This window comes from Chionomys nivalis, chromosome 7 (assembly GCF_950005125.1).
Source record: "Chionomys nivalis chromosome 7, mChiNiv1.1, whole genome shotgun sequence".
Lineage (NCBI taxonomy): Eukaryota > Metazoa > Chordata > Mammalia > Rodentia > Cricetidae > Chionomys > Chionomys nivalis.
Window position 1 is genome coordinate 31,932,180 of NC_080092.1, and position 60,666 is coordinate 31,992,845.

Sequence of the window (60,666 nt, forward strand, 5' to 3'; positions counted from 1 at the left end):
GCAGGGATGGGAGATCGTCCATCAGTTGTGTTTGTCTGATGTTTTCCTAGTGGTTGGAATGGGTTTATGGAGCTGGGGCGGAGAGCAACATTCTCCTCACTTCATTTCCGGATACAAACCACTGACACTCCTGGTCCCCATAGGTGTTAACCTTCATCTGATATTAACCTACCTGGGGCAGTCAGTGCCAGATTTGCGTCTGCAAAGATCCTGTGTCAGATACAATTTGCTGAGATTCTAGCTCTGGCTGCAGGGAGCTGTTTGAGTTGGCCTCTGTGTTTCTGACACACCCCCATCATTCTGAGTCTGTGTGTATTTTGTAGGTACTTCCTGGTTTACACCACACTGAATTCCAGGTCCGACTTGAGCATTTCCTAACCAGCCCTGATCTACCATATCTACTGGCTCTTGGTCGCTTCTGTCAGAGAACACAGAAGCAAAGACCTGAGTTCTGGGTGTGCTCTCTGCTACTGGGATGTCATGACTTCCAGGCCACCTCACCTGAGACCAAGAACATGTATGAGCATTCAGAATTGCTTCTGAACTGGCTCTTGTCTCAAGGGTGTGATATATTTTCAGTCCCTCTGAAGCCAACAATAATATTCTTTTTTCTTTTGTAATTTATCCTCTGCTTGGTCTCTCTACGAGGTAAGATTCAGTTTTCTGTTTGACTGTATTAATATTCTCTTCCATATGACCTTGGACTGTCTTGCCTGGGTTCAAGGTAGGCTGATCAGAAGTTTTGTGGACACATCTGTTAACAGGATAGAAACCCCTAGATGATGTGGGGTGTCATAACGTCAATGTTCTTTTAGAAACCTGTCAGACCTTCAGAAAAGCTGTCTGGTCTTCCAGATGGGAGTCAGGGTCAGCCACTGGGCACTGGAAGATACCCAGAGGAAGAAGGCTGAGGGCCACAGCAGTCAATCTCGGTTATACAGTTCCGAGTGTCTGCTTCCACTCAGCACAAGCCCCCTCAACTGTGCCTCCATGTCACCTCTGGTTATCTGAGAATAGACCCCAGACCACTGCTTTTTCCAGCCAGTTCAGTCACTTGTGATGCCACGTGAGCTCACGTCCAACCCTGTTGTCACGTGTAGAAGCCATGAGAACGGCAGGTCTCTGAGCCTTTGAGTTGTCAAGACAGAGGACTCTTGCTCTGGAATGGGGGAAGAGCAGACTGGAACACAGGTGGCAGGCATCCCACAGCAAGAGAAAGATGCTGACCCAGAGAAGAGCAAGATATGATGAAGAGTAGACCCCTCTCTGACTTCTCCAGCCCTGGCTCCTGAGCAGATGGTGGCTGAGCCTTGGCTGTCACCACAGTGTGCAGCGCGAAAGCATCCCAGGACACGTCCTGCTGTGACTGGTGGAATGTGAGTGACCCTCAGGGCTACTGTGAGGTATGAAGAGGTGCAAAGTTATTTTGATCACGGTATTTAGAGGTGTGGCCTTAGGAGGATGATTAGGACTGGATGAGGCCATTGGGATTAGAACAGACTTCTGGTGGTTTCATGAGGAAAAAGACCAGACAGACGCACATATACAAGTATACAGTCTCTGTCTCATACAATATGGTGTCCTGAATTGCCTGGAAACTTTGCCAGCAAGAAAGCCATAACCAGATAAGGCCTCTCAACCCTGTACTTCCAACCACACAGCCCCCCTTCTCTGTCTCTCTCTGTATTGTGTGTGTGTGTGTGTGTATTCATGTGATCTCCAACCAGAAGTCAACTTTGTTTGCCATTCCTCTTCAGGTGCACTTTGCATTTTTGAGACAAGACCTTTTGTTGGAACCTCAGGATCACAGTTAGGGTAGGCTGGATGGTCAGTCAGCAAGCTCTAGGAATCTTCCTGTCTCTGCCTACCTAGGTCTAAGATTATAAGTAGAAGCCAGCATGCCCAGCTTTTATTTTTTTTATTTATTTTATTTGTTTATTTTTATTTATTTATTTATTTTTGGTTTTTCGAGACAGGGTTTCTCTGTGGTTTTGGAGCCTGTCCTGGAACTAGCTCTTGTAGACCAGGCTGGTCTCAAACTCACAGAGATCCGCCTGCCTCTGCCTCCCGAGTGCTGGGATTAAAGGCGTATGCCACCACCGCCCAGCTCATGCCCAGCTTTTAAAATGTGGGTTCTGGGGGACTGGATTCAGGTCTTCCTTTGAATGATCAGTCCCACCACTTCTTTTCTTTAATTGCTGTTGCTAGGGTTTCTAGTTTAGCTCTAACTCGTGGTACCAGGGACTGAAGCACAGCTCTCACCTGCTATGTGCTCTTCATTCTCATCACCGTGATAAAGTAATGGACAGGAACAACTGGGGGGAGAGTTTCCTTTGTACATGGTGCCAGAGACTCACTCCATCCCGGCAGGGGGAGCCTGGAGGGACAGGGTGGTTGGTATCCTAGCATCTGAGAGGCAGAGAGGGCTTACTCTGCCTTCCCTCTTTTATTCCACCTGGGACCCCACCCTGTGGAGTACCACTCACACTCAGGGTGTGTGTTCTTCCCTTAGACAGTCTTGGGCAGTGGTTTCAAACACACGTGGATGTGTATTTTACCAGTTTCCCAGTCACTTCTTAATCTCATGAAATTCATGGTAAAAAATTAACCATCACTGAGCCAAAGTTCCTGGTCCCAGATTTGTTTATAAAGTGGCCTACCTCTGGTATTTCCTCCCCCCCCCCCTTACGCACTCACACACACAGAGCAATACTTGTACCCATTGGTTTATGTGCAGATTTCGCCCCCCCAAAAAATATTGAAAACAGTCCAGTTAGATTTGTCAGCACTGGTAACAGTTGGGGAGAAGAGAAGAAAGATTGGTGAGGACCAGGAAGGGAGGAGAGGGAGACAGGAAGCCAGCGGAGGCATTCTCAGGCCTCTCTTATCACTGCATCCCCTACAGGCTGTAATTACTATTTCCGACAGAATTAGCCTTGGAGGAACTAAAACCTCGCCCAAGAGAGCACTGCTGATAAGAAGAGTTAGATTGGAACACAGACCCAGGAAATCTGTCAGTCCAGGGGTTGCCTGGAAGCAGGCCTCTGGACAAATCCTTGTTATCCAGAACCCCAGCCTACCACTCAGGCCTTCTGTGCTCTTTTCTTCCTGGTAAAGAGGTTAGTGTGGGACAGGGAAGTGGGCGGTGTCTGTCTGCCCCAGCATCAGGATTCTGTAGAGCTGAGAGTCACAGCAGAAGGGAGAAAAGAAGTCAATGAAGGGCGGAATGGAATCTCTGAATGGCATGCCCAGTGTATTTTTAGCTTTATCCAAAACTGCTGTACTATTCTGCAAAATATATTATTCTGCCCTCTTGCCAGCAGGGCATGAGAGTTCCAACTGCTTCATGTCACCACCAACACTGATATTAAACTTTAGTGCTCTAGTCCCAGTGGCTGTGTAGTAATAGCTCACTGCAGATTGATTTCTAGTTCCCTGAAGTCTTGAAGTAGTTTTAAAGGCAATTCCTTCCTCTTGGTACCTGCAACCATGGCCCCAGCCCAGGCTTCAGTTTCTCAAAATGGCCTTTGCCCTAGCCCTCAATTAGTCTTGTGGCCTTAAGCCCACCGTTCTTCAAATCTTACAAGTTCTAGTGATCTTTCTAAAATACATATTGAATCGTACTCCTTAACCCCCTTGCTTAACACTCTCAATGACAACTCTTTACCTCCATACCTGGTTCCCACCTTATCATGCTGCCAAGGCTACCACATAAGTGTGAAGCTGCAGCAAAGTGGGGGGCGAGTCATAGGAAGAATAGGGTGGAGAAAAGCTGGGACCTCACCTGAGGGGTAGCTTCCACCCAGTTCCTCATGGCCACTACCCTTTATGAAGAGAACCCAACAAAGGAGTTTTGCCTTTTTTGGTTTTGTTTCAGAGATTCCCTCAATTTTTTAGATGACGCAATTATGTAAAAACAAAAGCAAAAACAAACACACAAACAAAAGACAACCACGCACCCAAACTCCTTTGGCTCAGCAAGGCATAGCAGTGAGCTGAAAGCAGCCCACATGCTGCTGGTCAGGAAAGCCAGCCCATGCCCAGAATCATGTTACTTCAATCCCCTCACCTCCCTCTCCTGCCAGTTCAGGAGGCTGTGGCTCCCTGGACACAGCACACATGCCTCTCTCCTTTCTGAGCATAATGGCTTGAATGTGTTTCTAAGCCCCAGACCCAGCACTTTCCTTTGGCTTGCCAGCCTCAGTAAGGGCTGGCTTCCTTCTGCCAAGAGTCCTCGCTCCACTGTGTCTCCCTGCCTGGCCAGGGTAATCAGGTGTCAGCGTCCATATATGGAGTTCACAACACACTTTTGGCAGGATCTTTTCACTTGTAGGCCTCGACCAGGATTCTTTGTACTCATTCAAAGCATGGACCAGCGTCATTCCACCCCACCCTGTCAGGTCTCCTCAGCCTGCCTTGTGTGTCTACCATATTCCATGTCAGAACAAAGAGTGGTGTCTGTAGAATGAACGGTCTCTGCCTACACTTAGGGAGAACTTTGTGGGGGAACATATGCCCGATGATTTTTGATTACTTGCTTGGCATTGGGTGGGTGCTGTAAAAACAAGTCTCAGATGTCTGGGAAGTAGCGGTCCATAGCAAAGGGGAAGCATTGGTTAGTGTTCTTCAGTGAAATGGCAACTATGCCAGCCAGGCTGTCCCGGTTTTTAATAATGCCAATCATTGGCTCTGTTTTCTTTGGTAGTCTCAAAGCAGGTGACAGGTAAAACTGAGGTGAGGACGGGTGGAGAGAAGCCCACAAAATGAACCGGCGTAAACCACACTCCCTCTGGTGACCGAGGTGGGGGTGGTTAAAGGAGGATTGTGCTGGTTGGGTTCTGTCCACATGACCTAGTCATATCCGGGGGGAGAGAATCTTCAGTGAGAAAATGACTCTAAAATCGGCCTATAGACAACTGGATTAGGATGGCCCCCAGCCATCCCTAATCAGGTCATTGGGGCTGTATAAGGCAGGAGCCTGAGCAAGCCAGGAAGTGGTGTTCAGCCAGGGCCTCTGCTTCAGTTCTTGCCTGCAGGTTCCTGCCCTGAGTCCCTTCCTTCCTTCAGGGGAGTGACACCTGAGGGCTGTAAGACGAAATAAACCCTTTCCTCCCCAAGGTGCTTTTTAGTCACTGTGCTTTGTCACAGCAATAGAAAAGCTGTAACAGATAGGGACACCATGATTGACGGGATCCATTTCTCCATCACTGCTCCTCAGAGGCCAAGCATTGCCTCCATCACCCTGGCTCAGTACTTGAAACCCAAGTCACAGGATTGCAGCTCTCTTCAAATTCTGCCGAGATCCTTGGGGGTTCCTAGTCTCCTGGCCTTCTGTATGCAGGCTACTGTTCCCTGGCGACTCCCTGGCATCCCGTGACTACAGCTTTACCACCATAGTCACCGTTTTTTCTAATCCCTCAAAGTCCAGCTCTCAGCCTAACCTGTTTATAGCGCTCCGAGCTTTTCCCCAAAGGGTCCAACCTCCCTGTCTCACTAGCAGCCTTTCTATCAAAACTCACAGTGGTCAGCATCCCAAACTCTGTGCTCGCCAAACATACAACCTCAGACCTGCTGGAACCTATCTGAGAGCCCGAGGGCTACTGGAGAGGTAACAAAAGCCCCAGTGTCAAAGACCCCTGTCTAGAAGCCTTTCAGCGTTGAAGTCCTAGAAGTCCTGGCCCCCATCACCGAAGCAAAAGTTTGTCCCTCACAAGATTTCCTCTCCAGGCCATACCCCATCACTGATTCACTAGGGTTATGGTCATCGTCTTCCTAATCCCCACTCTCTGGACATGTGGCCGCATCCCTGTTCTGAGCCCATGCAGTGTGCCGTGCGCAGCACACCAGCCTTAGCGAGCAACAGACCCTAAGGTCCGCGCTTCTTCTCCCTCCTCCGGGAGGTTCCTGGATGCCGAGGCCTTGATCCTACCCCGGGGTCCTGTGTAACCCGGCCAGTTCACGTCTTTTTCCAGGCCGCCTCGCCACTAGCACCTGCTGCCACCGAGGCCTGACTACTGCTCTTTAACTGTAGCAAAGCCACGCCTCGCCCCTCCCCGGCTCCCGATCTCCATGGTCCACTCTTTCCGGCGCATGCGGTCCCCTGTCTCTGGAGGGCTGGCTCAGGAGAGGGTCTTAGCTTGGCCAGGATCTCCAGCCTACTACGCACATTGGCGAACGCGCTTGCAGCAAGCAGCCAGCCAGGCCCGGGAGCAGCCTAGAGGGCGCCATTCGGCACTCGAGTCCCCATCGCCCGCCGCTGGCCCCGCCCACATCAACCCTACAGCCACGCCCGTATGCCCAGATTCGGCCCGCCCCCTGTCGCCATTGGCCCCGCCTGCCAGACTCTCCTTGCTCTAATTGGCTTGTCTGAGGATCCGTCAGGCTGAGCGCCGCGGTAGCGGCGGCGGCGGCGGCGGCGGTGGCAGCGGAGCAGAAGGGAACCCGACCGGAAGGGTCGTAGCGCCCCGCGCCCCTCACACCCACTGCGGCGGCGACGGGGCGGAGCAGAGCGGGGCGGGGCGGCCGGGTTCGGGCCGCGAAGCCGGGAACCGCCAGAACGTATCGCCGCCTGCGTGCCTTCCCTCTGCCTCCGGCGCGGCGGCGCGGAGCCGAGGTGAGCCCGGCGGGCGGCTAGGCCTGGCGGGGCTGCTCGGGCCGCGCAGGGCCTGGGTTGCGGGGCGCGGGGCGTGGGTTGCTCAGTACCTCCCGGTTATCCACGGTGCCGCAGTCGCCCACTCCTGCGTGGTGTCTGTAGCCCCGGGCTGCGGACCCGCTGTCTGGCCGGGCCCCAGTAGACCTGCCCGCAGGGATCTGAGGGCGCCTTCCCTCCAGCTGTGAGGAACGCAGCTGCACCTCGCGGCACGTCCAGGAGCCCAAGCTCTGGTCCCCGCGACCTTGGCAATGACTCTCAACCCTCACCAGCCCTCTGTTTTCCCTTTGGAGAAATGATAGACTGTCTCGGGGTTTGGTCGGGGTTGTGTGACCGTCTCAAAGCGCTGGGGCAGAGATCCAGGGTGCACATTTGTGGGCATCTGGTTGGGTGAGTGCTCCCTTGCTAGCATGAGTGTCGTAGGAACTGTCCCTCATCCGCTTCGAGTCCTCTCTTCCTACCCCCTCAGTGCCTTGTCATTCATCTTCAGTGCCCAGCAAAGCCAGAGTGGGCCCTGCCCACCTCCTTTGCCACTCCCTCCCCTCCCCTCTGAACAGAAGCAGAGCTCTCCTCTCCTACACTCCTCACTTGCTTTGGACATGCCAGCATCATTTATTTACCTCAGGACCTTTGTATTTCCAGTTTTCCACGTTATTAGGAGTTGTCCGTAAGACTCTTGTTACCCTGCTGTCGCTCACGGATCGCTCCCTCCTGGGCCTCAGCGTCTTGTTTTTGATGAGGCCCGACCATCCTTTTCCCTCGCTTAGTCACGCTAGTTCATCAGTTTCTTTGATTTTCCTTTTAGCACCTACTCTAGTCTGACGCTCTCTGATTTATTGACTCGTTCGTTGTCAGCAGCACTGTGAATACCGTAGTTGGCTGGTGTGTTCACTCACTTCAGGTAGTGTCGGCTCAGTGAACGAGCAGTAAGACCGTCCCTGCCTGCCTGTTGGGTCTGCTTTGTCCGTTTATATTGATGGCTTTTTAACTTGTGAAGCTTGTTAGCAAACAGACTCCTATTCTCATTTTGTGAAATATTTTGATGCTTTTTGATCTCTTTCTAATAGCTGTCAGAACAATTCATGATAACATTTTTATATTTTGCTAAGAGTTTTGCTCGAGCCTCCTCCCACACATTCAGGAGTTATCTACTGAATTCTGCACTATCTAGGTCATGCTTTCTACTGGGCTCTAGGGACACAAAAGGGATAGCAACAGGGTACCTTCCCCCAGAGAGCCCAGGAGCCCCGAGAGCAGGCTGGCACGCACACAGTTCTAGGCCAGGATATAGCACCTGCTGTAGGGAAGGGTCTGTGCCCTAGAAATGGAGGACACGGGGTGGGGTGCTGGTGAGCCTTGAGCAGGGGCAGACAGAAAATGAAAGAGCCAGATCAGCAAGGAACTTTGCCCCATGTGGAATCAGCCCTCCAGAGTAAGTGTGAGGTTATGGAGTGGTCGAGACCCCTGGAGGCCCGGAACTTCTTTCAGCAATTTTTGTGAAAGCTAGGTTTCCAAGTTTGTATCTGGACTCTGATTTTCCAGTGTTGGCAATAGCTAACTGAAACTAGTTACTTGGTGCCAAGCCGAATGCGGACCTCATGCAGCACTGCTAACCTCCTGAGCAGGCTGTGTGGGAGGGAGCAGCCGTGAGGAGCAGGAACAGTAGCCCGAGGCCAGAAGGGCTAGGCCCTGTTCTCCCAGATGCCGAGGGTGGCTGGCACTTCACAGAGCGAGAAACAGGCTCACCGTGCTTCAGCAGGCTGCTTCCCCACAAGCAGCTGGGGAGAACCTGAACCCAGATCACCCCAGATCTACAGTTCTCAGCTCTATTTGTGTTTGGCTTTCAGTTCGTTCTGAAAGAACAATAGCCAATCTATAAATGTTTCCCCCTCCCTTCCATAAAGAGTCCTGCCTGGTTAAAAATAAGTGTCTTTTTTGGGGCATAATCTCCAGAGAGCTTTGGTTTTCCTGGGGTTTTAATTTGCAAGTTGCCAAGGCTTTATAATAACTTGTTAACAGATGAGAATGGCTTTGCTCCATCCCTTAAATAAACGGTCAAGGGTTTACTTGAATATGTCAGTTTCAAATGGAAAAAAAAAACAACTTAACTTTCTGCAAGAAAAAATGCCAAAAAGCGATTATTTATGAGTGAACCAGTTTTTTAAAAATATTATATATAAGATGAAATAAAAATCTGATTTTTAAAGAAAACCCTTGATTTGTCAACAGGACTGCTATTTTTGTCTAATTATGAAGTTAGCTTTCACACCTGACTAGGAAGGTAGCAATTTTATTTTTAAAAATTTCTTAATGATTTGTGATTTGTACTTGACCTCGGTGTGAACTGATTTCAACAGCAGTCTGTTATTTTAATTGTTTATGGTGGGGACTTTCAAATATGTTCAGAAATAGACAGCTTAGTTTCAGCATCTACAGGTTGGGACTCTGGCAGTCCTGTTTTACCCTGCATCTCAGAGCGCATAAACTCTTCTCAAAGTGTGCGGAGCAGATTCTAAAGCAGGACTCTAAATACCACTGCCATAAAAGATAGGGGCTCCCTCATGCTTTAAAAAGCAGTAATTCTTTCATAGCATCAAGTGACTGGTCAGAATGCAAATTGTCTTGTGTATTTTACTCAGGATGTTGAATAAATATTCATTCAAGGCGTGGAATTCAATATCCAAGGTGTCTCATATATTTTATAGTTTCTGTAATCATTTGGAATGAGAGCCAAGGTTGTGTTGTAGTTACTGATTGATGTCTTTTTGATTCTCTTCCTCTGTTGACTTTTGGTTTTTGGTGTTTATTATCATTATTATTATTATTTTCTTCTTTCAGACATAATCTCATATTGTAGCCCAGGGTGACCTCAAATCCATGGCAATCCTCCTGGCTCAGCTTCCCATGTGCTAGAATTACAGGCAGAAGCCACCACACTCAGCGATGTTTCTTTAATTTGTTGCTTTCTCCCTGCTTCTCTTTTGTTTTCCTTGTAGTTTACTGGTGGAAGCAGCTGGCGGTTTGGAGTACCTCCATGGTTGGAGTTCACTGATACCATCTCTGTGGTATAACACAGAGGTTTCCTGAGGTAGTAGTTGAATCTAGATGACACTCACTCAGATTGGGGGTGGACTCAAGTGAGAGTGCCTTCTCAGGTCAGCTGAACTGTCACCTAGAGGTTTCCTGAGGTTCTGTGCTCATCTCTGTTTTATAGAGGAGGAGTTGCGTGGCACTGGGTGAGTGACTGGTCCACCACACGCCTGACTGGAAACCTGACCTTAACCTGTTCCACACTGCCTCCCACATTTATCCTTTTACTTAGCTTTGCTTTTAATTGACATTGCTTGGACTGTATAATCGACCAGGCTTCAGAAATAGTCAGGTACAGCCTCTGTCACTGGTGGGCTTCCCACACTAAATGAAAGGAGCGCTCGGTGCTGTTTAAAGTGAAAGGCCGACTAGGAAAACATGCGTGAGGAGCAGGTGCTTGAACTAGGTTTTGAAGGAGGACGAATGCTGGCTGGAGGAGCAGAAGGGACAGAGAGGTCAGCTCAGACAGATGGAGCTGCTGAGCGGAGGCCTGCAGGTGTGCAGTTGTCACCTGTCTGGTGTCCCAGAACAGCCAGAGGGCTGTCCTTGTGCTAAGGACTTCAATCAAGCTCTCAAAGTCACTGTCAAAAGAATTCAAACATGAGAAGGTTGGGATTACTGTATATTTCCAACAAATCTCTTTTTTAATCCTTTACTGTGAAACAATTATAGATCTACAAGAAGGTTGAAAATTCCACCCAGTTTTCACCATTGATTGTATCTTTACATAATTCCAGTATAGTACCATAACAGGAAGCTGGCATTGCTACAGTGTGTGTGTGTGTGTGTGTGTGTGTGTGTGCGCGCGCGCGCAGTTTAGTGTCATTGTATCATGTGCAGATTCCTGAACCAGTACAGGATATGGAATCTTCTTAACATCTCCAAGGGCTCCTGTAGCCCCTTTGTAGCCCTGCCTAACTCACCAGCTCCCACCTTTGGCAACTGAGATCTGTTCTCTATGTCTACAGTTTTGTCATTTGAAGAATCCCCATAGGCTTATGAGATGACCTTCCTGTATGTACTTTAGTAAATACAGCTGTCTCCCAGCATCCTTAGGGGGATTGGATCCAGAATTCCCAGATGAAGCCAGGCAGTGGTAGTGCACACCTTTATCCCAGCACTTGGGAGGCAGAGGCAGGCAGACTCTGAGGCCAACCTGGTCTACAGAGTGCATTCCAGGACAGCCAGGACTATTTCACAGTGAAACCCTGTCTTGAAAAACAAACAAACAAACAAACAAAAACCCCAACCAACCAACCAAAACAAACAAACAGACCAGAATTCCCAGATGGATGCCACAGTCCATGTGTGTTCAAGTCTATAAAATGGTGTGGTATTCGTGCCCCTTTTCCCACGTGTCTTCCACTTCTCTACAGGACTTATAAAGCAAATGCTCTGAGGTTATATTACATGGCTTGAGGGAAATGACAAGAAAAATGTGCTCCACACATTCAGTACAGTTATAATTTCCCCCAAATGTCATTTTTAATTTGTGATGATTTTAATTGATACATGAAAATATGAAATTATGCCTGTTAATGGTGTGCTGTGTGAATTTTTTTTTTGATACATGTAGTGTTTAAATTTGGTCAAATCACATCTAGATCATTGAGCATCCATCATTTTGTGTCATAAAAACTTTCCAGTGTCTTTTAGCTGTGTAAAGTATGCATATTTTAATGTGATTTGTAGTTAGTTATACTACTCTCCAAGCACAGAGAACTTCTTGTTCTACCTAACTGTACCTTAGTGAAGTTGATCTTACCAAATATTTTCTACCTATGGTTGGTTGAATTTCAGAAGTTCAGAATCCATGAATATGTGTAATACGCTAGAGATCTACCTGCTCAGTGCTCCTTTCAGTGCTCGCTAGTATTGGTCTAGATATGCAGTCATGCATATTTGCACTCCTTCTAGTTTTGATCTGTGTCAAAGTTGCTCTGAGTATCTGTGGTCAGTTCTTATGTGGGCAGATAGCTCTCAGCTGAGGGGCCTGGTACCTGAAAACAGGCCTGGCAGGCAGAAAGCTGCCAGAGTCCTTAGGTGGTGCAGTGAACACCATGTCCTGTATTGAGTATCTACTGTAATGCAATACAGAAATCCAGAAGGGAGGCCCTGGTTCTTGAATATCAAATGGTTGTATGTCTACCTAACTACAGTGCAGCATCAGGTCTTGAAATTGGCTGTGGGGATGTCACTCAGTGGTGGGGTGCTTGCCTAGTGCTCTGCCACTCAGTCCTCCAGCTCAGTCCCCAGCATGGGGACAGTTTAAATTGCCATAAGCTAGGTTTTTTCCCCCATGAGAATTGTCATAAGCCAGTGAAGCTTTATGAGAAAAATGTAAAGAGCATGTTTTAAAACAGTGTGACTTAAGAATCTGCTTTTAGCGATAGCAACTTCTTGGGCATCCTGAAGTATCAATGTAATTAGAGGGTTAATTGAGTATGAATCACCCAGTCTTCTTCAGAGAAGTGTGTTGGTGAGGGAAGCCCGTTTTGCTCTTCTTGGTACTGACCAACCCTTGGACGCATGGCTTTATGTCCTACATTAGTTAGAGACGTGCGATTGGTGTGCGAGGAGGAAGGAGGGTGTTGTGGTGACACACCTCAGTTCAGTTCTGGGCCACACTGGGAATTGAGCAGCTCCTTACTGTCTGGAAACCTCAGCTTCCTCCCTTGCTGTCAGGGTGGCAGTGCACCTCTCACAGTTGCTGGGGAGAATTTGTGAGTGTGTCCCTCAGAGCCTGAGCTGTTTTCCCCACCCCAGTGTCATCCGTTTGTCTCAGACTCACCCTTCCTGAAGGTGCATTTTGTAGCTTTTCATTTTCATTTTAAAATGTTTATTAGTTTTTTATATAAACATGTACTTAAAACAGAACAGGAAGTTCTAATGGGAACATTCCTAACATCCCATTTACTTCTCTTTTCTTGCTGGTATAAAATCTATGAAGTGTGCGTGTGTGTATGTGTGTGTGTATGTGTATACATGTACATTGTGTACTCACATGTATATACGTGTTACATGTTTATACTCAGTGCACACAGATTGATGTTATGTGAACTCTAATTCAACTGGCTTTATTTCCTTTGTGTATCTTAGATATCTTTCCAGGCCAGTACACACAGTCCCTAGATTCTGTTTAATGACTTCATCGTACTTTATGTTTTGAATTGTTTATAGTCTTACTGGTTAGCTATGCTCTGCTCTTGTACAGATAGATATCTTTGAGTATTGAATGCATACTCACCCCATACATTTCTAGACTTGTAGTTGTTGGGTTAGGATTTACATGATTGCACATCATTAGCTATACTTGTATGATTTGCTACCTTAGAGTTCTTTCTCATCAGTATTCATAAGTGTCTTTGTCCACAGTGTGAACAAACTTGAGGACAGGTCTTGCCTTTGTGACGCCTTCCTTCACGACAGTCTGTACTGTTCTGCTCACTCCTTGTTCTTGTGTTCTTCTCCTACCCCACTCTGGAATGAACCCAGGACCTTATGCCAGGCAAGCACTCTACCAGTGAGTTACCTGCCCGACTCATGTCTCCCTACTTTGTGAGAAGAAGCTCATGGCCTGGGGAAAAGACCTATAAAAACCTTTATAGCTCCGGCTCAGCATGCTGCCAAGACTGTGGGAGTGGCGTGGATGGAGCACTGCGTTGGACCCATGCTGGTGGCATGGCAGAGGCAGTGCATCCAGGTTTGGATGTGGGGCTGATGTGGTTGCTTGAGGAATACTTGTACTTGCCCGCTTGCAAAAATGGTTTTCCTGAACCCTAGTTTATGGACCTTTTATTTAAAATATCATTCCCACTAAATAGATCCATTAGTAGCTAACTTATTATGTTTTCTCAAGTTGTCTTGTGTGTGTGCGTAGGGTGAGTTGGGGGGTCTTTGTTTTGTTCTCATGCAACCCAAGTGTAACGGGAGGGAGTGACTTTGAAAGGTTTGTTCTCAGATGATTTCCCCCCTTTCCTAACAAGAGTGTTTATCTTAATTTTAGAATGATTTTAAATCTTGGGGTGAAATTATATTAATAATTACTGTGCCTAGTCTGATTAGCTCTAGTCCCCAAGTTCAAGGAAATAGTTCTTGTATTATACTAGTCCAGCTGTGGATGTGGGCAGCTGAAGAAGAGAGGTGCCAGAGAAGATTGGGATTTGTGCCAGTCACAGCATGGGCAGGTGGTCCAGAAATAGGGATGACTTTGCACCACAAGGTCACTCAGTAATCTGGCTGGTGGGCAGTTCAACTGTTTCTAGCATGTAACTTCCATTGCTTGTTTGACCTCAAGCCTTTGTTTACACCTTTACTAGCTTATTTTCAGGTTCAAGGGAAATTCTAGGCATCATTGTGTTGAGGAGAAAATTCTCATTGCAGAAAACTCACCTGGTGGATATTAAATATCAAATGGTGGAACATAAAAGTAGGGGCTTGGCAGAGCTGTAGAAATAATGGTGCTGTAGAAAAAAATTTGCTTATGAAATGTTTGCCTCTATGACTTTGTTTCTGGCATCTTAAATTAAAAGACCAGAATAATAACTCACTAATTTTCCAGTTCATACCATCCAGCCTTTCACAGGGTGAGCACGGCAGTCACAGCTCTCCCTTTGTATCTCCCTTTGTAGTCACTGTCACGGAGTGCGTGACAGCAGCTTAGGGGAGAAAGGAGGTCTCATGGCTCATGACTTGCAAGATACAGCCCACCCTGATGGAGTACACAGTGGTGGGAACCTGCTGCTGGGATTACTCAGACTCCACAAACCAGGGAGCAGTTTGTTCTGGCAGCAGTGAGACCGTTACCCTCCATGCTGTCCTCCAGCAACCCACTTTGTCCAGCCAAGCCACACCTCTTAAAAGTTCTTTATCTTCCCCAAACAGCACCCCATTCTGAGGACCAAGTGTTCAAACATGAGGCTATGGAGAACCTTTTACACTTAAGGCAAACTGGGAATCAGCTTGCTGCCCAAACCAGAAGAAAACTACTTTCTGAAACCACTGTTTTATAGCCATATTTGTGTCTACTTAGAGTGTAGATAATTATTTTACTGTGAGCTATAGCTGAGTTTGGGGTGCAAGAATGAAGGCCACCTCTGGCACCACCTTCATGAAACAGGCCCATCTGTGGGGTGCGCACCTCACACCAGTGTCTCTAATCCTCTTAACAGCCTGTTGCTTTGGCCTATAACTCTCACTTTGTGATACACTTAGATGACCAGTACTTGCTGTCTGCAGCAATTCTAGAATCAATCATTCTGAAATAATGCTCCCGTCTGTAGCCGAGACTTCTAGACTTAAGTTGGTCCCACAGTAAGGAAGTGGATGAGACACGTTCGTGACATAGTGGTTATAACACCATGGCTGGGAATAATGTGTACGTTCTTTTCTCCAGAAGTGGGTCTTTCACCATCCACACTGCCACGTGTTTTTCAGGTGAACTCACTGCCTTGTACATGCTAGCACTTGACTACTGAGCCCCATCCCCAGCCCCAAGATAGTTTATTATAATACAGTCCTTTAAAAATGTGGCCTTTCTGCATCTCAGAATTCCTTTTCAGGGCTAGAGAGGTGGCTCAACAGTTAGGAGCACTGGCTGCTCACCCAAAGGACCCGGGTTCCATTCCTAGCACCCATGTACCTACTTACAGCTGTCCATACACATACATGCATGCAGACAAAGTACCCAGATACAGAAATAAATTGTAGAAAAATTTTGTTTTAATTCTTTCTTTTGATGGTCTTACACCATCAAATAAATAAGATATCTTTTTATGTATTTATTTATTTATTTTGGTGTGTGCCTCTTGCTTAACTCTCAGTTCATTCTGTTTTCCTTTTCAGCTCTGACGAAGGTACCAGCTCTTTGGAAACTGTATGACACTACATCATGAGTGACAGTAAAAGTGATGGTCAGTTTTACAGCGTGCAAGTGGCAGACTCAACTTTCACTGTCCTAAAACGTTACCAGCAATTGAAACCCATCGGCTCTGGAGCTCAAGGAATTGTTTGGTAAGTCTAGGTGTTCTAATAGCATAGACTAAATCTTTAGTAAAAAGTAAAACTAAATCAGAGTTTAGAAGCACTAATTAAAACATACCCCCGTTGCAGATTAGATTTTGAGCTAAACTAAGTCAATCTTTGCTGTAGTTAATATGTAGTTACATTTGTAGGATACAGACTTGATTTTTCTTTTGCTTTGTTGTTGGTTTTATTTATTTATTTATTGGTTTCTTTTTCTTTTTTTTTTCTTTTCATTTGCCCTGTCGTTATGATATCAGAATAATTGGTATAACAGTGAATTATAACAGGAATTTGGCGTTTTATTCATTTCTTCATCATGGCCACCTTCTCCCCCCTCCTCCTTTTATTCCCAATCACTCCTATTCATTTCCAGGCTCCATCATTGCAGTGCCTTGCCATTCATTGGCAGGATGAGGCCAGGCAGTATCATTATCACACGATGGATTAACCAGGAAGGGCTGCTGTGTGAGGGGTTGGGCTGGCCGTCTCTTCTTTGGTGTCTCTCTTCAACTGTGTGTCCAGCCCAGGACATCAGAACCATTAGTCTGACCCTGAACCTTAGGCTCTTGCATGGTAAGACAGTCAGCTGCTGCGACGTCACTGGCCAGACAAAGGTAACGTTTCTCACGTGTTTTCTAGACTACCATTATCAGCACCTCAAACTTTAGACCATAGTTTTCTGGACAAAGCTTTTTTTACCCCCACTGATTAACAAAACTATTTTTGTCTTTAAAAGAAATTGTGATAAGATAAAACATTTAATGTTATCAGCTGGTAGGCAAAGAGAATTGAAAATGAAAACCTCTCCTAAGCATTCTGGGAGGAGGGCTTGGGTTTTCCTGTGAAGACGCTGAGCGTAGCATCATCAGTGGGCTTCCGCTGATGCTGTACTGCAGAGACTCTGATCAGGGAAGCTGGCTGTCGTGCTCAGAGACGGTGCTGCGTGGAAGGAGTGCCAGCTGTGCACACACAGCGGGGCCTTAACTTCCAAGTGATAGCGAGCATTAGTGCAAACCGAACGTCCTTTATCTGAGCTGCTCAGAAGCAGAAGTATTTCTGGGTTTAGATTTTTGTAACATTCAATATTTGTATTTACTGGTGGGCATCTCTAATCCCGAAATCTGAAATCTGAAATGCTCCAAAATCCAGCTCTCTGAGCACCATGGCCATGCTCAAAAGGCTTCTTCAATTTTGGAGCGCTGAGATTTTGAATTTACTCTGGAGACTGTTAAACCAGACTTAAACCCCTTGTGACAAGAAAGGTTTTAAAGTCAGTGGATGACTCAGGTAAGGGGACATGGTGATAGGAAGTTATGAGTGTTTACTTGATTTGTAAATAGTAATTTGACAAGAGGATGGAAAAAGGGGGAACATGAATTATCTTGGGGGAGTTTGCTTTATAGGGTGGGCAGAGCATACATATTAAATATGGGCTTCATTTATTCACTTGGCCTATTATTGACTGTTTTTGAAGGTTGAAAGTGAAGTGAATAGTGTATATTATATAGTCACAGTCACATGGGCTCTGCAAAGGCAGTGTATGTGGTGCAGTTGAGGACCAGCTCATTGACCTTTCTCTGTCCTATGGGTTTTAGGATAGAGCTGGGTCTAAACCACCTGTTGGTCTCTTGGGATCTTATTACATTTAGCTAAAGCTTGATAACTTGAATCTCTGATACTTTTTGTATGGCCAGGATTGCGACTTAATCTCTATGTAAAATCTTCATAGTAACGAACAAATCAATATTCATTAAATACCTCTTTAGAAATTCTTAATAAATTATATTTATCGCCATAGAATGATTGAGACGATTACATTCAAGAACTGTTTAGGGTTAAAGAGGAAGTCCAGTGGTAGACTGCTTGTCTAGTATATGGAAGCACCTGGGTTTCTTGCCAGCACCAAAATCATCTATTATATGCATTCACAATACAAACGTACATATATACACACATATGCACATATATGCATATGTGCACACATATGTGTATACATGTATATGTATTTGTACATACACAGATACACCTATGCACACACATACTTACGCGTACACACATGCATGTATACATATATATATATACACACCCATGTATACATATGTGCATGTGTACATACACTTTGATTCTGTAACTGACAGTTCTTTTTGTTATCCTTCTACTTGTACTTGAAAGCTGCCCATCGGTGAACCTTTGGGGTGCAATGGGCAGAATAATGCCTCCTCAAAGATAGCTACACCCTAACCCTGGAGTCCTGTGAATGGGTGAGCTTATAGGACAAAAGGAACTTCGCAGACTTGATGAATTTAATGATCTTAACATTCAAGTCCTGAAAGCAGAGGATTACTGTAAGTGGCAGATCAGGCTGGGCCACATAGTGAGTTCAAGACCATCCTGGGCTATAGAGTGAGACCCCCATCTGAAAAACAAAGCAACAAATCAGTGATCTTGCAGTGGGAGCATTGGCCAAGTGGGTCAGTGTGATGAGAAGTTGTTCTGAAAAAGGGAGTCGGGAGTGTCTTGGTCAGAGAAGGAAGTGTGATCACAGAGTGTGGAGTGCTGTGGGACAGGAATGCAGGAAGCTTCTGCAAGTTGGAAAAAGGAAGGAAATAGAGTCTTCCCAGAGCATCCATGAGGATCATAGCTCAACCGACCTTAATGTTAGCCCCTTAGGACTAAATGTGGACTTCTGAAGTGTAAAATAAGAAGTTTGTGTTGCTTTAAATCAATAACTGTGGCCATTCAGTAGCCACAAGAGCAGCACTGGAAGCATATGTAGAAGAAGCAAGTGTAGTTTTACAGTTTTGAGAAATAAAATGTCCTAGCACTACTCTGGTTTCTAAACCAGTTAGTGTTGTTAAACTAGACCATTGTAAACACCTTTGGTCAGATGTGCATGGAAACCACAGTGACCTGCAGAGTTAAGTGTAATAGCTGGAGCCAAGATAGAATATTGTGACCCTAATTTTACTTTTGCTTTTGTTTGCAGTGCCGTCAGGCTCAGATTCAGATGTGCTGGGCAAGCCTCTGTTGTTGAGCCGCATTCCAAGACCCGCCCCTTCTGTTCTGAATTGTCTTTACTGTTGGCTTATTTGATTTGTTTCTATGTTTTTGTTTCTTAGAAGAACTTATTAGGAAATAAGTTTTTAAATGTTACCATTTTAGAGCATAAATACCTATGAAGTTATTATACTGTTGACTCAAGATTTAGTGTATACTTTTCCTTTCTCCTTCTAAAATCCTAATTTGCTCAGCCCAAAATGTAAACCTTTGATTCTGTGACATGCTTATCCCTTTCCTTAAGTTTTTAATATTGGGTGTGGCAGTTTCTAGGAGTAACAGTTACAACCTTTGTGCAAAATAATGAGTATAGATAGATCTGCATGCTTTCCTTCCAGCTTTCTGTAAGTGTGAACACTCGTCTGTCTTTAAATGGTCTTATTTATCTCTATTAATATAAGCAAACCTTAAATAATGTCCAAAATAACATGTTTTTGATAAGGAGGTTCTTGGTGTGAAGCCCAGAATGACTGAGATAGGAGACTTGGCTTCTGAACCCTGTGCAGATCCTCAGCTAAAGTTCTTTGGTTCTTTGTGACCTTGGGAAGCCCACTATGTCATTATGAGTTTTCACATTTTCACCTTTGAAATGATGACTTGAAACTTATGACTTCAGATGATAAATCAAAGAGCCAGACAAAAGAGAATGACAGTAATCCATAACAAAAAAAATTATGATAAATTTCTGCAACATTAAACTTAAGTTAAACTTAAGTTGGGGGTCTTGATCCAGATAAGACTGCAGAGGAGGTGAGTAAGCATTGCACTGATTGTAACAAGAAAGGAAGCTTTTCTACCACAGACCACAGTGGGGAGGAGGTAAAACACATTTATGAAACAGATTCCAGTTTGCCACCAGCATCCCATTCTGTCCTCCAGGGTCAGTGTTTTCCCCTAGAGAGCTAGGAAGCTCCTGAAGAGCCAGCGTCAACATCAGTCAAGCCTGGTATAGGAAGCCCAGCCTTTGGGCTGACTGTTTCTTGGGATCATTTAAATTCTGAAAGGGACTGCTGCAACTGTCCTTGTGGCTAGAGAATAGGAATTAGATTCTGAGCTTTCTTCTAACAGGGCCTCTGAGAGAAAACCTCCTCTGCTTTGTTTTGGGGCCATTAAAAGGCCACCCCCTAGAAGTAATGGGGTTAGCTTGAGTGAGGCACTGCCACTCAGCATCCAGACTTCATCCTCACAGAGGTGAGTCTAAACTGTTAGTGCCCCACGTGCCCAGCAGAAGCAAATGTCAGTTCTGAAAGAGGATAGCGTTATCTGGGATCTCAGAGTATTTCTACAGCAGCCTTATAAATGCAGGGTCTTAACACAGTAAAAATGTCTAGACCTACAAGGAGATGATATAGGGTCAGGTCAGCAAATGGTCCCAGCATCATTGGATCCAAAATTTAAATAGCTGGGGTGATGTGTTCAAGATGATAAAGGACAAAGTGAAAACTTGAGTAGAAGAACAAGAACTTCAAAAAAAGAGAACTAAGTGGATTTTACAGAAGTGAAAGTGAAAGCTATGGTAACTGAATTACAAACTTAAAGAAAGCGCTTACAAATATTAGACGTAACTGAAGAGAGAATGGCTGATATGGAAAATACATCAGCAGAAAATACCCAGATGAAGCCTCAGAGACCAGAGTAGGGATACAGAAGAGAGATGTGTTAGTTTTTATTGCTTCATAATTACTACAAGATTAATGGTTTAAAGTAACTCAGCATGTATTATTTGATGGCCATTGTTCATCACAGAATGCAAATTAAAACATGGTGAAATACACTCAGCCCAGAGAGTAAAAAGCAAGTTGTTCATGGTACCAAGTATTGGTGAAGATATTCACATACAGCTCTCTGACATGGACTCTTGGCATACTGCTAATGGACATAGACATTGATGAAACCATTTTGGGAGACAGTCTGGCTTTACCTATTAAAATAGAATCTATGCATTCCCACTTGACTATGTGCATGTCAGAGATGCTTGCTTGGAGGAACGGAGCCACACACATGAATGTCATTGACAGTGAGTCTTATCATCACTTGAAAACTGAAAATAACTAAAGTAGGAATATGACAGCAATGACAGAGTGAATTATAGTACTCAGACTAGTGGGTGAGTCATAAACAGTGCTGAGTGATGTCAGAGACTTCTAAAAAACAGGCAAAAATAAGCCATAGAGATGCATATAAGGGCACATATTGAGTTTGTGAAAGCAAGGAAATGATTGTCATAAAAGTCAGAAATTAGGCCAGACTTGGTGGTACACACCTTTAATTCTAGCACTTGGGAGGCAGAAACAGAGGATCTCTGAGTTCAAGACCAGAAAACCTGGTCTACACAGTAAGTTCCAGGACAGTCAGGACTACGTAGAGAGAACTTGTCTCAAAATACCAAAAAGTTAAATAAAAATAAGAAAGAAAAAAGAAACTCAAAAGTTATTTTTGTCTTTGGTGGGCAAAAATTATAACAATTAGGAGGGGTTGTTAAGGGGACTTTTGGGGCACCAACAGAGCATGACTCTCTGTGGTATATCATTGAGCAGAGGAACAGATGACAAAATGAAGCAAAGGAGTGACTGTCTGAGAAAAGCCCCCTCACCAGCAGCCCCCAAAGCTGGAAAGCAGTGGCCTTAACGTTCTGAGAGAAAATTGGTTTTCAGCTTTAAAGACAGACTGTCAGCCAAAGATGAGGGCAGAGTAAGATCATTTATCTTCAGTTTAAGTTATCTGGGAACATTCTTTAAGGATAGACTTCAACAATTAAGACAGCACGAGAACATGTTTTACAAGAAGGCAGTTAAATACAAGAGGCCAGAAATGGAATCGCAGAATAAGTTCTGTGAAGCAGGCTTTGAGATGCCTTCAAAGGATGGATCGATTTCCAAGCGTAGATGTCTGAGTGGTTGGGCATGGTACCAGTGACAGGCTTTGGGAGATGAGCTTTTCTTCTCTCAGATAAAAGATGTTTATTAGAAACTTGTGGAAAGAAGTATAGAAAGAGGCATGGTCTACATAAAAACCAGAAGGGTAGGTTGTTCAAGCAGCTGATAAATAAGCTGGAAGGACAGAGAACCCATCTGACCCCCATGTAGCAGGCATTCTAGTTTTGAGTGTGTAATTGGCAACAAAGATTGTGTGATCTTTGGAAAATGAATCATAATCCCAGCTCTGCAACTGGTAGTATTTGCATGTGTATATGTGCTGTCCTGTTGGTTGTTTGTGTTTATAGACAGCTGGGAGAAGCAACACATAGGCTTAGCTTAGTTTAAAATAAAGATGCTAGCAAAATTGAGTGTTTAAAACAAAGGTTTGGAGGAAGAGAGGAAGATAAAGAAATGGAAGAAAGCAGGGTGGAGGATAATAGTCACCTTATGTTGTGGAGGAAGAGCAAGATAGGTGTGTTAACCCTCCCGCACAAAGAAAACCCTGAAATACCATTAGGACAAAGCTGGGAGGGATTGGAGGTGCCAAGTAAGTATCTAAGCCTTTTAGTTAAAGGTGAGCACAAGAACAGAAAACATGAATAGCTGAAGGTCATTGTTTCTAGAGCTAGGAGTAGAGAAGCCTGTCTCCAAGTGCTTAGAATTAGTCCATTTGACTCATTTTATACATCAAAAAAGGTTTAATTGACCTAGGTGTATATGTTTATTTTATTTAGATAGGTTTTTATTGCTGTGATAAAACGCCCTGACCAAAGACAACATAAAGGAAAAAAGGGTTTATTCATCTTACAGCTTGTAGTTCATCATCTAGGGAAGTCAGGGCAGGAACCTAGAGGCAGGAATTGAGGCGGAGGACATGGAGAGTGCTGCTTATTGGCTTGCTCCTCCTGGCTTCCTCAGTTTGTTTTCTTATACCACCACAGTGGGCTGGGCCTCCCATATCAGTCATTAATTAAGAAAATGCCCCACAGGCGAATCTGTAGGGTGCATTTTCCAATTGAGATTCCTTCTTCCAAAGTGACTCTATGTCAAGCAAAAAAAAAAAAAAAAAACCCAAAAAACAAAAACAAAACTGACCAGTACTTACATACATATATGCATGCATGCACACACACATCTATAAATAGTGTTTCAAAATACATATACATTATAGAATAGCTAAATTCAGCTAATTTTCATGCACATGTCTCACATGTTTTCTGCAGTAAGAACACTTAACATCTACTCTCTTAGCAATTTTCAATAATACAGTATAAATAGGGTATGATAGTGCATGCCTTCAATCCCAGTGCTCTGGAGGCAGGGGTAGGCAGGCAGATTTCTGAGTTCAAGGCCAGCATGCTTTACTTAGCAAGTTTCAGGACTACATTGAGAGACCTTGACTCAAAAGAAGAAAAAGAAAGTAAATAAAAACAGCACAGTAGGGCTGGAGAGATGGCTCAGCGGTTAAGAGCATTGCCTGCTCTTCCAAAGGTCCTGAGTTCAATTCCCAGCAACCTCATGGTGGCTCACAACCATCTGTAATGAGGTCTGGTGTCTTCTGGCCTTCAGGCATACACAGACAGAATATTGTATACATAATAAATAAATAACTATTTAAAAAAAACCCAGCACAGTATAGTAGTGTTATTACTAAAAACACCATGTTATTCTGTAGAACCCTTGAACTCAGTCATAACTCCTTTTTGTCTGAAAATTTAGACAAAACCTTTTGAGATCAGAAAGGTGAATCTAAGGAATACATACATACAAGCGTCCACATACACACAGACACATTAATGACTTCTCTCTCAGTAGATTTTCTTCATCATCCTATATTCATCTGAGTAGTAAATTTGCCTGTGAGCATGTGGGCTTACCTATGACTTGTATATATGCACACATATATAAATTTAACAAATGTAGTGGTTCTCCTTAGCCAGTTCTGCCATGCACAGCCTTTAACTTAAAAACCGGTTGAATTAAGTTAAAGTTGTGCAGCAGAAAGTATTATTAACAAAAAGGAGTAAAAGCAGTATTACGAAGTAGGGAGAATAAACACAGAAGCAGGGCTCGCAGGTTGTTAGCAGCCCTGGGCCCCTGTTGAGCCATCAGAAGGCTTCACACTGATGACACTGTATACTACTAGTTGAAACCTGAAAATGTGTCATCTTACCACTTTTTTAAATATCCAGTTTCTGGAGAAAACTAAATTCCGTGAAGGAATGTGAGAGCTGGAAACTGAAGCTTTAGGTTTTCTCTTACTATAAAAGGAGGCAGCGTTTCCTGCAGAATTTTATATATAGCAAATGCTTTATATTGGTACTTTGTATCCTGGGAATTTACCGTGAGCTGAGACTTGGGCTTCTGTGTCTATTTAGAGTCTTTGGCCTGGGAAAGCATAATCAGTCAAAACTTAGATTTATTAAATTCCTTCCATGAGCTCAACTGCAGAATCTGCCCTGATACTCCAAAATATACTGGCATTTTCATCAGTGATAACAGGGAAGTTTTCAATTTCTTGATATGTTTAAACTGAAAATTTCATTACTTGACCTGTGTTACATACTTTGGATTAAGTTACCTGGTTCTATGAACATGTTAATCTTAGCTAATTGATAATTCAATATACAGAGAATTGCTGAATCCTTCTAGAACTGTAGCTGAAAGGCATGGTGCCTTTGGCTGAAGGGAGACTGTTAGTCTGTCCTGCCAGCCCAGCCACTTCACTTTCCATAGGTGCATAAAGCTTGGCTGCGGGAAAACAGAAACGTTTCTCCTTGTCTGTTAATTGGCTTTGTAAGACAGTGCATCGAATGTATATTCTCTGTTGCTATTTTCAAAGGCCATTTTAATAGAATGTTTATTATATTTCCTAATTATAGTGCTGCTTTTGATACAGTTCTTGGAATAAATGTTGCTGTCAAGAAGTTAAGCCGTCCTTTCCAGAACCAAACGCACGCAAAGAGAGCTTATCGTGAACTCGTCCTCTTAAAGTGTGTCAATCATAAAAATGTAAGTTGTAGGTGCTCCTTTTGTGTGCTTTGATGTTAGCAGACTGATAGACTGTAAACTAACTCTAAGCTGAAATAAACCCTCTCTTCCCCAGGTTTGGTTACAGTGCATTTTCTTTCTATATGTTTATGGGTGTGTGTGTCTATGTGTGTGAATATTTGCATGTGTGTAGGCACACCTGTATAGGCATCTCTGCTGTGTGTGTGGCTGATGGCATGGGTCTTCATGAGTCACTCTCTACCTAGTCTGCTGAGGCAAGATGTCTCACTTGAACCTAGAGCTTGCCAATTGGGTGATAGAGCTAGCCAGCTTGCTCCAGGGTTCCATCTTCTGAGCTCTGAGATTACAGTACAGTGGGCCACCATTCCCATTGACATTTATGTGGGTGCTGGGAGTCTGAACTCAGTCTTAACTGAGCCATCTCACGAGCTCCAACAGTTCTTATTTCATCGAAAATTTCATTTTTCATGGTTGTGGCTCTATTTTTCTCTGAAACTGTTTGGTGTCTTTTAAATTTATTTATAGGTGGTTTATAAATGCATCAAAGTTATTAACCTTTTTTCATTCTTGGATTTTGCTGTGTAGCCCAGGGTAGCCTTGCACTCTGTAGCTAGACTCAAGCTCACATATTCTTTGAATGAAAAAAATGGGATGGAAATAGTTAAAGCTGGACGTGGGTGGCATGTCTTCTAAAATTACATGTGACATGCCACCCATGCCCAGCTTCAACTATTCTTTCCCCATTTTAACATTTGACTTTATATATTGCTTTAGTCATGCTAATTTTTTGTTGTTGAATTTTGTTTTGTTTCTATGTAGTTAAATTCCTAGGTTTCCTGCCATGCTTAGAAAAGATTTTATTATGCCTGAATAATAGAAATGTTTGCTCATATTCTTTACTTTATACCTTAGTGTTTTAGACTTTGTTCCAGTTTGTTTCCCAAGACTGAAAGGTGGATTCAGCTTTTTTTCCCTTCCCACAGTGTATGTAAGAGTAATTCACCTTTCTCCAGTTCATGTGAAATGACTGCGGGTGTGTACTTGAAACATGTGGTTTGCAAGTACAGAGCTTGCTACAAGGAGTGAGCAGTGAGGTCTGCTTTCAGATTGCTGCAAGGAGTGAGCAGTGAGGTCTGCTCTTTAGCCCTCTGAAGGGAACATAAGGCCATGGAGCCTCATCTTCCTGACCAGAAAGTACAAGCTCAGCATTCATATTTAAAAACTTCCAGAAAGTTGTATATAGAATTTAACTTTCCAGAGTTAGCATAGTACTTTATTTTAGTGTGTTTCCAACCATTATTTTTACTATTTTATATACATGTAAATTCCATAGTAATGATTAAGTTACTGGGGACATGAATGATTCTATTAGAGCACATCTTTCAATAGATGGTTAAGTTTTCTAATACTTTCTACTAGAATGCTTTGGTTATAGCCATAGTCATGATAAATATTGAGTTCTGCCATTACTTTTCCATTTTTTAAATACATTTTAGTATTCAACTTAATTTTGTAATCCATCTGACATATTAAAGTATAATGAATTTTCTCTTTGCAGATAATTAGCTTGTTAAATGTGTTCACACCACAAAAAACTCTAGAAGAATTTCAAGATGTGTAAGTATCTTTTGTATCAGATTGAAAATTTAGAAAGTTAGTGATTTTTATGCTTGTGAAACAGTAGACCATTTGCAAGCTCAAGACCCTAGGATACTGCCAGTGAGACTCAGTCTAAGTCTAAGGGCCACAGAATCAGGAGCCACTGGCTATGTCAGTGGTGTAGCTTTTAGCCTGAGGCTGAAAGCCTGAGAACCCAGGGAGTCGCTAGCATTTTCATTTTGATATAAGCCCTAGCATTTTGATTCCAAAACGATGGGCAAAGTCTGTCTCAGCTCTCAGAGAAGAGATTCCTCCCTTCTCTAGATTTGATCTTCCAGGGTCTTGCTCAGTTGGATAGTGTTTATACACACTGAGCACTATGCTTCCTTACTTAGTGCATTCAGGCTCACAAGATAGTTACTGCTCCAAACACCCTCCAAGACACACCTCACGTAAGACTTTACCACTGCAGTCTTCTTTGACCTTCTATGATTCACCATCGCGGGGTAGATGGAGGACAGACTCCGGTGAGGTGGTGGCATTAGGAGAAAGGCTTAGGGGAGGTGAGAAGTTTGTCCTACAGATACTGAGATGAGGTGTAATTGAGAATGAAGGAGCAGCAATGGAGCATGGCTCGTATGTGCTGCTACCAACAAGAGGCCTGTGTGGCTGGAGTGGGGAAGCACACAGGGCAGAGAGGGTGGGCTTAGAAGTGGCATGCAGATAGGAAAAGAGTCAGAATGACATTTCCAGCAGAGCAGTGATCTCACCTGACATGTTTTAAAAGAGCAATTTTTAGGGTGGGGGAGGAGTTGAGACTCCACTGTGAGAGGTAGGAACAAAAAGCCTAGTTAGTATGGGGAGACATCACAGCAATTCATGTGAGAGATTCAAGTGGGTAACAGCGTGAAGGCATGAGATTGAACACGAAAGCTATTTGAAGGTGAGGCATAGGATCTGCTGACAGCTAAATGTGAGAGGATTGGAAAGCCACACATGAAGGCTCGCAGCTGAGGTGAGGAGAGCTGTAAGAGGACTAGATGGGGCGGTGAGCAGGTAGAATCAGGAGTATAGTTTTAGACATGGACTCAAAGGTGTCTGCTGCCTATTCATGTGGAATGGTGAAGTGGTAGATGGGAAAGATCCTGGGTTGAGAAGAGAGGCCTAGATTTAAAGGCATCAAGGAGTCTGTAAGTGGTCCTTAAAGGCATGGCAGACTGGGTATCACCAAGAAGAAGTGTTGTGAGAGGAGAGGCAGCATCTTATTACAGCCACCTCACAGGAAGAAGTAGTTGGTTGCAGAAACATTGACCTTGGGGGTCTCTGCAAATGTAGAAGCCATCAGTTTTAGCAGAGAATTGGCATAGGCCACGTCAGAATGGCATGACACACAGTGGGAGGAGAATTAGAGATGATGTGTCTAAGGACCTCTTTGGTCAGGGCTATGCTTTCACAGTGAGCCAAAAACATGTGCTGACTGTGGTCCATGAGCTCGAAAGTTTTCTGTTTATTATTGTATGTTCAGTCTTAAAGAACACATTTCAGCCAGGTGATGGTGGAGAATACCCTTGATCCCAGCACTCAGGTGGCAGTTTGAGGGCAGCCTGTCTACAGAGTGAGTTTCCAAGACAGCCAGGGCTACACAGAGAAACTCTTGTCTCCAAACAAACAAACAAAAATTCATTTTTTGAGCAGTCCAGATACATAAAGAACCTGAGCAGAAAGTTCAGAGTTCCCATTTACTCCTATGTAGTAGAATTTCACATCAGCAGCCCTACCAGAATCATGTGTTGTTAAAGATCAAGGAATCTATAGCAGCACAGTGTAGATAATGGAAGGATGATCAAATAGAAGGTAGGTGGATGGATAGACAGTTTGTGTAAGATTGTTTCTGTGATATCAAAATTGTTTCATTTATAATTTCAAAGAAAGACATTGGGTAAGTTAGCTGTTTGTGTGTTCATTGGGAAATTTTACAAAGTGAAACACCTTGTGTTTTTACTTCTGCTGTGCAGTAATTATATCCCGTTACTACTGTCTCATAGTAATTGTGGTCTAACAATCATGAAGGGATTTAAAAATATTAATGAATATGGTTGGTCTCTTTTGAATATTCAGGTACTTGGTTATGGAATTAATGGATGCTAACTTATGTCAGGTTATTCATATGGAACTGGATCACGAAAGAATGTCATACCTTCTCTACCAGATGCTCTGTGGCATTAAGCATCTACATTCAGCGGGTATAATTCACAGAGTAAGTAAGCACATAATAACTTCATTTTAAAAATAATCACCATTTGTTGTCACAGTCATCTAATTAACAAAAGAACTTAATATTTTTGTGTGAAAGTGTGAGTGTGTGTGTAGTGTATGTGCATGTGTGTGAGCGCACACTTATTTGCATGTGTTTAGAGGCCAGAGAAGGATATCAGGTGTTCAGTCTTGGCCTTATTTCTTGGAGGGAGGTTGGTGGCCAGCAAGCCCAGGGATTCTCCTGATTCCACTTCTCCCAGCCCCATAGTTCTGGACTTACATTACATCTATTATAACATCGAGCCTTATATGGGGGCACTGGGGATTTGAACTCTGGTCCCCATGCTTTATAAAAGCAATCTTACCCATCAATGCATCTCCCCATTCCTAAGAACTTTTTTTCTTAAATTTGGTACTTTGAAAATGCAAGTTAAGCTATGGAACATACTGTTTAAAACACTGTTCAGACCAACTCTATTTTGCCCAAGCCCCATATACTTCAGCCACTACAGACACAGAGACGGGGAGCCACCCTATCACAGAACAATTTCGGTTTTCTGTTTAACTTTTCACTTTGTGGTAACTTAAAACTTAGAGAAAAACTACAAGAATAGGAGAGAACTCCAAAAACCAATGACCCCATGTTAAACTATTGTTAATATTCTTGCCATATTTGAAACTTCCTTTTTAATGAGCAAGAAAATTAGATATGGGGCAGGAGAAAGCCAATGACAAAGAACAGTAATGATGTTGTTACTGTCAAAACTTGAAATGTAAAAGCCAGAGAGATAATGTGGTTGATACTCTGAGCTAGTTTTATAAGTTTTTGGGTTTTTTTTTTTTTTTAAATTTGTACTGCTGTATGGTAGAATTTTAAAAATACTTGGTACTAGAGACCTGGCTCAGAGGTTAAGAGGACTTGTTGCCCTTCCAGAGAACTTAACTTTGGTTCCCAGAACCCAGGTCAGACAGACAGTTAGCAGCTGTCTGCTCTAGAGGATCTGAGACCCATTTTTGGCCTCCAGGGCTCCTGCACACGTGTGTACAGACTCCCCACATGAATGTATCACTAAAAATAATTTTAAAATATACTCAACATGTTGCATGAGACAAGGAGCAGAGACCATAAGTGGGATTTTCCTGGGAAGATCACAGCTTTCTCTTAACTGCTTCTAGGCTTCTTTTGCATAGACTGCCTCTAGACTTTTTGTTCCAACAGTAAGAAGTCTTCTTCTGCAGAGAAACCACAATGAGATACAGAAACAGCATTGGGCAGAATTCTTTCTGATCAGTTAGGCACCAAGAAAGGTTGGGTTTAGCACAGGCCACTCAACAGAAGCCTCCCAGGGTGTATCCCCATGCCTGCCCTCCCACCTGGGAAGGCAGAGACCTGAGCCTCCCTGCATACTGTGTCCAAAGGCCTACGTTGAGGTCAGCATTTCACTCCCTTGTGCACGTCATGTCCACAACCAAGTTGTTATTCAAAGTGTAGCCTTTGCTGCCACCAAGTGGTCTTTCCAAGTGATAGACATTATGATGGCAAAGTTCACTTTTAAAATAGTAACTAAAACATTTCCAGTGAACCATTTTATTTCTAGAAAATTCCCCCAGACCTCTAAATAACTGAAGGTGTCCTTTTCAGTTTTATTTAAGATACTGAATTTTCCACCAACAATGTGATGCTTATAGAGTACAATCCTGTTTTCTTGTACAGAAGGCATTTTTCAAAAATGCCCTCATTTTTATTTTATGTGTATGGATATTTTGAACCGCATGCATGAGTGGAGACCATGAAAAGGCACCAGGTCTCCTGGAACTAGAGTTATAAATGGTTATGAGCTGCCGTGTGTCAGGTACCAAAACATGGTCCTTTGGAAGAGCAAGCAGTAAGTGCTCTTAATCACTGAGCCATCTCTCCATCCACCCACCTCCCAAGGGTATTCTTAATGTCTCTTAAATATATTGCCTCTGTGTGGTGCTGAGGATGGAACCTAGGATCCTGTTCAAATGAGGCATAGACTGAACTATATTTTCAGCCCTCTAAATACACCTTAAATGAAATGTATGCTTTATGATAATTTCCCAGATTTACAAGCTGTATTAATTTTTGGAGGGGAAATGTTTTCCCTTACTTGTTTCTCCCCCTGAAATCAGAGGTAAGGGCAGGCAGAATGTCCCCAGTTCCTGGAGATTTCATGAGACTGTGACATGTACTTACCTTTTCGTGGAATATTTGGTCCTTTAACTGAGGGAAAGCATTCCTGCCTACAAGCAGGCGAAACGGGGTCCAAAGAAGTATATATTTTGCTTAGCACAGTGTTTGGAGCCCATGGCGACCTGAGAAAATGTTCTATGGTCACCTTGTTCCTTGCCCAATACCTCCACCATATCTTACAAGTTCCTTCTGGATCCCTTGTACACTCCTGCCTCATATACTCACTTCTGTGTCTACTCGGGAAAGGTATGAGCTGCCACTGAGGAGATGTTTCAGATATACGAGTATGTTGACAACCAGCACTGAAACCAGTGTTGATTTTAAACGTACAGGTTCACTAAACTGGATGACAGGCCTCGGGTGAGGAGCCCAGGTTAGCTTCAGAGTGCCAACTGTCCAGTGTACGCGGTGCTGGCCCCTCCTCTAAACAGCATCTCACGCAGAGATACATACCTTCAGTTTTGTTGTTAAATTGATTTGTCACACACCTGAAATGCCAGAACTCAGGTGTTAAGACAGGCGAGTCATAAGTTCAGGGACAGCTTAAGCCATATAGCAAGATTCTGTCTTGAAGAAACAAAAATGGTTCCACGATAAACAGAAATTTTACTTTTTGAAAGTTTTTAGAATGAAACATGGCAAAAGGTGAAGTTTTATCCCTCACCCTTACTACTTTTACTTTATAATTCACAAACTTTGGAAAAATGAAAGCCTCTGCCAGCCCTGCAGCCCCTGGAGATGGCCCACAGTAGCAGCCTGCACCTCCTTTCAGCTTTCTGCAGATGCTTCTCTGTCCACCTGCACCAGTTGCCTGCACACATGTCCGTCATTGGCTGACAGGTTTCAGAGTGGAATCCTCTTGACCAGATTGGCTAGTTTGCATTTGTACTTTCATCAAAGATCAAATAGCTATATAAAAATTCATGAAAACTGGATCCCTTCTTCTCCTTGCTTCTATTTCCATCTTCCTTTAGAAGTGTTTCATATTTTTTTGTTTTGTTTTGGATGTGGTGCCAGAGATGGAACTGGAGCCTTATGCATGCTAAGTAAGCACTTCACCGCTGAGCTATATAACCAGCCCAAGTTTTAGTTCTTTTCCTGGATTCCATATTCAATGAATTCATTTCCATATCTCAGTGTGTTTAGATCTCGCTGGCCCTTTTCAGTTTGGGACATAAGATAGTGATGTAGTCCTCGTCCAATAACCCAGCCTCATTCCTGTAACTGTTTCTTCCCCGGCCCTTCCACTTTGGTTAGAATTTGACTCTGTTTGAGTCCGTGGTATTTTATATCCTCATAATCATATGAAAGTTTTTCAAAGCTGAGCTTTATATAATACTTTGATTATATTTTTCCCCTTCAGTATTTTGTTCCTGGAGTTAATAGTTATTTGTCCGAGTTGTGTGTTTGCCTGTTTTAAGGGGGTTAGGACTATATGTTATATGTGTCCTCGTGTTATTCATGTTCATGTGTTTGGGGATGTGCGTCTGTCTGTCTGTAGAGGCTCAGAGGTCCACCTGAGGTATGGTTCCTCAGGAACTGCCCGTCTTGTTTTTTGAGTCTCACTAGGATGAGCCCCAGAGATCTGGCTCTTTACTTCCCAGTGCTGGATTACAAATATTCACTGTCATATCAGATTTTTACACGGTGCTGTGGATCAAACTCAGAACCTCATGCTTGCACAAAGAGCACTTTACCAGCTGAGCCACCTGACCAGCCTGAGACTGTGTGTTCTTATTACTCTTAGAACCCTACATTTTCTACCACATTGTGAACACACCCAGATGCATCTCAGTCAGTGCTGGATCTTCAGGCTTGCTTCCTTCTGGACTACTGCCCAAATACCTAATGCAGGGGTGCCCCTGAGTCTCTCCTAATACTTTTTTTCCACTTCCCTCCCATGTTGGATTCCATACTTCCTGACCCTCATTCTCTCTTTCTCTCTGTTTTCTCCCTTCTTTGGGTGGACTGTGTCTTCCAATAACTGTTTTAAATACTATGTTGGGAACCATCAAGATGATTCAGTGAGTAAAGGTAGCTTCCATCAACCTGATGACCCAGGTTCAGTCTCCAGAGACACACATGGTAGAATGGGAGAACTGACTCCTGTAAATTAACCTCTGATTTCCACATGTGTGCCATAACATGTATGCTCTCTCGCTCTCTCTCGCTCTCTCTCTCTCTCTCTCTCTCACACACACACACACACACACACACACAAAGTATGCAGGAGGGAAAGTGAGGCCGCAGATTTTTTCTATCAGAGATTAATAGTGTGGGTAAGATGTGGGTTCTTAGTTACACATCAGTCACCTGCAGTAGTGGACATGGTACCCACAGTGAGGTATTGTAAGCATCTCCGGAGCTTTCTCATGCTCTTTTTATTGCTTCTTTGTAAGTATCCTGCATTCATCTTTGGAAACTTTAAGACAGTTTTTTTTTTTTGGGTTTTTCGAGACAGGGTTTCTCTGTGGCTTTGGAGCCTGTCCTGGAACTAGCTCTTGTAGACCAGGCTGGTCTCGAACTCACAGAGATCCGCCTACCTCTGCCTCCCAAGTGCTGGGATTAAAGGCGTGCGCCACCACCGCCCGGCTAAGACAGTTTTTGTACTGTTTCTCAGTATGGACCTTTCCTTACTAACTGCACCGAGCATGTGGCTCTTCAGTCTGGGAAGCACATGCTGTCGACACCTAAGAAATCTGACTTTCTTCAGTCTTTACTTATTCTTTCTCAGAAACATTTTAGCCAGCACATCTCTGTTAACATTGTTAAGTTCCTTTTAGTGGTGCTTGTGCTTGTTGCCTTTGTGCTCTGTCATCTCTGAGTGTAAAAATTTTTGAAGTATTTTATTATTCAGTGCATTGATTTTCTTCTTCTCTGAGTTCCCTTTTAATTTGTTTAGTCCTATACAAAGCTTTACACAAATGTCTGCATATCTTTGCCTCTAATAACAAGCAACCTGGACATTGGTTCTTTGACCTGTGAGGTAAGAGCTACAAATATGGGGAAAGCCAGAGAGACACCTGAAGCTACCTTATTAGCACACAGCTCAAGAGAATCGCTGCACCCTGTGAGTGTAGAGACAGAATGATGTTATCAATACCACCATTAAAGTCTCAAGGATGCAGGAATCGGGGTCCTTCTAATGACTCAGTATTATTCACTTCTCTGGTCCTTGAAGACACTACACGGATCCTGGAGGATGGCTGTGACCACTACATATGGTTGCAGTTTCTGTCCTGGCTCAGTAGATACAAAAGTGGAGTAGTGGAGTAGTGAGACCTTGGGGATGGCATGTCAATTATGCCTATACATTCCTCCTGCTGATTGCAAGCAGGGGTGAGAAACCATTCCCACTTGTATGGGATAGACGGTGATGCTCTCTTGCAGTTTCCCCAGGTCTATGTTAACTCTCCATCTCTACCCTAACATCTGAGGGGATTTGGTGCAGACTCCAGTTACTCCCTGGCCTTCACCAAACTTCCCCAAGTAGAGGAGGTGTGTACTTAGGGTCTTCCAGCTCAGCACACCTAGAATTCGTATGCAGTCATCCTCAAGGTTTCTATGCATTCCCATTTCTCACTATGCTGCCTCCTGAATAATAGGCTTGTTACCTCTGAGCAAGGACCAAGGAAGCCAGACAGTAAACAAGCAATAGGGGTGGTTAAGCCAGGGTTTCTCTCTCTCTCTCTCTCTCTCTCTCTCTCTCTCTCTCTCTCTCTCTCTCTCTTTCTCTCTCTCCCTCTCTCCCCCTGTCTCTCTGTCTCTCTCTCATACACACACACAGCTTTTCTGTTCTTTCCTATTTTGGGTCTTTCTGTTAGCCACCCCTGTGGTGGCCCTGTTGTACTAACCATTCCCATGACCCTCTGCAGGTCTAGCATGACCTGTGGGTCAACTATCCTACTATCTTATGTTTTTTTATTTTCTGTGTTTTGGATGGTCCTCAAGATTTGAAGGGGCAGAACTGTCTTGATTCTGCCACCTTGGCATTGAAAATATGTCTTTCAAGTCACTAGATAGTTGAGTTTTGAGATGCTGACTGTTTGTATTGTGAAGGCTGTGGGTGTGGGGAGAGCTGAGGAACCTCAGTGACCTTTTCACTTCTTTGGCAGGCATCAGTTGCCTCTCACACAGCAGAGAGCACGAGGTGTCCTGACACATCCAGAGCTGTGTTTTTATTATCCTAGTTGTCCAGCAGATGGCAGTGAAGTGGAAAGCTAGTCCCATCACTATAGTTTTTAGACTAGGGGCTGTTTTCCCATTCTTTAAGGCTCCTTTGACAGATGAAGGCTTTTACTGTTGAATGCTATATTTGTTTGTCTTTGTTAGAAGCAGTGCTGTTGCAACCATCCTTGTTCATGCAGCCTAGATGCCAAGGACTGCTACCCAAAGTACCAACATACCCTTGGGTTCTACATCCATGGATTCAGCTGACTGCAGATCAAAAGTATTTGGAAAACAAAAGTTTCATCTGTACTGAACACATACAGACGTTTTTGTGTCTAATTATCCCTAAACAATAACATTGTTTTAGGTATTATAGTCATTTAGAAATGAGTTAAGAGGATCCCAGAGGCTGTGTGTAGGTTATGTGCAAATGTCACCCCACGATGATAAGAGACTCACAGGCTCTCAGGTTTTGAGCAAAGAAGCAAGTGGTAGTGAGAGGCCATCTGATTTGTTTGGAGGCGGAGTCTCGCTTCCCAGTGATGCCATTCTACCTCCCTCCTTCCCATTCTCCCATGCTTGAGTAGCTGCTCACAACCCCTTGCTGGTATAAATGGTGTCTTTAGTATGCTGTGATTCATGTAAATAGCTAAGCTATTTGTCTTCTAGGATTTGAAGCCTAGCAACATTGTAGTAAAATCAGACTGTACTCTCAAGATCCTTGACTTTGGCCTGGCGCGGACAGCCTGCACCAATTTTATGATGACTCCCTATGTAGTGACTCGCTACTATCGCGCTCCAGAAGTCATCCTGGGCATGGGCTACAAAGAGAATGGTAAGTCCAGTAGGACTACAGGCACTAAACAGTGAAGTAGTGCTCTCGCCTGCACTCACGGGCCATGTGAGATGCAGGGTGAGCACTGTGCTGTATGTAGATGCCTGTAATCTACAGATAAGAAATCATTTATTTTGTATTTCCATTTGTCAAAATCTCCCCCCCCCCCAACTCTAGCTGTCCTCAAACTCATAGAACTCTGCCTGCCTCTGCCTCCTGAATGCTGGAGTTAAAGGCTGCTACTATGCTGGTCTTGAAATATTTTACTTGTGATTAGAGTAGCGTGTGCTCACAGAAGTGCAGTGCTGAGTGTGCAGCACACCCACATGGCCTGCAACCCTAGGACCTGTGTCCCCTGGTCGCCAACATTGTAGACTGAGTTTACTGCTTCCTCTTTTTTTTTTTTTTTTTTTTTTTTAGCCTTAATGTGAATGGAATAATGATCTGTGTTTTCTTTCTTGTGAAGCTGATGTTTTTGACATCAAAACTTCCCTTGCTCTTGCAGTGTCAACTAAATATAAGCGAAACTTCTTTTAACAAGTGTGTGTGATTATAACATAATAAAGAGTAACAGAAAGAACAACAGTGGAAACTCATTGAAGTCTTTTGAGATAAGTTTGGCTGTGAGTTTATGTAGATACTTTGTAGCCTGCTCTGAGAGGCACAGTGCTCTTGAGTAGCTGCCTGTGTTTAGCTCTCCCTTCCATGGCTGAGGCACAAGATTCAGCCAAGCCCCATGCTTGGCCCCAACTAGGACAGACACCATAGAACCCTCTTCAAGCAGGTCCTTGCCCTGAGTCCAGCCTTTCCTTATTGGCTGCTGCCTTTCTCTTGTGGCAGTTTAGAAAATGATCATTCAGAGCCGGGCGGTGGTGGCGCACGCCTTTAATTCCAGCACTCGGGAGGCAGAGGCAGGCGGATCTCTGTGAGTTCGAGGCCAGCCTGGTCTACAAAGGGAGTTCCAGGACAGGCTCCAAAGCTACAGAGAAACGCTGTCTCGAAAAACCAAAAAAAAAAAAAAAAAAAATCATTCAGATTTGGTGTTAGCATTTTACAGAAGTTCCACCTGATGAGTGTTTACTGGGGCTACCCATGTTTGGGAGGTGGTTTAGAAACAGAGATGCAAGGCTCTCTGGCTGTTTTTTAACCACCTGGTATTTGGTAGTGGACATCTGGTCTGTCGGGTGCATCATGGCAGAAATGGTCCTCCACAAAGTCCTGTTCCCAGGAAGAGACTGTATCCTTCACAAGGAGAGACCAAACCTCAGCCATGGGGGCTGGGGTGGGCTGGGGGATGTGGCCCTGAGAATTTCATGTTCATTGGCACTTTCTGTGTCTGTTTTTTTGTTTGTTTGTTCCTTTTTTGGTTTTGTTTTTAAGCTGTAAAGTATTGGCACTAAAAGCACAGATTGCTGCACACTGAAGGCTAGAGATGAGCAATCATCATACTGTGTAAAAGTTCACCTTAGCGCCACTTACTTTCCATGTGTGTGTCTACTACACTGTTAGAATTCCTTTTCCTCACTTTTGTTTTGTTCATGACACTTCATAATTTTATCATTTCATTTTATTTTCAGTTGATATCTGGTCAGTGGGTTGCATCATGGGAGAGCTGGTGAAAGGTTGTGTGATATTCCAAGGCACTGACCGTATCCTTCCCCAAGACCTTGACCCTGGCCATGATTTCCATGCCAAGGGCAGCATGGTTGCGCCTACTTACTGAACGCTCAGAAGGAACTGTCGGGATGCAGACTGCGTTCTCAGGGGGCCTTTGTTACATTTGTTAAATCAGTCTCACAGACCAGGTGGTTCAGTTCTGCATTTTCTTCTTTTCACTCAAATACCTGTGACAGTTTTGTAAAGACTTAGAGTTAAGCTAAAGCAGCCATATTAGCTCTTTATCAAAATAGCTGAATGTGTAAAATTATTTATCTTTGATAAATATATTCTGGTATTTAAGTGGAAATACTATTTTATAAATTAGTTCATTCCATTAACTGGAAGAGGTGCATTCTAAATTAAATATGCTAACATGCATGTGTTATTTAAGTCATATATGATTTTGTTAGTTACTGGTATGATATCAGAGCTGCAGAAGACTATGCAGACTTAGGTGAAATGGTTAGTTGAAAATTATGTCAGGATCAATATATCACACTTTGACATTTGTTGCTTTGTTGACATTTTATAGACATTTCTCAAGACTCCAGGTAGCAGGGTATCTGTGACACACTGGGGAAGGTAAATTTAAACACACAAGATGACTCATGCTGTGGTCAGCAAGTCGGATGGCGTGGAGGGTAAAGGGAGCAGACAGCACAGCGGCGCTAGCTCTCTCCCTTGTGCGTTCTTCCATCTGCCACGCTCTTTACGCTAGCGTGCGTCTTCATGTGTGCCTTTCCATTTGTGTTCTAACCCTCATATTTTCATTGGCCTTTGATATTGTGTTTGTTGTGAAAGCTTGTAGTGACTTCTGTCTGGTAGCGGACCCATAGTTCAAGGGAACAGGCTCTGCAGTCAGGGTTCGGAGTGTGTCTGCTTCACAAAAAGTGCTTTTGTTTTTAAAATCTCATGAAGACAACATGCTTAAAATATGAATTCCTCACAAAATGTGCTTAAGATGAAATACTTTATTCCACTCATTTTATATTTATTGTCCTTTACATTTTCCTCATGATAAGTTATAAAATATGCAAAATTAGATATAGCATTTTATTTTGCTCTAATAATTTCTCTGGCATTTTCCCCATAACTTTACCTTGGATTTATCTGTTCCAAGTTATATTTAAGTCTTTATTTTTCAAGTAAAATCAACTAAGGAAAGTCGAGGTATTCTGAAGCCAGTGACTTAGGAATACCATGTGGACTTGTGAAGGGGGCTTACTGTGATGGGCTACAAGTGGCAGTTAAGATTAAATTTGTGCCAGTTCTTACTTGTTTTCTACATTTTTTTTTTTCCATTAAGAATTACTTTTCCTGCTGGGCGGTGGTGGCACATGCCTTTAATCCCAGAACTTGAGAGGCTGAGCCAGGTGGGTCTCTGTAAGTTTAAGGTCAGCCTGGTCTAAATTCCAGGACAGCCAGGGCTACACAGAAAAACCAAAAACCAAAACAAAAACAAAAACAAAAAAAATTAAAAATACTTTATGTATATGTTACAAGAGCTGATGTTTTATATATAAGGACACCAAAAGTACTTTAAAGTAACACAGAAATTAATATCATTTTCTAAAGGAAGTTTTGCTCACTTTTTCAAAGATTAGGTTGAAAATTTGGTGATATAGAAACTCCAGAAACCAAATTGAGATTCTCTAGAGGTTTGCCTTGATGCTGGCGGAAAAGTAGCTGCTGTCCTTACTGTGGCTTCTGAGAATGAAAACTCTGAGCCTGCCTACCTGAAGCCCAAGTTCAGACGATTCCCCATGCACCTGTGCATCCTGGGTGTAGTGACAGCAGCGGCTGCGTTCCTGCCCAGCTCCCGGCTGCCTGGCTAGCTTAGCCCCCGAAATAACAACACACAAATTGTATTCTTTTAAACTCTGTTTGGCCCATTAGTTTCAGCCTCTTAATGGCTAATTCTCACATCTTGATTAACCCATTTTTAATAATCTGTGTAGCACCACGAAGTGGTGTCTTACTGGGAAAGATTCAACATGTCTGACCTGGGGGCTGGCTCCATCACATCTCGGGTTGGAGAATCGTGGCAACTAACTCGCTTCCCTTCTTCCCAGCATTCTGTTCTGTCTACTCCACCCACCTATAAGGACTGGCCTATCAAATGGGCAAGGCAGTTTCTTTATTAACCAATGAAATCAACACAAAAAAGAAGACCCTCCCACATCACTGGAGAAACTCAGGGCCATAGCTTCCTGTTTTTTTAAATGAAAGACGTGTGTTCCATCTACCCAGAACGTCCACCATGGTTTCCCAGGTAAACTCCACTCCCACCCCATGCTGCCTCCCTGCCGCCTATCAAAATGGTCCTGTAGCACTAATCCAGATATACAGATATTGAGCACCTGCCCATTTCTAGGTGTTTCATCCAAGTGAGGGTATAAAAGTCTCACTGCCAAGTTGACTGGAGGACAGTAACAGCAGGAGACACTGCAGAGGCTGTTTGACACCCAGAATGAGATGGTGGGGGCTCTGGAGTCTGCTCTGAGGGTATGACCTTCAAATGACTTTGTGGACTCATATCTAATATATCAAGTGTGCAATTCAAGGCAAAGATTTGGAATGAAGAAAGGAATGTGGAAATCATTGGTCTGTTGGTAGCACTGAAACCTTGAGCTGGCGCTAAGCATTGAAGAGGTGAACAAAGGGTCAGGGACTAAGGAAAAGGAGAAAGGACTCAGAACTGACCCTTGGGTGTAGTGCTTGCCCCTGGCAACCTAATAGTTCTGAAGATGGCTGGAGGGAAGCCTGATGAGAGGATGTTAGGAGAGGACGAGGAGCGAGAATTAGGCACAGGTATCAGTATCAGCCTAGGGTGTCACAGGAAAGAGAGCATCATGTATGAATGATGACAGAAGGTTCCAGTAGAGATCTTGTTGGGAGTGGGGCCTCAAGAAATAAGAGACATTTGTCCTTCAGTAGGTGAGAAGGAGGTAGGTGGGCTTGGCTTTTAGCCAGAAGCCCAGATGGTTCCCAGTGGTAAGTGGCACAGAGATATGGGGGTGGGGGCATCACGTCACTCTTAGGATTAGTCTTCATAGTGAGGAATGAGTATGAAGAAGAGGTGTTAAAAGTATACGGGGAGAAGGATAACATGAGCCAGGTTTCCTGGTTTTGGCCAAGCAACTAAATAAAATATGTGCACAATCGCAGTTTGTCAAAGTGTGTGAAAAGAGAAGGAGAGCGCTCAGGATTTGACCTTCTGAACCCATTTCCTGAGTAGGTCCTCCACAGGAACACTGGAAGACTGCGTTTGTGTGATGTTCCAATGGTATAAGTGCATGTTCTGAGGAAGCCTGTCTTTCCAAACTCCTGCTCATGTGATTTCATAGCTTGCATTGTCTCATGTGACTGTTTACAGCTTCAGCGTCACTTTCCACAAACATTGTCCCAGTCACCCTAAGCCTCATAAGCACTCTGAGAGCTAGTTAGTGCTGGTGTCACCTGCATGTACCAGTGAGGAAGTGCTCCTGAGGAGCACTGACTCCAGCGACCTTGAGAGGAGGGTAGTGCACACTGACTCTGAAACCACACCTCACTAGATGCTGAGGGGCTGGGCTGGTGCCAGGTGAGACAGAATGGCCTCTGAAAGCATCATTGTCTAAGGTGCTTTCAGGATGGAGTGTGGTCTGCGGGAAAGGCCAGAGCCTGGGCCCCTGCCCCTTCCCTCGCCATGCTTCCCTTGGTCAGCCTGTCTCACAGGCTCTGCTGCCCAGCTGTGAGAGAGGCCAGATGGTCTCTTCAGTTTTTCTCTCCTTTAGAGACCTGTGAGTCTAAGGGAGCGTTAGTATGAAAATTGATTTCAGTTTGCTTATGTAATATTTATTTCATTTTTACCATTTATATCATAGGCTGAATCATTTTTGTCATAATTTTATTTTGAATTATAACAGAAAACATATAGATTATGTTGATTTAATGAACCATGATCATAGTTTTTAAGATGCAGAGAGTAAGAGTTTTAGTTAAGTAATTTAGAAACTCAAACCTCATTTAAATATTATTCTAAAATATTTTTGCTAATCCTGTGGGGTGGCCTAGTTACTTGTCCACAGATATGAATATAATTTTCCTTTGCATGATGGTACTGTATGTATTTTGACTATGAAGCATTTCAGTTGTATTTTCCTCAAGAGAATCCTTAGATATTGATCAATGGAATAAAGTTATTGAACAGCTAGGAACACCATCTGCAGAGTTCATGAAGAAACTTCAGCCAACCGTGAGGAATTATGTGGAAAACAGGCCAAAATACCCTGGAATCAAATTTGAAGAGCTTTTTCCAGATTGGATATTTCCATCAGAATCTGAACGAGACAAAATAAAAAGTAAGGCATTCTTTTATACTACACTTGTCTCTCTACCATTTGAACTGTGGGCGCTTGACAGTCCTTACGTCTGTGGGTGCTGTGACGATCCTTATGTCTGTGGGTGCTGTGACGATCCTTACGTCTCTGGGTACTGTGACGATCCTTACGTCTGTGGGTGCTGTGAGGGTCCTTACGTCTGTGGGTGCTGTGACGATCCTTACGTCTGTGGGTACTGTGACGATTCTTACGTCTGTGGGTGCTGTGAGGGTCCTTACATCAGCACACAGTGCTCATGGCACTTCATGTCCGCACCCTGGCAGCACCATAATGAGAGAGGCTTTTGCCGTCTTCTCTGCTGTGGCTTCCTAGCTTCAGGTCGTCTGAACACTGTTCTGAGGTTGCCACCTGGAGCGCCTCTACCTCACATGACAAGAGCCTGGTCTGTAATAGTGGCCATTGGACTGTTAAAGGTTGTGAGCTGTGTTGATCTTGAACCCCTTAAGCTTTTCCTAAAGTCAGTGTATCTCTGTACCCTCCACTCTCACATTTGGTTTTTTATTGTGTGGTTTCCTCTTTGCCACGGTAGCAATGTAAGTACGTCATTTGTTTGCACCCTAGCGAGTCAAGCCAGAGATCTGTTATCGAAGATGTTAGTGATTGATCCCGACAAGCGGATCTCTGTGGACGAAGCCTTGCGCCACCCTTATATAACTGTTTGGTATGACCCTGCTGAAGCAGAAGCGGTAAGTGTCTGTTTGGAAAAGATGTCTGTATAGAGGGCTCACTACTTCTCTACCCAGGGCCCACTGTCTGTTAGTCCAGCTGCATGAGGATAGCAGGTCAGGGCCCTGACTTTAGAAACAGAACAAGTACTATCTGAAGTCTAGGTCGGGACCCTGGCAGGCACTTGCTGCCGGGGCTGTTGCTGCAGAATTGAGCTCTCAGGAGTGCACATGAGTGTGCTGTGTGATCAGTTGGCCTTAATGTTTATAAAGCTGATAGGTAATAATAATTCACGAAGCATCTGCTTCATACCTGGCACTAAGCCATGGGCTTTGCTTACATATTATTCAGACCTTTGAATCAGGGAGGCTAAGTAAGGAGCCTTCCCAAGTGACTCGCTAGCTCACACCTCCGCCACTGCATCTAGGCATCTCACCCTCTCATGTGTTTCTTTGTGCGTGAATGATCTTTAGCTATGAGTAAAATAACAGTGGGGCATTTACTTCAGGCCAGCTGGGGAACACACTGTCCGGAGTATAGATTTAACTACCATTTTGACATTATATCAGAATAATTGGATTTAAGAATAGCCAGTTGTGAAATGTTCCATTCATAAACTTGTGGCTTGGGCATGGGTGTCCTGTCATAAAGAATTGTAAACTAAAGTGTGTCCTAAGAAAGTACCAGACCTCACTCAGCCTTGTTCCTGGAACCTCAGGCTTCCTGTGCGCTATGCAGAGCATCTTGAGGTTATATGATTATTGAGGTTTGTTATTTGTAGCTTGCTTTTGGTTAACTCTAGTTGTTTGATTTTTTTGTTTGGTTGGGGGTTTTTTTGGTTTTGTTTTTTGTTTTTTCGAGACAGGGTTTCTCTGTGTAGCTTTGGTGCCTGTCCTGGAACTAGCTCTTGTAGACCAGGCTGGCCTCGAACTTACAGAAATCCTTCTGCCTCTGTCTCCTGAGTGCTGAGATTAAAGGTGTGCAACACCACTACCATCTAATTGTTTGATTTTTTTTTAAACTGATAAAATATACTTAAGAAAAATTTTACATGTTAATTAAACTAAATCCATGTTATAAGTAGATTCAAAACATTCTAAGTAGTGTTATCTGCCCATCATACCCCATTAGTTTTGAGCTATTGATCTGACATCTCATTTAATTTTCAGCCACCACCTCAAATTTATGATGCCCAATTAGAAGAAAGAGAGCATGCAATTGAAGAGTGGAAAGGTAAAGAAGGACATTTTCATAGTCCTACAGAACCTGCTTTCACTATTTTTTGATACTAACATCTTGGGAAGGACCATGAGACTCAGAAGCCCTAATGTCCTCTCCTCCCACTTCTCAGCTAGGGAAGAAGGTGACTTCTAGCAGTGTCTGAAACATCTTAGTTTGCTTCAGGTGAAACCCAAGGACTTTTCATGTTACTTTCCATTATCACATTCTGGTGTGTGGCCTAAGTGACTTGATAATATGGGAGTTTGTGGAGTAAACCCAGTGTTCAGGCCACATATTCCCTACAAAGATGCCTGTCTAAGCATATATGGGGGAGCCCAACTGTGGGTCATGTCTTTGTCTACTAAGTCATACAGTTTTGTTTTAAAATTTAGTTTGAAGGAAATTGCCAAAAATGGTCAAGAAGGTATCACTAGTACACAGCCATATAGCCACAGTGAACTAAATTGGTTAACAAAGAAACAAAACTTGAAAGCTTTCATTCAGGAGGAGGTCACTAGAAACTAAGGCCATAGTCAGCACTAACTGTAGACTTTGCAGACTGGCATGCCGGCAGCCCACACATGGACAGACTCATGGCAGTGCTCACAGTGTATGGTTGCAGTGTGCTAATTTGAGCCTCTTGTAACTTATATGATAGCCAAAGGAAGTTGAGAAATCCTGGTGCCCCGGGGTAGCTCCAGGAATGTGGAGGCAAAGTTCAGGTGCAGGGGAAATGAGAAAGCATCTTAACCTCTGTTTCTCTTTGAAGAACTAATTTACAAAGAAGTGATGGACTGGGAAGAAAGAAGCAAGAATGGTGTAAAGGACCAGCCTTCAGGTTGGTGATTGCTTTAATTTTGTTGTCTAATATTTTGCCTGACGTAGTCACCTTCTTGCGTGTCCTGATGCAGTCATTTTTTTTGAAGTGGGAGGCCCTAACTAACTGCAATTGAGACATTCCTCTTGTGGCTTGCAGCAGCTGCTGCCAGCTTTTTAGAGAAGAAGAGGTTAGATTTGAAGACTTAAAATGTGTGGCCCTCTTTGCACTGTTTCCATCCAGTTTAGAAAAAGATGGACATCTGTGCATACCTAAGATGCTGCATGTTTTATTTTTGCTCAAACCACACTGATACATGGGTAGTAGGAAATAGGACAGCTTTATTTACCTTTGAAATTAAAATAACGTTTTTAGACTCATTAAACAAAAATAAAATTCATAGCAGGCACTAGCCTTTTTTCCTTTTTAGGCGTATATATCAGGAAGCATTTTTTATCACAAAAGATTATTTGAATCCTGATGCTTTTTTCTGTAGACAAGGTGTGTTTGTTATAGATGAAATGTCCCATGACAGTTGACTCCCACTCAGGCCTAAGGCTCCTGTGGTGATTGTGGGATAAATTCATCCGTTTCCTTTTAAGGTCTGTTTGAAGTCAATGGGTATATCTTAAGTAATCATGATCATACATAGCCACATACACACTGTCTACAGGGAAGAGAAAGAGAGGATTGTAGGAAAAGCCAAGACTGGAAACTGAACCAATGGATTCAAGGGAAATCCCAGAAGCTCAAAAGTATAGTTGACTGACTTCTTGGTTCTGTTGATCATTAGGATCAGGAAATTGCAAAATATAGAGTAAGAAGTAGCCTGGCGCCCTGTACCTGGCGTGCAGGACGCTGTGCCTCAGGTTTTATTCCGTTTGGTTCTCTTAGCACAGATGCAGCAGTAAGCAGCAAGGCCACCCCTTCTCAGTCGTCATCCATCAATGACATCTCCTCCATGTCCACTGAGCACACGCTGGCCTCAGACACGGACAGCAGTCTCGATGCCTCAACAGGACCCCTTGAAGGCTGTCGATGATACGTTGGAGACAGTGCGCTTGTCTGTGAAGGAACTCTTGCTTCCATGACCCCGAAGCACATGGGAGTTGATGGAACCAAATTGAAAAACTCCATGTTCTGCATGTAAGAAACACGATGCCTTGCCCCTGCTCAGTTCCAATAGGATTGCCTGCTTAGACTATAAAGTGAGGCAGACTGTGTCTGAAGAAAAAGTACAAACCACACTGTTAGAAATTTTGTTCAAGATCATTTCAGGTGAGCAATTAGAATAGATGAGTTTCTTTTCCAAGTTGTGTGGTGTCCGTGGTGACAGCTCATGTGTAACCGTGGAGACTCGTATGCATGTGACCACAAATGCTTGCTTGAACTTACCCATGTAGCACTTTGGGAATCAGTATTTAAATGCCAAATAATCTTCCAGGTAGTTCTGCTTCTAGAATAATCTCTTAATCCTCTTTAGTAATTTGGTGTCTGTCCACAAAAAATAGATTTATGTATATTAATTGGCCACCATCATATTATCATATTTTACCCAATTTTATGGTATGATTTATTCTATATTTTGTATTTCAGAAGAAATATAATTAAATTTATTTAATAAATAAAAATACAGCTTTTCTTAAATTTGTGATGTTTTGGGCTGAGAATTACCACTGCTGAAACTAAGTTCATTATATAGACACTCGGTGTCCTTTAAACTGCCCAGTGTGGGATAACTTTACAAACAGTTTTCTGCATGACAAAATTTCCAGTTGTATTCCGTGCTGCTTAAGACATACATCACCTTGAATCCCGCCCACACATCTCCTTTTCTTTGTCCTCTGGTCATGGATTTAGAATCCTCCTTACACAAAGCACCCATCTCAATAGGTGCTGGTGGCAGAGGTTCCTGAACCCACGGCCTAGTGTTGGCCTAGAATGGACAGTGGCCTATCCAGAACAGCCACTGGACAGTGCTTCCCTCCCCAGAGCCCCCCATTCTCTGCTCCCTCCTCTTTCTTCAAGGATGTAAGGTGATTGGGTCTCACAGCCTTTCCTTCTGGCCTTTGTCAGTGACAGAAGCCACACCCAACAAGAGTTGTGGTCTCTTGGGAGGCCAGGCTCACTCACTATGCCTGTTTGCTGCTGCCATTTTCCATTTTGTGGAGGCATTTCCTTTTCTTAAGGGGAATCCATGAATGTTCTGGAAACATTCTTCAGAAGAGTAAGAAGAAATACCCTAGAGAGTAGTGATTTCACTCTTGAATATTTTCTGATTTAAAACTGCTCACCTGAAATCGATACTTTCAGATCCTGGTCTGTAATTACTCGGGATTTAGTAAGATTCTGAGTGTTCTGTGCTGCAGAAATGGAGTTGGGATGGTCATGCCTTGGCTGCCTGTGCTCAGAGTGTTTTCTCCCTTGAGCTTATTTTGTTAACAATTCATATCTTGTGTTCAGTTACTTTGGGAGCTATGGAGTGTGTTCTAGTAGGAAATTTGATGAGAACTGTTATGAAAAGTGCCATCTGATACATGATTCTGACTGCACCAGTTATATCCTAATGGTTGGTCTGATTACTGGAACCTTTTAATGAACAAAATTAATCTTGAAATAAGGACTAGCTTTCTATCATGTATGGACATTTTTAGGTACAAAGTGGAAGTGCTAGGGTGGGTGGAGGCAGAGACCCTGGAAGCCTGAAGTCACAGGTATGAATGTTACCACTATACATATGCAAACATGTTACAGTGGTCTTTTCTCTGATGCACATTCTGTTAAAAGACTTCATTAAAACTGTCGTTAAGAGGGGAAATAGAAAACGAGCTTTTAAGCTGCATTATCTGCCCTACACTGTAAAGGGAGCACACTGTGGTAGAGGCTCATCCAAAGTCCCACTGACAGGAGACACCTGTAATTGGAGCAGGGTGCCCCCAAAGAGTGGCTTTCTGCTCCCCCCTTACTCTGCATATCCAATGAGCCTGTTGTGGATGGAGTCTGTGCTGGTGTGGACAGGGTCTCCTGCAAAGACCCTCTTCCATCAGGCATGTGCACCTATGACTGGCCACAGAGCTCCAAAGAAATACCTCACCCCAGTTTCAGGGTCCTCCCTCCTGAGCCAGGGTCCTGGGACAGTGCGAAAGGTTTCGAACTGACCTCTGTAGGCAAATGCCGAAGTTGGATGGAGAACTGAAAAATGTGCTCAACTTTTTCATCTTTTCTATTTTATTTTTGTAATTTATATTGTACACACCCTGGAAGTCACTATTTTGGACATGTATTTTTATAAACCAGGTAATTGATGATTATCTGGAATTTGCACTAGGTTAGTTTTTGTTGTTGTTGTTGTTGTTGTTGGCTTAGTTTTCAGCCAAAAGTAGAAGGACTGCCCTTTCCAGATCTGGTTTCCATGTGAAGCCCCGGTCTGGAGGACAGACATGTCCAGCCAGGGTAGGAGAGTGGCCTCGGAACACAGGCTGCATAGTGCCTCGAAGCTTTAGGCCTGCAGTCAGAACCAGGCTGTGCTCTCATCTTGAGAACACAAAGCCCAGAGCCCTGGTGTTAGAAGGAGAAAGCCCTCCATAGGCCCTTGTTGACAGTCAGGGCCTGCATCCAGAACAGAAACAGCCTGGGCTGCGTGATGTGTGAGTCATACTATGGTGTATGAGTTCGTCTGGTTAGTTTCTGCCGTGACTCCTCCGGTGTCTCATGCTGGTAGTAAATACAGGTGTGACCTTTCAAATTGCATATCTCAAAAGTAACATTGCCTAATGTTTTATAATAAAATATATTACGTGTGTTTTGATTGGTGGAAAATAATACAAACTACATTTTAAAAGAGAAATGTACAGCATGTCCAATTCCTGTGTGTTTTAAAGTGACAATTGACTGACTGTATCTTTCCACATCACCATTTTGATTACAAACTTAACACAAATAGATGTTGAAGTGTCGTGATTTCAGACATCCACAAATGGTTTTAAATCTCAAGTAAGAATACTGCTCTGTTAGGTCTGTTACTGAAAATCTTCTGCAAGTCCCTGCATCTGTTTCCAAAACAATGGCAGTAAGTTTTGACTTTAAAAAATGTATAATATGCTCAGAATATTGGTGAACGTGTATTCTCACAAGCTGTAACCAAGAGAGCATGCCAGGCTGTCTCTATTATGTGTCTTAAAGCCTTAATGGTGCCTGTGTGCTTGTAATTTTGTGCACGGGATGAGCCGTTCTCATCTGACCTCTGTTTCCAAACACTGAGAACGCTTGAAACGTCAAACCACAGGAGTAGCAGGCCTCCCTCCTGAGGCTTGCTTTCTTTCTCTGTCAGAACTAGAACCTGTCCAGAGAGTTGGCACCAGTTATGGTGTTAAGGTCTAGGTTGGGAAACTCTTCTCTTGACCTACCATCTCTCAATGGAGACAGCTCCAGAACAGTTTTTATTAACTGAGATGGTCTGTCTTGGTGGGGTTTTGTTTTTTTGTAGTAGGTGTACTTGTATTTAAAAGTAGTGAGTGATCAGCTACTTAACACTATTCTGAAGACTGTGTCTGCTCCTGTGAATTTAAGCATAAGGTTACCTTTGACAATAAGGTAGAGGTTAGATACATATTTTTTGTTGTTATTTTGAATCAGTAGTCAGCAGCAACATCAGTAATGGGATGGCAGGGTGGAGAATTACATCCCTTGTAGCTAAATGTCACCATGATGTAAAAGAGATACTCTTAGAACCACTGGGTACTGGTCCCATGCTGTGCCTCAAAGCTAGGAACAGCATACTCTTCTGTGGTTTAAAAGCCCAGGGGTCATTGTGACAGCATTTCCTGCTTCAGTTCTCTGTCTTGGTGTCTTGGAGTTGGAAGGGAAATTCAAGATCATTTCACCTATATCCCCACCATAGAGCAGTGAAAAAGGAAGTAGGGAGAGATAGCACACTTTCCCAGGGATAGAGAAGACCCCTGAGAATCCAACAGAAGCATCACAGGAGTCTGCAGGACGACTGTGAGCCAGCACCAACTGAGCATGTCTTCAAAAGTTTGTCACTGTGAGTAATTTGTCCTTTTAGCCAGAGCCCAATCAGCATCTGTGATGATGCTGGGCTTCTAGCTGTTGTGTTCTTAAGTTTATTTTCTCATCCCCAGTGAAGGTAATGTTTGGTGCCAGTTTGATGTGGCCTGAACATTAGTCCCTTTTCTCACTGCTATGACAAAATACCTTATAAACATTGGGGAACTTACTTTGGCTCAGAGTTTGAGGGTATGGTCCATCATCATGGGGAAGGCTTGGTGGCTTGATTTAATTTCTTTATTTCTTCTTTCTACTTAGTCTGGGGAACACATACACACACAGCCAATGGAATGGCTCCGTCCAGTTTCAGGATGGCCATTTCTTCAGTCACAAGTCTCTGGAAATGCCCTCAGTGACATGCCCAGAGATGTGTCTCCTAGATAGGCTCAAATTCCATCAAGTTGACTCCCAAGCCTGACCATTATGGATACTGTTTGTCCCAGAGGTTCACGTGATGACGAGTTGGTTCCCAGAATAACCAGAATTGAGAGGTGGTGGTGCCTTCAACAGGTGGAGCCTAGTGGGAGGTGATTGGATCTCGAGAGGCTTTCACGATGGGACTAATGTCTTTCTTTAGAAACGGGGTGTGTTCTCTTAAGTCTGGGTTGGGTCTCATGAGAGGGAGTTAAGTATTGGACTGGGTGAGTTGCCCCAAGGGTGGGTTGCTACCAAGCAGGTCACGGTCTACTTTGTGCTTCTGGTGAGCATGCGCCTGCATCCCTTTCTGCACTTCTGCTGTATTCTCTTCCAGCAAGAGGCCCCCACCTGAGGCTAAGCAGTGCTCCTTCACTTCCAGAACTGGGAACAAATGCATTTCTCTAGAAACTGCCTGACCTTGGGTATTCTGTTATAGCAACAGAAAACAGGTTAAAACAGGTTGTCCTGTAAGATGTTCACCCTCTAGTCACGTGTAGCAGCTTCTGAAGGGTTACACTGACCTCTCTTTCCCTTCAATTTTCTGGAATCCGGGAGGTAGACTTCAAGCTCAGACAGGTTCACATGATCTTTCATAATCATACATTTAAGTGATAATGTGTTAAATCACACCCAAAGATGTTGCATATCTCTGTGGCCTACTGTCACAGACACTTAAAGCTGACCACTTGACTAGAGGGATGACAGTCTAATTCAGTTACGTTTCCTCCTGTGATGAGAAGCCTGTCTGCGTGGGCTTACCTTGGGGACACCCCATCTGTCACACTTTTCATACTGTCAACCTTAGCTGATCATCGCACGTGAGCGGGAATCTCATGGGGCCTTAAGGAAGAGTGACTTCCTCAGTTCATCTATCCAGGTGATGTCATTTGCTGACACACGCTGTCAGGAAGCATGTCTGCATCAGCGAGGGCTGCGTCCTGAAGATGCCTTTGCGCTTTGCTCTGTGTAGTCCTTGGTGCTCAAATGGGCACAGCGTGAAGACCACTTGCATGGCCTCACCGGAGACTGCTTTTCTGGCTTTTCCCTCTGAACATCTCACTATTCCTCTGAGACTTAAACTGCCACAGCCCTGCCCCCCCAAAGCTGGTTCCTGTGCCATGTTGATTGATCCCATTATCTTCAAATATTAATTTTGAAGTAACTTCAGACTGATAGAAAAGCAGAAAGAATAGAACAAAGAATTCCTATATATCCTTTTCAGACCCCCAGATGTTAACATTTTTCCACGTGTGTGTTATCCTCTATCTGCACAATTACATACACACATATTAAACATATGCACAATTACACACATATGCACATGTAAATACACATGTATTTATACTAACATAGTCACTGATGCCCCATTGATTTGTGGGGGGGTGGGTAAGCAACCAGATTTTTTTGTTTGATTTTTTTTTTTTTTAAGAGAGGATTTCGCTGTGTTATAGTTCTGGCTATTCCAGAACTCACTCTGTAGACCAGGCTGGTCTGGAACTCACAGAAATCCACCTGCCTCTGCCTACTGAGTGCTGGGATTAAAGGTGTGTGCCACCACTGCTTGGCTAGCAACCAGAGTTTTAATATCTGTTAACTAATGTATACAAAAGGTATAATTTTATGTATAATGTATACAAAGGATTTTTGTAGGCAGAGCTACAAGTTTGTATCTGCTGATATGCCTACAGTATTCATGTAGCTGAACATGTCCACATTAATAGTAGAGACATCTCTGAAGAAACAGATACTTTATGAAGAATCTAAGGGATCATTCGGGAAACTTTGAATACATGTTTTGACCACGGACTTCAGGGTAAAGTTACAGAAGGATACATGCTTCAATGATAGCAGTGGAGATGAAGCAGAGAGCCCAGAGGGGTGTGAGAGCCTGCTAAAGACCTGCTTAGCATTGAGGGTCACAGAACTGGAGACCTGATATTTTAAAGGGCTAGAGAGATGGCTCAACAGTTAAGAACACTTGCTCTTCCAGAGGGCCTGAGTTTGGTTCCCAGCACCCATATGGCAGCTCACAGCTGTCTGAAACTCCAGTCCCAGGGGATGGACAGCCTCTTCTGATCCCTGCAGGCACCAGGCACACACATGATGCACAGACATACATGCAGGTAAAACATTCATACATATAAAAAAAATAAAAGAAACCGAAAAGTTAATGGAAAATTAAAACTTGTTACATGAGCCAGAAGGTAATTCAGTCAGGAAAAGAAAAATTAAAAATAAATACAAAAAAAAAAAAAGGATTGTGACTATAACTAAATGCTCCTATCACCAGGAATTACAAATGGCTCAGGCAAACTGATCAGCCATGTAAGGATCCTGAGGAAATACAAATGTAGCAAACTATGAGATACAAAAGCATCCACCCTTATATATTCCATGTAATGGCAACTGGGTATATAATGACTGACGTTATCATAGGAGAAACCAAGTTCTGTTTAAAATCTGAATACATTCCTCTTACAATAGAAAGGTCAGACAGGTCAAAGCTGAATACAGATCTTTTTTTTTCTTTTTTTTTTATTAATTAATTTATTTAATTATTAAAGATTTCTGCCTCTTCCCCGCCACCACCTCCCATTCCCTCCCCCTCCCCCAATCAAGTCTTCCTTCCTCCTCAGCCCAAAGAGCAAGCAGGTTTCTCTGCCCTGTGGGAGGTCCAAGGACCACCCACCTCCATCCAGGTCTATTAAGGTGAGCATCCAAACTACCTGGGCTCCCACAAAGCCATTACGTGCAATAGGATCAAGAACCCATTGCCATTGTTCTTCAGTTCTCAGTAGTCCTCATTGTCCATTATGTTCAGCGAGACCGGTTTTGTCCCATACTTTTTCAGTCCCCGGCCAGCTGGCCTTGGTGAGTTCCCGATGGAACATCCCCATTGCCTCAGTGTGTGGGTGCACCCCTCGCAGTCCTGACATTGAGACTATAATTCGTGATTCTAGAGAAGCTAAATAAGAAGGTGAACCCAAAGAAAAACATATAAGCATCCCCCTGAATATTAACCTTCATCAGGCGATGAAAGAAGACAGAGACAGAGACCAACATTGGAGCACTGGACTGAAGTCTCACGATCCAAAGGAGGAACAGAAGGAGAGTGAGCACGAGCAAGGAACTGAATACAGATCTTGAAGTTTGGTGTGTCAGTATTTAACTGGGCTCATAGGGCATAGTTATACCCCCAGGCAAATGCTTTCTGATCATGCAATGGAAATTAAAGGGAAATCAACTTTCAGTCCACAGAGGACCATCAGGAAATTCCAAAGTTGGCATCATAAGATTTTTTGGTATAACAATGTTAACAGAATTGAAAAATAATTCTTTAAAGTTTCACACTTTAGATAAAAGAGGGGATTATGAGGAAAAATACAAAATTCCTGAAAAATATATGAATGCCAGATTTCATAGAAACAGCATGAGCTGGCAAGCATTTGCCACAGATCTCAGTGAATATGTTCAGTGCTCAAGAAACTGGCTCTGATGAACAGAGCAAACTCAAACAGAAAGGAATAATAAAGATAGGCGCTAGGATCAAGAAACTAGAAGAGAGGGCAAGGTGGGCTGTGTGGGAAATGGCTCAGTCAGGAAAGTGCTTGCCTTGTACACCATGAAGACCCAAGTTCAGTCCTCTGAACCCACTACAAAAGGCCTGGTGTGGTACAAGCTGCTTGTTACCCTGGTGCTGGGCAGGTGGAGGCACATAGTTCCCTGAGCCTCGTTTCCAGTCAGCTTGGCCTGACAGTGAGTTCCTGTCTCCAAAAATAAAAAGGTGGAATGACATTTGAGGTTGTTCTCTGGCCTCCACATGCATGAACACATACCTGTATTAATGTGCACCCACCCCCATATAAACACTCACACACACAAACATTAGAAAGTAAACAAAAAATATCAAAGCCACAAGAATAAGATAGAGAAATCTAGAGTGCAAGAATGCAAAGTGGCATCTGGAAGCAGCTGGGAGAAAGAATGTTTAGAATCTTCCGGCAGTTGTGATCATCTGTACAAAGACATTTTCTTATAAATACAGTTATGAAATTGGCCCAAGAAACAACAGCAGGGCAGATATACCAGGTGTTTTAACTATCTCAGTACTTCCATGAGAATGATAGTGTTATCTTCATCTGCAGATTCCGACCTGGAGAGCAAGCAAACATTCAAAAGCAAGGACATGCAGAACTTGATGGCAGACACCTGCCTCCTGCTCTTAGACTGTGTTTAGATGGTTTCCAGGAAACTCAAATGGACTGGTGACCATCAAAGAAAATGAAATATAGCCAAGGGCCACCTGCTCCGAAACCCCAGTATTCTCCAAGTTAAACTATTCTGGCAGTGAGTTTGTTGTTGGTGGTGGTTTTTTTATTTACTAACATTAAGAAACAGATAAACTGGATGATGGTGGCGCACACCTTTAAATCCCAGCACTCAGGAGGCAGAGGCAGGTGAATCTCTGTGAGTTCGAGGCCAACCTGGTCTACAGAGTGAGTTCCAGGTCAACCAAAGCTACACAGAGAAACCCTGTCTCAAAGAGAGAGAGAGAGAGAGAGAGAGAGAGAGAGAGAGAGAGAGAGAGAGAGAGAGAGAGAGAGAGAGAGAGAAACCCTATATTATTTTACAGAAGATTCTTGAAGCTTCCCTAACCCAGTTTGTCTGGATTCCAAAGTTGGATGAAATTGAGAAAATCCCATGACCTTCCCTAGGCTGTTAACTGACTCAGGACTGTATGCCTGCTTCCAGAGTATAAGGATGACTTAGCTGTCCGGATACATGAACTTTTTTTTTCTTAAGTGTCAGAAAAAATGCACAGAAAAGAGCTCCCTCTTGGGGACGACAGAGCTTGTTGGGGATGAGCAGAAGGGGTAGCAACTGTCACTTCACACATGTGGGGCCAGGGGAAGGGAGGGGCTCTCTCCACCTCCTCTTTAACATGACGCTGAAGTCTCAAAAGCCTTCCCGGAGGAGGGCAAAACTTGAAGAGATGAGGCTCCGTTATAGCCTCTTCATATCCGCCCACTGTGCACACATGCATTCATCTCCATCACATGTCCTCTGAGCATCTGCTCTATTCGGGATCTTTGGCTAGATGCAGGAGCACACACAGGACCCACCACTGCTGCTCTGACGACCAGATAATCTCGCATTAGTGGATATGGTCAATGACTGCATCAGTCCTTGGCCCCAGCTGGAGATGAATGCCCAGTGGGCTAGGGTGGGGAAACTATGACAAGAGGACCACACCTGACCTTGAAGACTGCTTTTGTTTTGTTTTTTTTTTTTTCCGAGACAGTGTTATGTAGTCCAGGCTGGCCTGGAACTCATGAACCTCCTGCCTCAGCCCTCAAGTGCTAGGATTACAGTGTACACCACCATGCTCGCTACAAAGATCCCTATCTAAGTCAAAGAAAGACTTGGGTGGAGGAGCCAGCCTCCCCCCTTCCCCTTTGCAGTCCTAGGCCCTCAAGGTCACTGTTCTCTCTTCCTGTGCTGAGTTACTTGCACGGTACGGTAGGTGCTGTTTCTGATTCTCTTCACGTCATGAAACGGTTATAAGTCCTTCTCCATTGCTACCACATCCGACAGCATAATTGACTTATCCTTTTTGCTGATAGGCATTTGGATCGTTTCCAGATTAAGGCTGTGGCAAATGGTGCTGTGCTAAGCATTTCTGCGTGTGTCTTGGGGCACGCTTCTCCGATGGGAGCAGGACCGCAGAGTGGGGGGGGGGTTCGGCTCCACTGCTGTATTAGTTTTCTGTTGCTGCCATAACAAATGGCCACAAACGCGATACCGTGTTCAGAGCAACCATTTGTCAGCTCATGGTTCTGGGTCCAAAACCTTCAAGGTGGCTCAGGTAATGCATTTGCCATAGGACACGTGACGCTAAGACAAAGGTGCAGTGGGGAGGGCTTCTGGAAAGCGCCTGCTTCCTTCAGAAGCATTGGCCATGTTCAGGTCTGTGGATTTGTGTGATGGAAGTCTCCAGCTCCTTGACATTAGCTAAGAGAAGCCACCTTAGTCTTCTCGCTCTGGTCTTTAAAAGTCTTCTTTGGGCAATCCTGTGTCCATAGGCTCCAACTTGACTGCTTCACCTCTGCAAAAGTTCCAGAGGCTCTGGGGGTTTCTCTGTGTGGTGGGCAATGGCTTCCAGTCAAGACCTAAGATAAGAATTCTCAGGCTCTGCCAGACTTGAAAGTAGGAAGGGTCCCCACCAGTGAAGTGATAGCGGTTTTTCAGGGCCAGGTCACTGCCTTCTGTGGTTTGACTGGGTGGCCTGTTGCATTTTCATGTCCCTTCCTCAGAGTTTTGGGCTCCTAAGCCCTGGGAAATGAGAGGATTTAATGCCCAAGAGGAGAGGCCACCCCATAGCTTCAGAATTCAGAATTCATTAGGGAGAATTTAAGCCCCAATGCTCCAGCCTCACACAACACACACAAAAGTACCCAAACACGAAACCTTTCTCTCCTCTTCTTCCTCCTCTCTCTCCAATCCCCTCCCTTCCTTTCCTGATATTTTTATGTGCCTTTTAATGCCATTATGAACAAAGGGTATCTACAATTTGAGATTATTGGCACAAGTTTTGCTGTGACAGTGGTGTGGCTCTGGACTAGTTTTAAACAAAAACAGAAGAACATTTGACCTTGTTCAGAACCACTGGACTAGTCACTCTCCGCAATGTGACAGAATCGCCGAAATAAATAAAAGCCCAGACAACTTCTAGGGAATAGTTGTTTATTTGGGATCAAGGTTTTGAGGATTCCGTTCATGGTTCCATGGTACTGTGTTCCTTGAAGAACATTATAGTGGCAGGAGCATGTTCACTTCATGACAGACAGACAGAAAGGGGGGGGGGGGGTTAGGGGAGCAGAATGTGCCTCTGCCATAACCTTCAAGGTGCAAGTGCTTGGATTATTTTTAGTGGCTCCAATCTCTTTAACGACCACACCCTCCTTCTGTGGTCAGATTTCACATTTCCTTCCTTCCTTCCCTTCCTCCCTTCCTCCCTTCCTCCCTTCCTCCCTTCCTCCCTTCCTCCCTTCCTTCCTTTTTTGAGACAGGATCTCACCATGTATCTCTGGCTGTCCTGGAGCTCACTTTGTAGACCAGGCTGGCCTAGAGCTCACAGTGATCCGTCTGCCTCTACCTCTTGAGTGCTGGCATTAAAAGTATGCCCCATCACGCCCGGCTAGGCATATTTTCAAAACATTTTTTACTCCTGATTCTCCTTGTAAGTCTGACTAAAAGCAGCTATAGTAACCATGCCATAGTTTGCACATGTGTTTCCTTCATATTTCCTCTGAAAAGCCAGACCTAGTTCCACAGCTACTCAGGGAGCTGAGGCAGGAGGATTGTGACTTTAAGATCCTCCTGGGCTACCAAGCAAGTTCAAGGCCAGCAACTATCTCAAAAAAATTTTTTTAATGGGAGAAAAAAGGATTCTGAATACATTTCAGTGTCAGGGTACTTACTTAGCATGCACAAAGACTTGGGTTCAGTCCTCAGCATCTCCAAAAGAAAAAGGAAAAAGAAAAGAGGAGGGAGGGAGGGAGGGAGGGAGGGAGGTCAGTTTTGTTGCCTTTAAACTCCATCTCTCATAAATCCCACAAAGTCTCTGGATGTAGAGATGCGTAGAGAAGTTCTTTGGCAGACTGACATGAGCCGTGGTCCAGTTCCCAGCACTGTGCTTGTGCTGGTCTGAAGCCCCGGTTTTCATCATCTGCATTCACACTGGCGTTCTGATCTCCCGGAGTTCCCACCAGAACTGCCCATTAAGATGAGCATACAATGCTAAAGGACTTCTCTTTACAACACTTCAGGATTTCCCTAGCCTGCTTTTCCAAAGTCTTCAAATGTCTCCCACAACCACTTCCAAAGGTCTAAAGACCACATCATCAGGTCCAGCAACAGCAAACACTTCTTGTAGTCAGTGTTCTTGTTATCGTGAACAAGTACCCGACAACAATAGGGAAGGGATTGCTTATTTTCAGTTCGTGGTTTCTGAAGGCTTAGACCACAGTCACTTTGTCCCATGTCCTTGGAGAGTGCGTCATCATGGCAGGAGTGTATGATGAGGAACTTCACCTCACAGTAGACAGAGGGAGACGACCAGACTCGGGTCCTACAATAACCTGCAAAGGAATGCCCCAGGCCCTACTTCCTCCTGCCGGGTCCAACCTCCTCAGATGCCACAGCCTCCAAACTAGCACCAGCAGCTGGGGACCGGAGTCCCACCTAGTGGGGAACACTTCCTGGTCAAATCATAGTAAGAGGTGGTCAGCCTTGCTCACTTCAAAGAGACAGGGCTTCTGCAGTATGAAAGGACTCAGAGGCCTTAGGGTTCTGTGCTTCCGTGTCTACTTATAACCACAGATGTGCAGATGGCCATGGCCCAAGGGGGGCTGGTCTGACCCTGGCTCTGCAAGTCAACTTCAGACATGCACAAACTGGAAAAGATGCTGCCTGTGGCTTTGTGTGGGAGAGGAGGGAAGCGACCTCCGGGCTTAATGCAGGACCCACAAGAATCTGAGCGTTCCAATAGGTATTTTGGAGCAGGCAGGTTTTGTGCCCTCTGTAATCTCCACCGCCTGCACAGTTCCTGCACAGTTCCCAGAGTCTCCAGGAAGACAGGCTTTAGCTGGCTGTAAGGGGCACCATCCTAACAATGCATCCTTTATGAGCTGTCCCCCCTTCCCTGCTCCAGCCCTGGCTCCCTGGAATCTCCTTCCACCTTGGCAACCTTCAGTCTTATTCAGTCTTATCTCAGATTCCAATGCCAGAAGTCCCATCTGTGATACCATCCTTTATTTGAGGACCAACCTCATGATAGTACTGGGAACCCACCACGCCTACACCCAGACCCACACTTACTCCACATGCATCTCTCTCTCTCTCTCTCTCTCTCTCTCTCTCTCTCTCTCTCTCTCTCTCACACACACACACACACATACACACACACACGTCCAATGCTACACATGCTACCACTGGCTATACACATAATATACATGCAAATGCACCACATACTGCATACATATTACATACATATATTCTGTATGCATGTATAGAACACCACCATGAATCACATAGAGCATATACTTACCATGTGCGTGCCCATACTGTACGCATATACACATACTGGCATTCTCTCTTCCTCTATATCCCCAATCTTCACTCAGACTTTGTGGAAAGGCAGGATCCTGGTTTGTAAACAACGGGACTCTCTCTCTCTCTCTCATACACACACACACACACACACCACATACCTCCTTGTGGCTGACTGTAGGGTGACTTTCTCCTAGTGCTCTGCCCTCGTAGTAACTTTGGAGGACTTTCATGAGACCCAAGAATGAACAGTTTATGGGCTCTGCTGATAAAATGCCTTCATTGGAACCCAAAGTTCCGTGTTCTCTGTTCTTGCATTCTCTTGGTGATTCTGCTTGGCCACCCTGCAGGTTGTCAACCTCTCTCCTGAGTCACCTGACGCATCTATGCTAAGGCTCAGATAGACATGTCTGGCTGGGTTCCACAGACACTGAAACCCCGGGGTCTCCTTTTACCTTCAAGGACCCAAACCCAGACTGCACCCACTAGACCAGCCACCTCCAGGAATCCCCCAAGATCTCCCTTGACCACACAATCTTACCACCTGCTGGGAAAGGGTTCCTCAGTAAACCCCACAACCACCACCTACCCAGCACCCACCTACTCAACACCCACCTGGGAAACTTGCCCCACACTCCCCGACCAACCTGGAAGCCCCCACTCCTCTCATATTCTGCCCTGAACCACCAAGCCCTGGGGGTTTTCTCTTGGAAACAGCCCTTCCTTGGATCTTCCCATTCCCGGGACCTGATTAGGGTTTGAAAGTCTCAACTGTCCTCTACATTCCCCGCTCCACTTGCTCCTGAAGCACGCCTCTCCCTCCCATCCCCTCTCAGTGACAACCCTGTGGGAGAATCTTTGTGGTCCAGACCCTGTGAATGGGAGATGCCACCTGGACACCCAAGGCAGGGGGCTTCTTAGGAGCCAAGGCCAGTACAGCTGGGGATGCACCGTCACCTCCTGCTGGAGTGCTTCAGGCAGAGCTGGGCCTAAATTTGTCCCTAGGGTCACACCTAAGGACAAGGTCCAGTTCCGCACCCGAGTCAAGCGGCTACTTCAGCCCTACTCCCTTCCACCTTGGCTTCTATCACTCCCCACAAAAGATTCAAAGTCCATGATTTTACTACTCCAAAAATCAACATAGTTTGATTTTTTTTTTTTTTTTTATGTTTTACTAGCCAATAAACCCTGCTTGAGTGGATTGGGTTGGGTTTCTGCCACAGTTCATCAGGCAGGTCCTACTGAAGCAGAAAACAGACGCCCTGACCTCCACAGTGAGACACACCTGAATGGAGTCAGGGTAGAAGGTCACAAAGTCCTGCGGACGCTCCTTCTTTTCATTTAAAATTGTCGCAACCCCCCACTTTATCTTTCTAGCACCCCACTGCCCCTAGAGCCATGAAACACGACTGATTCTCTGGGATGTACCTCACTACAAAGTTCAGTGGCCATTGTAGGAGAGGCCAGGACTCAGCTTTGAGGCAAGTGTGACCTGGATTTC

At 44.1% G+C, this 60,666-nt stretch overlaps 1 protein-coding gene across 6 annotated transcripts; it reads left to right on the plus strand.

Moving 5' to 3' along the window:
- Nucleotides 1-6,392: 6,392 nt before the first annotated feature.
- Nucleotides 6,393-48,505, plus strand: Mapk9 (mitogen-activated protein kinase 9). 6 transcript variants are annotated; one of them, XM_057773356.1, is made up of 12 exons: nt 6,393-6,613; nt 15,584-15,751; nt 24,621-24,750; nt 26,309-26,367; nt 28,468-28,606; nt 35,660-35,825; nt 36,991-37,062; nt 41,645-41,827; nt 42,428-42,552; nt 43,702-43,765; nt 44,523-44,591; nt 45,470-48,505. In XM_057773356.1, exons 2-12 carry the CDS (start codon nt 15,630-15,632, stop codon nt 45,610-45,612), a joined length of 1,272 nt encoding a protein of 423 aa, XP_057629339.1. In that variant the 5' UTR covers nt 6,393-6,613; nt 15,584-15,629; the 3' UTR covers nt 45,613-48,505. The 6 variants fall into 6 exon arrangements, with proteins under 6 accessions (XP_057629339.1, XP_057629338.1, XP_057629342.1 ...); XM_057773355.1 differs by lacking the exon at nt 36,991-37,062 and adding an exon at nt 37,403-37,474; XM_057773359.1 differs by lacking the exon at nt 36,991-37,062 and adding an exon at nt 37,403-37,474 and having other exon boundaries at nt 45,465-45,617.
- Nucleotides 48,506-60,666: the final 12,161 nt, after the last annotated feature.

What these genes read in the sequence shown, in the direction of transcription:
- Mapk9 (XM_057773356.1), top strand. Translation starts at nt 15,630, where the DNA reads ATGAGTGACAGTAAAAGTGATGGTCAGTTTTACAGCGTGCAAGTGGCA. An exon ending in AGTGTGTCAATCATAAAAAT is followed by an intron (nt 24,751 to 26,308) that starts GTAAGTTGTAGG and finishes TTCTCTTTGCAG; the next exon opens with ATAATTAGCTTGTTAAATGT. An exon ending in TGTAAAGGACCAGCCTTCAG is followed by an intron (nt 44,592 to 45,469) that starts GTTGGTGATTGC and finishes CTCTTAGCACAG; the next exon opens with ATGCAGCAGTAAGCAGCAAG.